The sequence below is a fragment of the Sceloporus occidentalis genome, unplaced genomic scaffold (assembly GCF_023333645.1).
Source record: "Sceloporus occidentalis isolate IW3139 unplaced genomic scaffold, rSceOcc1.0.p SCAF_5, whole genome shotgun sequence".
Taxonomy (NCBI): domain Eukaryota; kingdom Metazoa; phylum Chordata; class Lepidosauria; order Squamata; family Phrynosomatidae; genus Sceloporus; species Sceloporus occidentalis.
In genome coordinates, this window is record NW_028316985.1 from 61075623 (window position 1) to 61147711 (window position 72089).

The 72089-nt window shown below is 40.6% G+C and overlaps 1 protein-coding gene across 1 annotated transcript; it reads left to right on the top strand.

Moving 5' to 3' along the window:
- Positions 1-12764: 12764 nt before the first annotated feature.
- Positions 12765-41840, top strand: AMIGO2 (adhesion molecule with Ig like domain 2). The gene is made up of 2 exons (XM_089524239.1): positions 12765-12988; positions 38683-41840. Exon 2 carries the CDS (start codon positions 38753-38755, stop codon positions 40307-40309), a length of 1557 nt encoding a protein of 518 aa, XP_089380365.1. The 5' UTR covers positions 12765-12988; positions 38683-38752; the 3' UTR covers positions 40310-41840.
- Positions 41841-72089: the final 30249 nt, after the last annotated feature.

Sequence of the window (72089 nt, forward strand, 5' to 3'; positions counted from 1 at the left end):
ATACTAAAGAATATTCTTTCCATCCCTAGTGCAGTCTAGAAACATCTACAGGACCACATTTTTTTCATACTAGAACTAATGTGTGATGTGCATTACTCACATTTGTTTCACATAGTACATGGTGTACAAATTTGGAAAGAGGCAATCTTGTGTTTGTTTGTTTTTTAAAAGTGAGGTATTGAAAAAATAAAGTGAGGTATGTCCATGAGTTGAGGCTGATTCAAGGGCAGTTAACAACAAAAACATGGCAGTGGAGCAGGGCCAAAACTAAATAACTTCTAGAAATTGAAACAAAGTCATAGCTTTTTTCTGAGCTTAGAACATAATTTGGGTTGTTTTGTTTTGTTTTGGAAATTGTGTGTGTTTGTGACTTCAGATTGCCTGTAGAGTTATGGCAGCACCACAGATTTCATAGAGTTTCTTAGACAAGGAATACTCAGAGGTAGTTTTGCCAGTTCTTTCCTCTGAAATATAGTCTACAGCACCTGGTATTCGTTGACTTTACAACTCTGATAATTTCCTAGCCTGGGGAAATTCTGGGAGCATTGGTAAAAAATGAAAGTATCGTGTATATAGTTGTCTATAAGTTGAGAAATGTATGCCCAAAAATTGACCCCAAAATCCTGGATCAACTTATATACAGGTCAATATGGTAATGCTGATGATGGCAGCTCATTCAGTGTCAAACACACACACATCTTTCTTCCCACTTTCTCTCCATGTCTGGGAATGGGCTGCTAGAAGCAGAAAGAGTGCAGGGCAATTTTTATTTCTATGGGAGCAACATCTGATCCAGTCACACACACCTTCCTCCCCACTTTCCTTAGTGTCATGGCCAGCCAAGAGGAGGACGAGGAGGAAGCTGTGGCTCCTCAGGTGCAAGAGGAGATTGAGGCTATACCAGGTCCCAGTTCTGCCCTGTCAGACCCCAGCCTTGATCTTCCAGCCCCAGTGGTTGAGGCTCAGCCAGGCTCTAGCTCCAGAGGCTCCCCCTCCAGAGGCTCAGCAGTTGAGTGTGGCTCCTGAGGAAGAACCAAGCATGCAGGTCCCTTCCTTTAAGGAAAGAAGAGCTGAGAGTGCTTGCGTGCGTCAGTCCAGGAGGCTTGCAGAGAGGCAAACTACAAACAAGCTACAGCTGACACAAGGGAGAGCGTCTCTTACTTAACCAGCTAGGTTACTCCCACAACTTCTCTATTTGTTGTGTGTGCATTCCCTTGGTAAATTCATAACCTCACTCATCCCCTTTTATCTAGATGCCTAAACTGTATTTCTCAATGCTCAGCTGAAATTTTAAGTTACTGTAAGGCTAGAAATTTGAGAATAGGAAAAAACATCATTGGGAGAAGACAATTATTATTTGGGGAAGTACATCATCTCCCTCCCAGGCTGCATTGCTGTAAAAAAACCTATGGCTCTAGTAGTAAACCCACTTACCTGGGGCATGTTCACTCAGGTGGGCTTATTTCTGAGTGGACCTTTATAGAATGGGTGTGCAGTCTTCAGGCTTGTGGGCCTAAATCTACGGGGTAGGGGGAAGACTTAGAGTCCTCAAATCCATCAACTAGACTCAAGCATTGACATATAGCCTCAGTGTGGCAGACATACCTTCAGAATTGAAGAAGTGCAAAGGGTACCTCTATGCATATGCTCAGCCAAAAATTTATTTTCATTATCAGAAGTGATATTTTGGGGGTGCAATTGTTCTGACTTATTTACAATATTCTGCTATTACAAGTTAAATTCTTTTACCTAGTATTTGGATATGAACTCAAATATGCATAGCTGTCACCCAGTCAAAGAAATATTTGTTTTTTAACTATGTGGCATTCATTAATGTAAGCAATTAATTCATTAAAATCTTCATAGTTATGCATGTAGGCTCATCTGTGAATTTGTAGATGAGGCACGGACCTGTTGCAGCAAGCATGCCAAAAGAAAAGAGGCATTTTTTTTTCTATTATTTTTATGTATTTATGTTTTAGAGATAAAACGCATTTCAGCCATAAGGATTGCCTTTTGCAAGCTGGAAGTATCATGTGCAATGCTAATATATATTTCTATTAAAACTAATAAAAACATTCCTAAATGTACACTGGTCAATTAGCAGGATGTAAACTCACCACATTCACAGATATATTTCAGGGGGACATGAGTTTCTGCAGCTGCCCCCAAACACCAGAACTCCCTACCTAGGAAGTCCCTTCTTTGCTCTCCTTTCTATGGCAGATAAAGACTTTTTTATTCAGACAGGCTTTTAGAACTGAAGAGTTTGTATTAAAAGGCTTGTAAGAGACTATTTGTAATGTATTTTAACATTTTATCCTTGCTAAATGTATGTTTCAAATTGTTTTACTATTGTTTAACTATGGCCTAATACAGATGGGCACTTTGTGGCATGGTGGCGGCAATACTAGGGTTAGTGACCATGCACCAACCGCACAATCCCTAACCCTAGTACGGACTGGTGGCGTGGGACGCCGCCATTGCAACGTAAGCCCCCTGCAGCATCCACACAGTGCCACACGTTGCTTATGTCGCAAGTGCACCACTGGTGCACTTGCAACGTCACTCCAGTGCCATAAAAAGAACCCGGAAATATCGGGTTCTTTTTACTCCGGAGGGAAGCCGCACAGTTTGGTAGCTGTGGCTTCCTTCCAGAGGGAAATAGGCCATCGGCAGGCCACCCCTTTGAGGCACTCTATACCACACCTATATTTTAAATTTGACCTTTTCATAAGTTTCTAACTATATTGTGATCATTTCAACCTGTAGGTCACCTTGAGTTCCAGTCCTGGGGGAAAGGCAGGGTATAAATAAAGTTAATAATGACGGTCAAGACCCTACATCACAAACGTAGTTACAAATGCACAACTATTTATTGTCTCCCAACCTGACTCAAAACCTACCTTAATAACCAGCAGCCACACTGAACAATGGAATTTTTTTCTTCTAACAACTGGGGCACAAAGAGATGGCATTTCCAGCCTCATCCTACCAGTAATCTGTGATGAGATGAAGATTTGAAACAGGAGTTCTGATTCTTATTGTCACACCATCCACCACCACCTGTCCCATGTGAATGAATAAAATTTACATAGTGTTGACTTACCAAGTTCATATTGATTCAGTGGGTCTACTCTAGTTGGAATGAATAATGGGAATTATAGTGTTTTAAAAATTAATTGCCAGGACAAAAGCTGACAACTAAGGGCTTCCCCAACCTCACTGATTATCTTATTTGCCTATATGCCAGAATTTCTCCAGATGTTTCAGTAACCATACAACAGATTTCCACTTCATGCTCTTGCCTAGCATGTTCAGTTCAGTTCATTGGGGCTGAAGGTAGGGTACTACCAACTGACAGTTCAGTTGGAGGAGTCTGAACGTTGGTTCTACAAGGTTTTTTTTTTATATATAGAAGGTACTAAAAAGCTTCATTTCAAGAAACGAAATGCATTCATATTTTCCCCTCAGAGATGGGTTGGCTTTCACCAGGTTCTGCAACTAATTATTAGAAATAATGAGTTGGTGTCTACGGCAGAATGATTCCAATTAACTGATAAAGCCCATGATCATAATAATGTGGCTGTTTTCAAGAGCTTCTTATATGCAAACCTACCTGGAAAGATGATGAATCCATTCTTCCCACTACAATTGGTGGGCTTTTCTTGCTGGGGAACCAGAAATTATCAGAAATAATTCAAGATGGTATTGTGTTCCTACAGTGGAAAGATATCTCAAGCACACCTCAGTGACAATGAAGCTCCTTTTTATAAATCCTCTATCTGTGCCCACTGCCCCCATTTACTCCTTATCATCTATCTATCTGTAGGGTTGGGTTTTGTTTTTTTTTACGTAGCAGCATCAGCATTGGGAGAATGGTGAAGGAGGGTGGAGAAAATAGACTTTTTGTGTTGGGTTGCAGTAGTGTGTCTATAGTAAACAATGATACAGTATAAGAAAAGCCTAAACTGAGAAAGAGTGGGCTTCTGTTGCAGTCCATCCTACTGTAGCCATGTATGACTGTAATACAAGATGAGCAGCAGCTGCCTTCCAAATCCCTTACTAAACATGTGTTAACATAAAAACAGAGGGGGAAAGAGAGGACAGATAAGTAAGCCTCACCAAATCCCCCCAGCATGTTAAAAAGGCATAGATCTGCAAATGTGGATACCAAAATGTAAATCATAGTAGAGGCAGGTGAAAGATGCATTTTGGAGGAAGCCTTCAAGTGATGTCAAGCAGGTTCAAAATTAAAAACAATTTATGTAAGACTTACCCAACCTGATTGTTTCATCTCACATGTGCATATTTTGAATAAAAATATGCTGAAACATGTTGAACTGCCCTTCTTTTTACAGGTATCTGTCCATATTCTTTCTTGAGTATTTCTGCCTCTGATACCAAATTTTCTGTTAAAGAAGCCATGCCCAGGAACATCTTTACTTTGTTAACTCAGGTATTTCTGTGTTTTAAACCAGCACTTCTTAAGATGGTTGGCTGTTCGTTTTTTCCAGTGTGCCAGGAACTAGTACTATATTTGTGTCCATTGGTTACAACTCTTTCTTTCTTTTTTCTGGAAACTCTGCAGGGACTAGCAGTTCATAGTTCATGCACCAAACTGGTTCATGGTCCACAACTTTGAATAGAACTATTTTAACCCCCCCCCCCCTCTCTCTCTCTCTCTCATGCTATACAAACCCAGATACTTGATTACAGAGTTACTAAATATGGTGTGAGGAAGCCAGCATGGTGTCATAGTTTGAGTGTTGGATTATGACTCTGGAGACCAAGGTTCAATTTGCAGCTTAGCTATAACACCCATTGGGTGATCTTCAGCAAATCACATGCTTTCACCCTCAGGAGAAGGCAATGACAAACCTTCTCTGAACAAAATCTTACCATGGGAACCCCAGGATAGGTTCAACTTAGAGTCACCATAAGTCAGAAATGACTTGAAGGCACACCATAACAACAACAACACCCAAAACATGGTGCAATAGCTGATGCAGCCAAAACAAAGGGTCTAGCAATATTTTGGGACCCAATTAGTGAGCTGATTTGGGTAACAAACCCTGGGTCTTGTATTTCAGATAGTAATTCAAGACATTTTGACGACTATTATTTTTGTTTTGAGACTTAGGAAGCACATTTAAGAACCCATTTTGATACTTACACTTAGGCTGACATCCCAAACATTGAAGTTAAAGTATGGTACCAATTTGGGTATGAAACAAATTTTAAGGATTTGTAAATGATGCCAGGCAAACTTTTGTTCCATTCAAATGTTAAACAAAATCAACAGTCAGCATGCAATGCTGTCTGAATTTCCTATAAAATTTAAGTATAGAGTATTGGACCAGTAAACTTTGTATTCACACCTTGATTTGAGAGACAACAGGAAAAAAACAAATACCATAGAGTTTCCCTTTTCTTGATAAACCCACAGTATTTCAGTAAACATGACTTCTTTGTAAGCTACAGTCAGCCCTCCTTATCCACAGATTTTTTTATCCATGGATTCAAGCATTCATAGCTTGAAAATATTTTTATAGTATAGGAATTCCAATAAGCAAATCTTGATTTTGTCATTTTATATACCGTTTTACTATGCCATTGTATTTAATGGGACTTGAGCATCCATGGATTTTGGTATCCACAGGTGGTCCTGGATACTGGAGTAGACAATACAGATAATGCTGAGGGTTGATGGGGGATGCCACAAATGAGAGCTACAAATTTCCTATCTGAGAGTCTAGAAGTATGAACATAAACTATGTCAATCTACAATCTGCCCTGGTCCCTTCTTACAGTGCCACTGCAGCACCGGGGTTTGGTTGACAGATATTCTAAACATTTATGATCTGGTTGTCTTCACTTTCCTGTAAACTTTATCCAAATTCAACCTTTTGTTCCAAAGCAAGCAACTATATTCTTGAATGTACCATGAAAAAAATCTGAATCCTGCAATATCATGTGAGTATACCTATCATGTAAATTCTACATATTCTGTCCTATTTTGCGTAATTTATTATGCTACTGTGGAATTAATTATGAGCCTTGCAGGCTAGTAAAACTCTCCTTCCTTTCATCACTAGAAATCCAGTGCATGTATATGTGACTTTGAACATATATGTTCATAAAGTTTTGAGAGTCTTCACATTTCTGATACTTTAATGATCCTCTCCACAATCGTAAGCATAAAATTTGAAATCTTTCCCTTTAAAAAGTCTGAGTGCCAAGAAGCTGAATTCTGAGTAGGATTGCCATAATTCTCTACTAAAAACCAGGACAAAATGTAGGACAAAATTTAGACCAAAATATAGGACAATTGGAGTATAAAATTTAGCCCCAAATGTAGGACATTTAAGAAAAATGGAAGACCTTAAATGTCCTACATTTTGGGCTAAATTTTATCCTACAATTGTCCTATATTTTGGTCTAAATTTTGTCCTACATTTTGTCCCGGTTTTTAGTAGAGATTTATGGCAACCCTGAATCTGGACCAAATTCTACGTTTTCGTAGAATTTCAGAATAAACAGGTCTCTCTATAGTAGCAGTGAAGGGACATTAATTGGATTCCCCTTAAGTCCTGCTGGCTTCTTTTCCATCTGTTCCATTTTTTGTTTTCTTGACCTGACCTTTCCTGGCCTTTCTATAAAGCACATGCCCACTTCAACTAGTATACTATTCATCTGTACCAGACTCCTTACACAGAAGAACCTCTGGATGTGCTGAATTCGAATTCCTATTACCCCAAATAGATGAGGATGATGAGCACTGAAGTCCAATTCACCTGGAGAACATGAGGTTGTAGAAAGTTGGTTTAGGAGTAGAGGCTGGTTGGTTGTAAGTAGTGGGGTGTGAACTAGGTGGCTTTGTGCAGAGTGTGAGAACGTTATTATCTTTACTATACCTCCCAGAACTCCCCTGGGAGCAGGGCCAGTGGTCAACCAGGCTTAGGTGTTCTGGGAGTTGTATTTCAAGTAGTAAACTATCCACGTTCTGTTCCCCTTCTCCTGTTTCTTTCATGCCATAACATTTTGCATGCCTGGTATCAGATCATGAACTATTTAAAAAATAAACAGTGAGATTTCCCATCATGTCAGTGAGTTTTCTGAAGCGTCAACGTTTTGCATACTTCTTCCCAGCAGGATGAGTCTGTATTTCTGTTACTGATGTGCTTACTAGGGAAACTGCTTGGAAGATTAAGAAGCATCATTGCTTCAGTTAATTCCCATGTGAACATGGGGAAGGCCCTATTGGTGCAGCAGGCAGTGTTAGCAGAAAAGTGATGGAAATAACAACACACACACATTCACACAAATCTGGAAGACAAACAGCCCACAAGACAGATGGTGAATAAAATGCATCAACAGCACTGAGGTTCCCTGCTTAACAAGGAAGGAAATCCTCCATGGTTTCTGTTTCCACCTTCTGGGAACATTTGACTGAACTGAATAGGAGGGTTATCACTTGCCAGATGCCTCTTACGTTTATAGCACTGTATTTTATTCCAGAAGTCTCGTAGCTTTTGGAAACTATTGACCAGACTGTATTTGCAGTCACCAATTGTTCAACGAAAGCCCATGCTCTGCAATGTCCTTACTATCAAAGCTTCAAAAAATTTCCTTTAGAGGCCAGAGTTCCCACAATCCAATAGCTAGCAAGGGCTGGAGGATTCCAGTAATCTAAAAAAAATGTTTTTTTTTCTAAGCTCTGACTCTTACAGAAATATAATTAAAGCTGTTATCTTGTATACTCTTAGACAGATGTAAGTTCCATTGAGCATAGCGCACACACATTGTACACACTCGGCTGGGTTGCACAGTATGGCAAAGCAATTTAAGTCAGGATTTAGCCCCACTCAGACCTCAAAACTAGAATGCATCTAAGCTCATACAGAGTGCCTTTCCTTGTGTCTCCATGCCCAACACCTGCACAACAACTAGGAAACAGCTGTCTTTAACCCTGTTCCTCATCTTTTGAGAAGTGACAGTTTAGAAAACTCTGGTTTAAAATAAGGCTGAGTACAAGGTATAGCATGTGATAGGGAATTGCTGCAAAATTTTGTCCCCTCCCAATACCTTCTCCACATCTAATATGATAGATAACTACTCTAATTCACACAGAAACAAACACACAGAAAACTAGCGCATGGAAAGTCACTGTGGGCCTGCTGGATGGATTACTCTAGGAGATGCAGTATTAAAAGTCACATCCCAAGGCTCTGTTGAAAGCCATCTTTTTTACGGGAAAGATGTATCTGGAGCAGATATCTTAGGATCAACCTCAAAGAAAGATGCTCATACTGTATAACATTTTTTGTGTGTGTACACTTCCAAGAAGTAAGAATTTCAAGATGTTCCAGAGATTACAGAAGGTTCGGTTTCTTTTACAGCAAGGGTGTTGGAAATGTATGCCATTTCTGTGACCTTATGCCCTGTAACTTTTTTTATCACATGCATATAGCTTTAACATGAGACGAAGCTTCACAACATTAAATATACTTTTGTTACCCTCATATTTCTGCAACCTTTGCAGACTCACACAACACAGACCGACTTCCTCTTACAGTCAAATATCTCTCTTACTCCTCCCCTTATCTAGTGGCCAAGGGGAAGGAAAATCAACCCACCACCTAAGGCCATTCTCACTCCACCCTGCTCCAACCAGCACTGACTCTGTGTTGCCCATTTCCACCAAAAAGCATTTTTTTATATTTATTGTTATAACAATAACAATACAGCAAACCACACTGTGATAATCTGCAACAGAACCTTCCAATGTCCATCCTTTTGTTCATCACACCATAGCTTTATAGCCAGAGCGGTTAGAAGTGTCATCCTTCAGCACCCCACTCACCAGTGCCATAGAACTCCTTCGCTCAGTATGACTGCCTAGCTTTTAAGGTGGGCTTTGGGCACATTTGCAGGCATGGCAATGGTACCGTGATCATAAACATGAGTTCAAAACAGTTACAAGGTTGCATGGAGACTACGCATGAATACCAGGTGCTGTGGCTATATTTCAGAGGAAGGAACTGGTAAAATACCTCTATTCTTTGACTAAGAAATCCTTACGAAAATCATGGAATCATCAAAACTTGGAGCAACTTGGAGGCACACACACACACACAAACAAGGCTAGCTTATGGCTCCATAACTGCCTAACAGGATGCTAACCATAGGCTTTAATGTGGAGGGATCCCTAAATAGTAAAATACAAACAAAACTATAAAATCCAGAACCTATTAACTCTAGTGAAAATTAAAAAAAGATACTGAGGCTAATCCTAAAACTGCAATTTAGTCATATGTCCATCAGGTTATTAATTCTCTTTCCAATTTTAAAGGCTAACAATGTAAAAATAGGCACTTGACATAGGGAAAAGCATCTGCCAGGAAACAGTTTATCCATTCTGTTTCAGAATCCATGAAATTGCCAATAATCCAATTCAACGGCCTTCTTCTTGTTGCGTCATAAAAGGGGCATTGAGGAACATAAGGTTTAGTATCTTCCACTTGTCCCAGCCCACAAAAATAAAGTACTCAGGAAATGGCACTTGGTTGTACAAAAGACTCTCACTTTCTAGAGGCTTTTGGGATCACAAAGCACTTTGTATTAGCTCAAAAATGTGCTTCTGACAAACTGAAGCAGGACTCTTCCATTTCTGGCTGATGCAGCACTACCAAATTTCAGCAGCCATGGGGGGAAGGTTTGCAACCCACAATAGGTTTGCAACCCACCACATTTGGTGCAGAAAAACTGATCCCCCAGGCCCATCAAATTTGTCCACCTCTGAGCTATAACTTCTTGGGCCAACTTTGCTCCCATTGATATGTGCTATGGGTAGGTCCCTTTATATTGACTCCACCTTGTGGTGACCCCATCATAGGGTTTTCTTGGCCAGATTTATTCAAAGAAAGTTTGATTTTGCCTTTCTCTGAAACTGAAGAGGGGTGTGACCTGCCCAGGTTCACACAGTGGGTTTCCATTGAAGGGATCTGAGCCCTGTTCTCTCACAATCCTAGTCCAATATGCAAACCACAACACCACAAAGGCTGTCTCACTGAGATACAACTCTTGAAATGTACTGATGATCAATAGTCTGTTGTCAGGTCTTCAAAGGCACTGATATCTCCTATTACAAAAATTAGATGTCAAGAATTAAAAAGTCAGAAGAGGGTCAAGAATTAGAAAGTTAGGAAAGATTCCTGAGAACACTGGAACTAATTCCCATCCCACAGTAGCATAGATTTTACATTCCCGTTTACATCAGTTGAAACAAAAATTCCTTTAAACAGCAGACAAAAAATTAGCTCTCCTCTTTTTGTGCATTACAGAAAATATAAATCACAAACATAGGGCAGTGATGTCATTAGCCTTGGTGTCACTCATCCTCTGAGGTGTCACCTGGCGCAATCCACATCCCCACACCTCCTGGTGACACCACTGATATAGGGTTACTTATATTGTAGTAATAATGCAGTTTGACACCACTATCATGGCTTCATTTTACAGAGTCCTGAGAATTGTAGTTTTGTGAGGCACCAGACACTTTGACAGAGAAGTCTGAAGCCCATGTAAAACTACAAATCCCAGGGTTGTCTAGGATGGTGCTATAGCATTTAAAGTGGTGTCAAACTGCATTATTTCTACAGTATAGATGCACCCTAAGGTTGCCTCTTTGTATGTGTTCTCATGTAGAGGTCCCCACAAGGTAGGGAAGTACACCACATGCCCAAGTGCTTCATTGTGGAATTTAATCTTTACAGACACCCAGTACATCGGAGGGCTGTTTGCCTTTTATTTAAAAACACATAAGATCTTCACTGTATAATGTATGTATTGTTGTTATTGTTAACTGCCCTTCGGCCAATCTCAACTCATAGCAACATTGTGGATAAGACATCCCCAAGACCCCCTGTTCTCCATGGCTCTGCTTAGGTTCTGAAAATTTAAGCCCATGACCTCCCTGGTTGAGTCTAACCATCTAGCATTCAGTCTTCCGCTCTTAATACTACCCTCTACCTTTCCCAGTAAGTGGTCAAAGTATAAAAAAAACTCAATTTGATCATCTTGGCTTCCAAGAAGAGGTCAGGCTTGATCTGTTCAAGGACCCATTTGTTTACCTTTTTGGCTGTCCACAGTATCCTCAGCACTCTTCTCCAGCACCACAGCTCAGAAGAGTTGATTTTCTTCTTATCTGCTTTCTTCAATGTCCACATGGTAATGGGAAATACTATGCATTTATTACATATACAATAAAGCTAATTGCATGTATTACTATTAATGATGCTTTCTGTAGCACTTTTCCACCTACAAGGAATAGGGCCATTACAACATATGCATAAGCAATGCACAGAAACAACAGACCTATTTCCTCATACATAGTCTAATGCATGGCATCTAATTTAAGTATTTCATAGTCACACTTCCACAGAGGTGAACCTCGGTTCCAATAGAAGTGTTCAGTAGCAATATGAATCCTAGAGTACTTTTAAGGAAAGAAACAAAATTTGCAATTGTGTACCATGTTGATTTACTCATAAGTAGATCCCACTGGGATGTGCATAAGAATTTAGGGCCCGAACAGACAGGCCAAAATAAAGCTGCTTCGGGTCACTTTGGAGGTATGCTGTTTAAATGACACACACATCTTAAGAGGCCCAAAGCTGCACCAACACTTGTTTATTTATTGATTGATTTATTTAGTTTCCTCATTTAGCTCCTTTGCGATACACCCTAAATTTTTATCCTTGACATATCCAACGGTCGTAGCAAAAAACCATAATTTCGGCTCCCAAAAACTTGCCCTTGCCCTATACACGCGATTGACTTACAGTCAAGTATCTACAGCTGTCTCAAAGGTGCTACAGGGCATAGTTTTTTGTGGGATTTTTGGGTTACCATGTTCTAGAAGAGTTTCTTGCTGACATTTCCCCAGCATCTATGGCTGGCATCTTCAGAGAATGCTTGCCTGGAAAGGAGTTGGGTATGTATGTACTGTGTGACCCTCCTTTCCCAGGGTCGCACAGTACATATATACCCAACTCTTTTCCAGGCAAGTATTCTCTGAAGATGCCAGCCATAGATGCTGGGGAAATGTTGGGAAGAAACTCTTCTAGAAAGTCACCACATAGTCCGAAAAAACCCACCCAAAAAAAGCCTATGGGCGGTTGCCATGAAAGCGTTCAACTTCGCAGTGCCACAAGGCCTCTCTCGGTACTGATTTCAGAGACTAACATGGCCCTAACTTTGAATTCAACCTCTGGAAACCAGACTTGAACTCCTTACCCAGCCATGGAAACCCCACTGAGGTGACCTTGGGCTAGTCCCACTCTCTCAGACTTTCACAGCCCCTGGCCAAACAACAACCACAACAAAATGAAAAACTCACAAAAAACTATGGATACCGGCCATGAAAGTCTCCGAGTTCACATAAAATAAATAAAGGTATGTCTGCTGGGATTTTGTAAGAGTTGGGGTTTGGGTTTTGTTTTTTTTGTTTGTTTGTTTTTGGATACTGTTTTATTTTGTTTTATTTTTGCTTCACCTGAAGAAACCTTGCCCACAAGGAAAGCCCAGGGTAGGGTCGCCATGGGTGGGAAAGGCCTTGAGGGTACACAACAACAACAACAACAACAACAACAAGAGGGAGGTCAAGAAGAGGGAGGCAGAGAAGGCGGGAAAGGAGGGCGGGGAGAGGCGCATAAAAGGGCTGCTGAGGCTTGGCAGTCTCTCTGTCAGGCTCTGGAGCCTGGCTGGCTCTTGTTGCGGGAGGCATTGGCGGAGGCCGGGGGCCCGCCTTGGAGGTGGGTGCTATCCCCGCCGCCGCCGCCGCCGCTGCTGTTTTCCTCGGCTCTCGGTGCCAACTCTCCGCCTGGGCAGAGCGAAGCAGGAGCAGCCCCGGCGGCAGGGAAAGGACCCGCTTCCCACCCGGGAGACTTGCTCCACTCCTTGCCATGAGGCGCCCGGATCCCAGGTGAGCCTCCTCCTGTTCCTCCTCAGCATCAGGCTTTTTAGGGGGGATGCCACCATCTCCTTTTCTTCTTGGTGGGTGCCTCCAAGTCCTCTCCAAGGCTTGGCAAGGTTTCTCCGGAGAGGGGTTTGGCATTGGACATGGCCATCCCCTGAGGCTGAGAGAGTGTGACTTTTGCCCAAGTGGGTTTCCATGGCTGAGGGGGGAATCCAGACTTTCCACAGTCACGAGCCTCTGTCTCTCTCTCTTGTGGTTTGCCTTCAATCCCTTATGGCGACCCTACGGAGGGGTTTTCTTGGCAAGGTTTGTTCAGAAGGGGTTTGGCCAAACCCTAAGGCTGAGAAAGTGTGACTTGGCCCAAGGCACCTCCCCTGGGGACTTCCTAGCTGGGATTCGAACCCAGAGTCCAAGGCTCAAAGAACGACGCCGGGCTGGTCCTTCCTTTCAGTGGAAACTGAAGCTGGAGGCGAAGGGTTTGCGGTGGCTGCCATCCTCTGGCGCGATCACAGCCCTGGCATTTCAGAGGAGTTTATAAGGCTGCATCCACACTGGAGAAATACAGTAAGCCGGTTTGGCACCGCTTTAACTCTTTGTCTGGCTCAAGGCTATGGAATTCTGGGAGTTGGAGTATGTTGTGGGCATATTCCAACTCCCAGAATTCCATAGCCTTGAGCCAGGATAGTTAAAGCGGTGCCAAACCGGGTTATTTCTCCAGTGTGGATGCAGCCCTTATGATGTGAAATTTTGAAAACACCCCTCTCCCCTTCTCCTCCATCAACAGCCACCAAGATTGGAACCCTCTTCATCACCAGAACAGGGAAGTGTCAACTTGTAGTCTTCCAGATGTGGATGAACCACAGCACCCATCATCCCTGACTGCTGCCCAGAGAACGCCAACCCAACACCACCTCTGGAAAGCCATGGGTGCCCCCAGAGTGGTTTCCAAAGCCTGCCACCACAGCTCTGTAACATGGTTTAGTCTGAGGAACTAGGCTGTAGTGGGTACTTTGGCAGCAAGGGTGGCAACATGTCCTGCTTTTCTGTTTGAGGGGCTCCTGGGTTTAAAATAGTGTCTATAAAGATCTAAAGAAGAAAGAATCCCAAGGAAGGAAACAGGGACCTATGATGAACAGCTTGTATCTGCGGTGACAGCCAGGATCATCAGTTTGAAATGTCTTGTCCCTATTATTTTGGTACAACACAAAAAGTGTATGGTATTACATTTCTGTTGAGGTGTAATAGTGCTTTCAAAATGTGTATATAGTTGTTGTGTGCCTTCAAGTCATTTCCAACTTATGGGGCTTTCTTGGCAAATTACTTCAAGGGGGGGGGGGGTTGCCATTGCCATCCTTTGAGGCTGAGAAAGTGTGACTTGCCCAAAGTTCCCCAGTGGGTTTACATGGCCAAGCTGGGATTCAAACCTGGTCTCCAGAGTCATAGTCCAACACTCAAACCACTACACTATGGTGGCTCTCGTGCATAAAGTAACTATTTCTAAATATGCATCTGTGCCTATGTTTTTGGATCTGTAGCATATGCACCTTTTAAGAAACACTGTGTATTCTGTCCTTTTGGGGGGAGATATATATTACTCTTTTCCTCCCCACTGCCACCACTAAATTTCTATCAGAAGAGAACAAGGAGAGAGCAGATTTAAAAAATGAAGGGGCAAAGTAATAAGGTTAGGGAGCAGATTGTGTATACACTTAGCCTCAAAAAGTAGTAATGAAGCAAAGAACTGAATCTCTAATGCTGGCACCAAACCTATTGGAGGAAGAAGGCAGAGATTTCAGTGGATCTGAAAAGAAACGTATTTACATGGCCATCTGGTTACATGGGAGTATATCCCATAACATTCAATAAGATCTACTTCTGCCTAGACATGTGTAAGGAGATGTGGTGCTGAGGCATTTTAAAAATGGAAATGAATTATAGATGGAAGTACTATGTCTGAATCAGGTAGATAATTAGGAAGCGGCATATTGCCATCAGCTTCCCGTTGGGAGAAGGTGGAGTGTTAAATTTAATAGGAGAGCATCCAGAAATAGTGAGATGCTACTTGTAAGATCTAGGACTGAGCTGAAATAAAGTAGGATATGCAAAGGTTGTAATACTGTCAGGTTACGCTAAAATGGAGTAAAGGCAAATACTATTTTTTGACAAGCCTGGCACACTAATTTTTGAATGAACCCAAGACTTCTTGGTTACTGGTACTTGTTGATGTAATCCTTCTTTGTGTTGACATAGGGCATTACATTGAGAAAAACTAGGGATTATCGTTTTATGCAGATAAAATGGGTGGGGAGTACTGGAACTCTGAATGCACTCCTAACCACTGACATCCAAGCTCTTCTGGGACAAAGAACACAATAAACACAACTCTAAGGAGCAATGGAGAGAATCGGGAATGTTTGTTGTTGATCTTGTTGTTGTGTGCCTTCAAGTCAGTTCTGACTTATGGCTTCCCTAAGGTGAACATACGATGGGATTTTCTTGGCAAATTTTTTCAGAGGGGGAGTTTGCCCTTGCCTTCCTCTGAGGCTGAGAAAGTGTGACCTACCCATGGTCACCCAGTGATTTTCAAAACCTCAACTCCCAGTGTCCTAATCCATCACTCAAAGCGCTATATTATGCTATGCTGGCTCTCTTGGGTATGTTTAGCGTGGAGAAATCTGAAAGGTGACTTAATAGCCATTGTAAAGTATTTGAAGGGATGTTATGTAGAATATGGACCCAACTTGTAGCAAATGAATTAAATCAGAAATGTAAGCAATGTATTATTTTAATAAGATACTATTTCCTTTTTACTACAAATAATTGTGTGAAGAAATAATTCAAATTATGAGAAAGTGCTGATACACAAATTTATTAATCAGATGAGTGAAAAAGAATAATAATGATGTCAAGGAAACTGGTACAATTTATTTCTTTTGTAATTAAATCTTATAGTAATAAAAATATTTTTCCCCAAAAAAAGAAGAAAATGGAGCCAGCTTGTTTTCTGCTGTGCCAGAAACTGGAACACAAACCAGAAATTCTTTGCAATATTTAGGCTGAATCTCTTTTCTTGCAATTTTATTCCACTGGTTTGTGTTCCGAAACAGTGCAAGGGGCATGTATCACAGATAGATATGAAAGAATTTCTTGATTGTGAAAACAATTCAACCATGGAAGTGGCTACTTTGGAGGCTGGTGTATTTTCCCTCTTTGGAGGTCTTTAAACAAAGGTTGGATGGACATCTTTCAGGAGTGCTTTAGTTATGTATTCCTGGACAACTGGACACATGGGCTTGGTATTTTTTTTTATTCCAGTTTTTTAATAAGTCTTTATTAAATTATTTTAACATATACAGTATACAATTCCAGTTGATCACTTCAAAATTTGGTGCCTACATCATGTAGATTTTAACAAATTAAAATTTATCTGGGCTTCCCCCCTTCTTTTAACATACTAAAACATGTATGTTATCATTTGCAACTTTATATTATAATCACATACAAAATTTTGCAATTTGTAGTGTTTCTGTTAGGGATTCCCCCTACTCCAATCCATTCCCATCCATTATCATTAGTTTTCTGTCCTCCAGCCATGCTTATTCATCATTGCATTACTTCCTTTTTGTCTTCTCCCCAACACCTCATGTTTCTCTTTATTCCTTTCCCTCCCCACCTCTCTCTCTTCCTCCCCCACCCCACTGCATATACACATTCATTTCAGACTTTCATATCTATCTGTGATACATGCCCATTGCACTGTTTTGGTTACATAAGCAAGAGTTCTCAAAGTCTAGACATTGGTACTGGCATTTTCTGATTCTGGTTCTTGGTAGTTACATTTCTGTGTTTCACTGTGTTCCTTCAGTGAACATAAGGTGGTGTACATGGTTGTCCATCATGACAACCCTGTAGGATAGGTCTATCTGAGAGAGAATGACTAATCCATGACCACTCAATGAGTTCCCTAGCTCACTGGGGACTAGACACTGACTAGATCTTCCAAAACCTAGTCCAATCCCTTTAACTGCTGCATTAGATTAGCTACCTTCTATCTAGATTGTGGTCATAAGTAAACTTAGAAAAATCCAATGATGTTCATGTTTGACACAATCAGCATAGAAGCATAGAATAGTCAATAAGATTAATTTTATGAATCATACAGCATTTCTAACTGTAGTAGCTTCTTTCTCTATTTTTAATAGTGTTCGCTCGTTATTATTCTGTTTCAGTGTTCTGTGTTCTACTTATTGGCCATAATCCAGAGTTTTGTACATTATCTATATGTGTTCTTGGACACTCAAACTACAGCTAAGAACCTTTACTTTATTAGTAAAGTCATATGATGAGACAACATGACTCATTGTAAAAGACAGTCATGCTTGGAAAGTGTGAGGCAGCAGGAAAAGACACAGGAGGATAGACTAAGGACTAACACACAGGAGGCAAGTTCCCAGAATCCTCCAGCCAGCATAATCAGTGGTTGTGGGGCTCAGAGAGGAGCAGTTCAGAGAAGTAACTTTTCCAAGCTCTGACTCAAACAATAACCTCTCTGTAAAGGATTGTTGAGGATAGGGTGTCTTGTAGATGTCTCATTCATAGGGTCACCATACCTTGAGATGGACGTGAAGGTAGTTAATGACAAAAATTCAAGGGCAGAAATCAGCAGCCCTGTTTCTTATCTTCATCTAAAAAAGGAAGGAAAGTGACATTGTGTTTCCCATATATTTTCCTCTAGAGAGTGGTTGGTTCTTTCTTTTGAATCCCCCATTCAATGTCAGGCCCTCCAAAAGTAGAACCAAGGAATGATAACATCCAGTTCACACAAACCAGTTTCCATGTGCACATATCTCATCATTGGGACACATGGGATGCACCTGTGGAATTGCAAGGATACTCTACTCTAAGGTCAGCAATTCCAGCCTGCTTCACACTACTGAGATCACCGGCTATATATTTCAATCTCTACAAAAGAGGATACCATGGATTACAGTACAGTAGACCCTTGGTATCCATTGGGCTTTGGTTCCAGGACCCCCTGTAGATACCAAAATCTGTGGATGCTTAAATTCCATTGAATACAATGGAATAGTGAAATGGTTTCCCTTATATAAAATGGCAAAGACAAGGCTTGCTTTTCAAGCTGTGGATGGTTGTATCCGTGGATGAAAAATCTGTGTATACAGAGAGTCGACTGTTACTATCAGAGCAACAAAATAGTGCTCAAAATTTTGCAACAAGCACTTTTACCATACATGAAACAAGAAATGCCCGTTGCCCCAATATGGGCTCAGAAAAGGAAAAGGCACCAGGGATAAAATGAAAACATAAGTTGAGAGGAGGCTTTAATTTTGGAAAATTATTTCAAAATGCTATGGTTGAGAGTGTCTGGAAATGGTTTCAGGGGTCAAAACACCTCTGTTCTGCCTAGAATTTATCACTTGGGTAAAATATCATATTCACTTAATTTTGCCGTGCAATAGCATACATTTCCTGCTGCAAATGTAACAGTACTTTCCTCTACAGCATGGTTAGAAAACACATGGCCCTCCAGATGTTGTTGGACAGACTTCAGTTCCATCAGCTGGAACTGAATTGGCCAGGGACAATGAGGGGTATAATCTTCAGACAATATATGGGAAAAAATGCTTCTCAGCAACATCCATTCCACTCTTTTTAAATGCTTCATTTCAAGCAAATTGATAAGCTGAAAATAAAGCATAAAATTTGAACATGTTCATGCAGAGCTAACACTTGTGGAGGTGTGTGCAGGTGCTATTGCAGATCATTTGCTCTGAGAATTGATTAAGAGTTTTTGTAAGCATAGAACTTATGATGCTCTCACCCAGATAACAAAACATTTTTCAATCCAATCACAACAGGTGTATTAAAGATGCTGTCCTATATTTACTTAACAAGGACTTCATCCCATTAAATTTGGTGCTATATAACTTTGTCATTGTTGTTAATTGCTATCCAGTCAGCTGCAACTTATAGTGATGAATTGAATGGGAGACCTCCAAGACACCTTCACTAATAGCCCTGGTCAGATATTGTAAACTCAGGGTTGTGGTTTCCTTGACTGAGGACACCATCACACGGAGGAGGCAAGCACCATGAAAACATAATTAAAATGTGGTACAGTACGCCTTACGCAGCTTCCAGCATACGCTGGAAGCTGCATTGGAAGAAATGGTGCCACACGCCAGAAAAAGTAATGGTGCATGTGCCCATGGCGCGCCCGTGCTGCCGTGCCACCACGAGCATGAGCCCCATTGGCTTTAATGGGGCTTGAGCTTACATGGAATTTCCCTTACGCGAGGGGTCCGGAATGGATCCCCCGCGTAAGGGAAAGGACTACTATAATAGTACGATTGGGGGTAAGATTATCACACTCCCATGCTCTTCTGTTCATGTCCCGTGTATAAGCTGTAATGGACATATGTTTGGTAATAACGGAAAATCCCATTATTACCCAAAGATGCTTCCATTACAGTTTACACATGGGACATGAATAGAAGTGTGCCAGAGTGTGATAATCTTCCCCCCCGATCACACAATTACCATGTTTTAATCATGTTTTCATGACACTTGCCTCTCGCGTGATAGAGTCATTAGTCTACCCTCCTGTGTCTTTAATTGCTACCTCACACTTTCCAAACATGGCTGTGTTTTGCAATGAGTCATGTTGTCTCATCACATGACCAAAGTACGATAGCCTCTATTTGGTCATTTTGGCTTTTAGGGGGGAGTTGAGGCTTGATTTGGTCTAGGTCCTATTTAATGGTCACTTTAGCAGTCCATTCTACCCCAGAACCACATTTCAAATGAGCTGATTTTCTTCTTATCTCCTTTCTTCATGCCTAATTTTTAAAATGATAGACACTATAAAATATAATGACATGGACAGTTCTGACTTTTATATTATATGATATATCTTTACATTTGAAGATCTTATATAACTTTTTCATTGCAAGCCCCAAATTTCTAATTTGGATTTCTTGATTAGTCTTCACTTTGATTAATGACTGGGCCACATTATAGAGTCTTTGATTTTTTAATGTCTTTGGGACTTCCCACACAGGCCCAAAGACTGGTGTTCATCCCAGCCTCATGTTATCCTGTTCAAATGACACAGGGCATTAGCACTGAGCTGGCACTGGGCAGACCAGATGTGGATCTGGTGAATGTGTCCCAGTCCCAGGTTGAAGGAGGCTTAGTACAGGTCAAAATGACCCACCATTTTCCATGGAATTTCATTGAAACTGCATGGCAAATCCCAGGAGATCAGACAGCCCTGCACATTCCTTACTTTTTTCCACCATCACTCCTACTGAGAAGACCCCCATTGCAGCATCTGATGTGGAAACAGGGTGCCTGACCATGTGGGTGCAGTCAGGTGCCCTGTTTCCACATAACACATGGCGGCGGGGTTATTCTTAGTAGGAAAACTGCAGAGGAAGGTAAGTGGTGTGCAGTGCTGGCGGGTCCATGGTGTAGTGGTGGATGGGCATGTACACACCTGCCCATCTCCATGGTGGACGGGGGACTGACACAGGTTAGGACCCAGGTCAGGACAGTACAGGTTTGGCCCATGCTGTCCTTGTCCATCTGCTCAGCCCCTTCATCATCCACTTTAAAATTATGTAAATCATCTGTGATTGTTATTTTTCTTTGCTTAATATTTAACTGTAATTCTACTTTTTCATTCTTTTTCTTGTCTTAATGCAATAATCATTCTGTTTTTGCTTTTTTAAAAATTAATGTGATGTCATCTGCATATCTTTCACAATTTTCACACTTGCTTTCTCTGAATCCAACCCTGCTTTCTAAATATATATACTGCATATATATTAAACATATATGGTGATGAAATACAGCTTTGACTGACCCCAATTGGAAAACATTCTATTCTTCCATATTCTGTTCCTTCAGTGACTTTTTATCCAGAGTGTATCAGGACAATCTGATGTTGTGGCACATCCATTTCTTTTAGAACAAATAGTGTTTCGTGATCTACAGAATCAAAAGCTTTGCTATAATATATAAAGCACAGGCTGATTATCTTCTGGAAATTTTTTGATGTGCAGCACCGTTTGTAGGCGGCGGCGCTTCTGTGCAGCAAAGAGAGGCACCAAGGAGGCACCTCTTTTTGGCGGTCTGCACTCCGCCTATAATTAATGGGGGAGCATTCATGACCACTCTAAATGGTCTATATTTATAGTGTAGTCGGTAACATCCAATGTGTCCCCCTGCCTCCTTCACGGAGTTTTTAAACCAAAGTTAGATTGTGAAGACTGCTTAAGCTGTGGATTCATGCAATGTCAGGAGCATTGGATAAGATAAGCCTTGGGGAGGTTCCTTCAGACTCTGTGATTCTCTATGCCTGCAGTTGCTTTGGGGCCCCCTCCCCCATGAAACGTTTTGCCCCTCTTTTTGTTGCAGCCTTTGCTGTGGCAGCAACAGTTGGTCTTTTTTGTGTGTGAAAACAATACATTGCATATCCAACGGACCTTGTTTTTTTCACTCAAGACAAGATATTTGTGGTGCATGTGCCTTGTTTGTAAGGCTAATGGCATTGCTGAGAAGGTTTCAGGTGTACTGTTAGTCTGCAAAAAAGGGTGCCCTGCCCTGGTAGGTTCCATGGAGGACCTGGCCTCTGTACCTGTGGAGGTTGTCCAGTCCTAACATAGCCTACCCAGTCTAGCCTAGCAGAGTACCAGCAAAGCAGAGTAGACAAGCATCATCGTGCTATTTTTCTCCTAATTTACAAACACAAAGATACACATTCCTGTTGGTGTGGTGAGAAGCAAAGTTTAGCTTCCTTAAGGTAGAGGGCGAAAGAGATATCAAGGTCTGGTTGGAACATTGCCAGCAGCTTTGGCTCATCTACCAAAGCATGTGGGTAGATGAGATGAGTAGAATGGAGAAAATGAAAGGCATCTGATTGAGGAGTGAGAGCTAACAGAGGGACATCATTACTGAACATTATTAATAAATTATCTGTGATTCTCTAGCATAAAATAATATTATGTCAGCATAGATTATATTCTGCTTTGAAATATCATTTCCCCCCTTCTTTCCAGAATGCACAGATGAGCTATCTGTCCTGATTCTATTTATTTGAAAATAACATTGGCCCTGAACTTGAAACAAGGTTTTTCCCAAGGATAATATCTGATAAATCTAATAAAAAAATCTGTAGGTGGATGTTGTTCATTGCCTCACTCCAATATCTGTTGTAAAACCAATCTGGTCTCATCATGTGGTTTATAGAGATGCCACATCCAGTCTAATTACCATCATGCCATTCCTACATTCTTGTCGCTTTATCTTATTTATGAAGTTTTTTGTATCTCAAGTTACAGAATGCTTTGAGAAAATATTTTCAGTGAATGAATCAACATATTTAGAAAGAGGCGCTAGAGAAGAATTTGATCTTGAAACAAATGACTGGATTGAAAACCATAGCTTGTGGTTATTTTATAACTCTGACATGTTGGGAAAGAGGCAAATCAAAACCACTGGGTTGGATCACATGATAAATAAACCATAGTGGCAAGGTCTTTGGCTTATTTAGTACTTCTACTGGTCAAGTAAGAATATGTGGATATGCATGGCATGTTATTTGATCCATATAATGCAGGGTCCTGCTTTGTTACAATGACATAGCCATATCCACTTGTAATGCAGGAGTGGGGGGGGGGCTTACTCATTGACCACATTTGCTCATTGTTACAACCCATGATGTGGTTTATTGAAAAATGTCTTGTTCTGTAAGAACCCCTCTCTGTTACTAAGCTATCATTTGTTGACCAGTAACAAACTGTTATGGATCCATAGTTGTTGGTGGTGTATGAACTCTGGCATGTTCAAGCTATGGCTAAACTACAGTGGGCTGTTTCTGGCTTCTTTTACTCCAGTGCCCACCTCAAAATGGGAACTGACAAAAGAGTTGGACTACAGAAGAGAAACAGGCCAGAAATTTGGAATACAAATCCACTCACAGCTTGTGTCTTTTAAAAAGTTTTCAAAGGCACCAGAGCCCTGCTAGTTCAAAATGTAGGAGCCTCACATAGGAGCAGCAGGTTTCTTAATCAGTACCTCTTCTGGAAGCCTCACTAATGGTCTAAATACCACATACCTGCTCATAGAGGTAGGAATAGATAGGTGATATCCATTTCTTCTTTGCATGGTGCACAATATCCTGGAAAAGCAAGAGAAACATGAAGATCACAATGAATAATGGATAGCAGCTTCAACCAAGAATTCCTGTGTTTAGTTTTTTGTGGGTTTTCTGGGCTATGTGGCCATGTTCCATCTTATAGGACATGGCCACATAGCCCGAAAAACCCACAAAATACTATGAATGCCAGCCATGAAAGCCTTCAACTTCACATTCCTGTGTTTGTTTGGAGTTGTTCAGTACTCATTTTGGCCCAACTACCCATTGTCCCCATGGGTGTGAAGTCATGTGGATTTCCTGCTGATGTCCATGTGCTAAAGATAAAGTATGGCTGGCAGGACAATTCATAACCATCCATGAGAAGGTGCTGCAGGAACTTCCATTTGTGGCTAGCATATCTGTCAATGGCTAGTCTTTTGACTAGTCATGCATATTTGACCAGCAAAACCTAAACTAGAGTAAAAGTAGTGTTTGCCTGAGCCTCTTCTTAATGCATCTAAGAATGTGTTACCGACAGGATCAAAATAGCGTGAACCAGTTGCTATCCAGTGTTTGCTGTTTGGGGGAGAGTGCTGCTACCTATAGAAGCAAAACTGTTCCACAGCTTTAGAAGGAGTGGCAGAGCAGGAGGACCTGTAGCCATAGGTGTTTCAGTGCTCTTGAAGAGTCTTCTCTTCGTTCATATAACAAGGTTAATGCAAGTATCACATATGCCACTGTAATATACTGATTAGGGATTTGGTTTAGGATCCAGATGACATGGATCTTTCAGGCATAAAGTTCTTTGAGTGATCTCAGTCACTTAACCTAACAGGTACTTCATGTGCTCCTTGACCTCCTTAAAGAAAAGGGGGGGTAGGTTTAGGAATGGAGTTTGGTTGTTGTGTGGATGGAACAGAGTTTCAACCTCTGCAATGATCAATAAAATGAATTGTGAAGGCATAAGTCCAATGGTCCAATTACACCATTATAATTCACAAACAGGTTGCCAGCCAATGTTCTCAGGAATGATCTGTCCTGTGGTCCCACACATACACACTACTTAGGGTAGATGCCTGAGTGCTTTGTTTTGACAGTGCAACAGTGCACTGTGACTTTCTTATGGTTGTTTATATTTGATGTCCTAAGACAGAGATTTTATAGAGTTTGAAAAAAAACAAGGGGATTCTCCTATCCTTCCTTCATAAAATAAGTACACATGTTGTTCTTCTGGACTGTTGATGGTTTGAACAAAGTGCTGCCTTTATGTAAACTGTCCTTTTTCTCAAGCCTTCCTTTGGAGATCCTAGTCCTTTAATAGAGATGGATGTCTTCTTGGGTGTACAAGGCCTACATTGCCTACCTAGAGCTATTGCCACAACACCTCCAGTAATTTATCCTTTAAAAAACAACAACAAATAAGCAGGAAGGCAGGCTAAGAGCATGCACTTTGCTCTTACTGAATTATGCTTTCAGGAGTGCAGTTCAGCTTGAAAACAAGGCATATGCACTTTAAACGGTAAAGTGCTGGCTTAGTCTCTAGTCTTATATTCTTTTCTTCTCCTGAAATTTGCCAGTGCAGTAGCAAATTTGATAGCAGCAAGTGGAACAATGGGAGCAGGAGAGAACATAAAACTGGACATAGAATGTAAACAATGACCATATAATCCCTACCCCCTTTCTGTGGAGATAAGAGGAAAGTGATGTATTGACATGCCTAGATTTATGACAACTATGATCTTTTGCTGGGTTTATATACAACACCCCCCACCCCAGCTTATGTATACACACACACACAATTTGGAAGGCAAAACCAATACAAAAAGCTCAGTCACTGTTCTAGGAGGAGCAGCCCATTTCCTCAAAACACCCCCAGTTCCTGAAGGGACCAGGAAATCAAAAAGTTGAAGATCTTCTCATTGCAAGTTTGGAATGAAAGGGGGCAGTCCAACTGTCCTAGGTCAAGAATTGAACCCCCCTCCCCCTGCCATTGTTGCCTACTATCAACTTGGATGGTCTGAATAGTCTGATGGAATAACACAAGGTGTTGTCCTGGCACAGTTTAGGGTCCAATTTTCCTATCCATAGGAGCAACAGCTGCATGGGGTTCCATTCAATATTACATTATTCAGTTTAATCTAAATGGAACCTCAATAGCCACTTTGCTTATTATCTCCTATTACACACCCATTTCTAATTTTAATGGATTTTTAAATCTATGATTACAAAATTAATAAAAAGAAATGAGAAGGGGGAAATGAAACAAAGGGAAGATGAATTACATAAAATATGAACAAGGGCTAGGCATATATATTGATATAAGTGACTGTGTTTCCAAAAATACATTTTCTTGAAGCTGACATCTATCAAATACGCATTCATGCGTAAGATTCTCTGTTCACTGAACTATAGATAGTGAATCTTTATCTTGTCAGCAGATGTCTGTTTCCAACAATAAAAGCACTCAGGGTCCAACAGACATCTGGTTTTTCCTTTCTCCACACAGTCCAGTATAGTTATGACTGTGCAGTGCATATATTCAAAGTTATGGAAGTCCAGTGCTGTCGTAACTTGGAGTTATGCCAACCTTGTGGATTTAGTTCCAGTAATGTTCTCATCCATTTGGATGAGAGTAAGCTTGCACAGTAAATCCATGAACAGATATCTCTCAAACATTACATTATTAGGATTATCAAGAGACAAGTAATGGAAGGTAGACATAGGGAAAATAAGAACCATAGCTGCTTTTAATTGCTAACAGGTTTTGAATAAAGCTCCAAAACTGAGATACCTCCTAAAACACTGCCATCTTCTATGACACGTATTTTGGAACAGAAATAGCCACACAGTTTACAGAATGAATAGAATTGCTGTTTCTTCATGTGTCCTGATAGAAACAGGGGCATAAATCTTAAACAGAGCTTTCAGTTTTTGTGTTTTGAAATACTGTACCTGTATTTTATAGGGTAGTGGTGTGGGATAAAACAAATACGATGTTTCCTCCTGACATTCTTTCCTCAGAAATCACTAGCAGAGATGTTTAGGATCAGCTATGGAGGATCTCTCTCATTTAAATACAGACATTAACACAGGTCACCATTCAACATAGAAACTATATTGCAAACATAGTATTACTTTTTGTTAAAATAGATTTGTGCAAAAGTCTAAAATATTACACAAATTGCTTTGTGCTCTAGATCAATAATTATCTTATTTGTTTCTTTACTTTCGTGGGACCTTAAGTCCTTCGCACAATTCTGTGACAAAAGGATCAGCAATAGCAACAGCCTGAAAAAGCCTGTTGTCAACCTTTGCCAAAATCCCTCAAAGTATGGATCTACAAGGAAGCGTTTGACACATCTTTAGGACAATTGTGATCCCTTGACCTAAGCCAGGATGTCCTTCTACAAGTTGGAAATATGTTCTAAATTCAATACAGGATTCTTCTGCAGGCTTTGTATGATGAACACACCAATCTTAATGTAAGTAGGATATTTGAAAATCACAACCCAAATAGAAAAAAGTTAGGGCAGACATTTGGCCATTGTCATTCCCTCCTTCCCCCCCCCCCTCCATTTCTCCATGACCAACTTCCCAACATCATTTGCCCAGCAGCAGCATAAAAATTGTCTGGAAACTGGATGATGGCCATTAATTAGACTTGGCATATTTTGATTCACTGATCAGTTTTCTATCTAATTTTTTTCTTCAGTGTCCTTTTCAAATGTCTTCAGAAAATATTTTAGTTTTCACGATAGTGACACACACACAAAAAAGGCATTGTTTTATTCAAAAGAACTATGACTCAGGCACTCTTTGAGAATATTAAGGCAGGTGAAGACAGGCAAGCTTTGTGGTTTCACTTACCATAAACAAGCAGTCTTACTGTGCTGAAAGTCTATCATAGTTGACATACAAACTATGGCCCTATACAGACAGGCCAAAATAAAGCTGCTTCGAGTCACTTTGGAGGTATGATGTTTCAATGATACATGCGTCCTAAGAGTCCGGAAGCCGCACCAAAGCCACACTCCAGTCCTAAAAACTGGAGTGCAGCTTTGGTGCAGCTTCCAGACACTTAGGATGCATGCATCATTGAAACACCATATCTCCAAAGTGACTCGAAGCAGCTTTATTTTGGCCTGTCTGTATCAGGCCTAAGTTAGATACTTTTGACATGTATTATACAGAGTTTAGACATTTTACTTTCTTTCTTTTTTTCAATTGCAGCTCCTAGGATCTCCCAGCTAGCATATCTATTCGCCATAGTGGCTGGGTGTTTCCAGGAGTTCTAATCCAAAAAAGTAACTTTCCCAAGCTCTAATACTGCACACTTAGATACTAAAGACACCTAATATAGTTGGAACTAGAGGAAGGATTCCTATTTGCATTCTGTTCCTTTTATTCAAACCTGCCCACTTCTTACTATTTTATGCATTGTGATGAGAAATGACAGGCAAGAGGTGCAGTTACAGCAATTTTTCATTTTCTGTGATAGCAGCATCAGATTTTTACAAGGATGAATGACCAAGGATCTGGGACACTTTGAGCTCTGGAATATTTGAGACATTTAAAATCAACACAATCAATGTATATTGCATGCTAATACCAGTGCAGCTTACTTCAAGGCTGCATTGATATTTAGGTTTACAATAGCATGTTATCATAACTCTTTGTGCCTCTGCTAGCCCTGTGATCTAAAAACATTCATCAGCTGGATAAGACCATACGGTCACAAGGGAAAAGAGGAAAGGACCATGCATTGCTGACCTTTTGTGCTCTTCCATGTAATCGCCATCTCTACATCAGAATATTAAGCTAGAGTGCTTTATGGCATCTGAATATCCTTGCTGAATCAAGTCAGCAGAATGTCTTTGCTGAGCAACATATTTCAGACAAGGAATTTGTGAAAGTGATCTGCTTTGCCTTTCACCATGTATTAGCTGAGTAGACTTGTCTCTGTTCCTTTTATCGGGCTGTGACATACATTCATAATAGTATCCTTAATCATTTCCCAGCAGAGGCTTGTTCCAAGATTTAGTCTTTTACTAATGCGACCATCATGAAATAGTGTGCTGATTTCCTGACCAGGATTAGTGTGTTCTAAACATCCTGATGAGTTTTTGTCCTTTCCACCCCTGAGTTTCTGCCTTTATCATTATAGAGAAGAATGTTTTAAAAAATATATTAATGCAAAGAAATGTTTAAGACAGTCTTCTGTCTGTAAATCTTCTTTCTTCCATAGTGGGATGCTAACTTCACCTTTTAGTTGTCCCAGTTCTTAATGTTCTCACCTTATTTGCATAAACTGTTAGAAATCCCACCCTCATGGGTTTATTTCAGTCACAAAAATGGGATTGTGAACTGTTGTTTTTTTCCTGTAATCTACAAGAGGTTTCCCAACTCTGTGCCCTCCAGATATGATCACTAAAACTCTCATCATCCACAGCTAACTTGACTGATGAAATTTAGCACATCAAGAAGTCACCAACCTGGGAAAAGTTAATTCATTATAAACTTAATTCCCATTGATGCTAGTAGGCTACTTTAATAATTCCAGATTGAAACCAAAGGGGCAAAAAGATGGGCAAGAAGGAGCAGGCATAAGCTGGTCCCAGCCCGATTGCCCTGGGCCCATGGCGAACACATGCCATAGCCCCAAGGGCACATCCAGCAGCAGTCCCAAATGGACTGTGGCAAGGGGTAGAAAAGATCTGTTCCTTTTGGGGCTGGTTTTGGGCCACCTTAGGTAGTCCAAGGCAGCTTCTGGGTGTCCCTAGAGTGGTTGGAAGCCACCCCATCTGCCCATGTGCTTCAAACCCAGTTTCTTTTTTCTTGAGAGACCAAAGAGGTGGGCAACTGTGACCGTCCAGATATTTTGTCGTGCCTATAGTTCGCAGCAGCCTTAGCCTCCATAGCCAATGATGAGGGATTTTGGAACATGCAGTCCAAAATCCACTAAAGGGTTACAGGTTTTTACCGGAAGATACCATCATCTCATTTGTGTTACAGTAGTAAACTATTTCATTCTTCTTTGTTTTTCAGTGGATAATACAATCTGCTATTTTCTAACATGTTTTCTTCACTGTTTATGCTTTTCAAAAGTACATAATTTCTTGCCACCAAGTGGTTATAATTATAAAAGACCAAAAGGAATGTATAGGGTTAGAACTATGAACTTGGTCACATGGTTTCATGTTCTCTATTGTAGAAAAGAGAACCCTACTTGTTTAAAAAATGTTATCGTGCCATGGAGAATTCTGGACTAGATTCCTCTGATCTTTTAGTCTTGCTCAGGTGTTCAGTTCTAGTACAGCTATAGTGTATGTCTGCACTAACACCAGTGACAGAGTGCATTTGGTGACATCTTGATGTGTTTTCATGGGAAAGGCTAGTTTAGAATCTTGTAAGGCATTTTTGTAAATGACACTAAGGACTTTATCACACCCTTTTTTGGCACGTTACGGGTACGAAAAGAGGATACTTGTGTGCGTGCACAACCCCCCAAAACGGATTTTACATGTGAAATGTTCTGGTTGGAATTCTTCCGACCGATCAAAATGGTGCCCGTCAGCACTGAATGGGGATGGATTGCCGCAATGGAATGGAACGGGGCCTTTTGGGGGATACTTTGACGTGCGGTAAAATCCATTTTGGGGCAGTCACGCACGCAAACGAGCGTCCTCTTTTCGTACCCATAACGTGCCAAAAAACGGGTGCGATAAAGTTCTTAGAATGACATTTGAATTTCTGCATTGAATGAAAAAGACATTCATTGGCCATGTTTGTTTTTAAAATATATCTCACTTTCTGTTATACAGTATTTTAAAACATTCAGAAATTATTCACTTTTAAAAAAGAAGGTGCTGTTTATAGCATGTAAATCTTATAGAGTGCTATTGGGTTTAATCCCTTGCCCTCAGCTGAATTTACCTTTAGTGTTATTATGACAATAAAATGAAATCAGGATATATTGCTGCCCTGAGGCAATAGGATGGCATATCCAGGCAAATTCTGGATAAGTATTTAGTAGCATACTTGTAATCTGGCTAAATTCTAGGTCTATTCTTTGGGAAAGTGGAAATTATGAGCATCTTGGTTTAAATAAAGGAATGAGTGCCTAATGTTATCTTCATCTGTCTCCTGCTGTATCATGGAATCCTTCATACAAAGTAGTTGATAGTAGGTGGCACTATGAGGGGAGAGGTAAATGTCCAGTTGATATAAGCCTTGACCCTTTTTCTCTGTGCATATGTCTACATCACATGTTTATTGCAGTTTGATAACCACTGTAACTGTTATGGATCCATGCTATAGCATCATGAAATATGTAGTTTGGTGAGTACTCCAGTAGAATACTTGTCATTGTATGCCATCCTAGTCATTTCCATCTTGTAGCAACCCTAACGTGAGCCTATCATGGGGTTTTCTTGGTGAGATACGTTCAGAGGTTTGCCAATGCCTTCCCCTAAGGCTGAGAATATGTGACTTGGCCAAGGCCACCCAGGGGGTTTCATGGTCAAGTTGAGAATCGAACCCTGGTCCGGTATTCAAACCACTTGGCTCTATAATAGAATTCTATGCCACACTAAATTACAAATCTCAGGATTCCATAAGAAGAAGCTATGGGCAATTAAAGTGGCATTGGGCTGCTTTGACTGTGCAGAATACATTTAGATGTCTTGGTTACATTAATGACAAAACATTGGGAGAGAAATTTGTTTCTTTCTTTTTAAAGCAAAAATATGGGAATTGGGTTAACTTTTATCTTTTCCTCTGACAATAGAATTTGAGCTTCAGTCTTACACTGAGTTACTGTACTTCTTAGCTGGATTAATTAGAAAGTTGAGTCATTTTTTAGCATACACATTAGTCTTTCTTTGGCACTTCTAAATACCCTAATATCTCAGTGTAGGAGAAAATAGAGCTTTGCCAAAGATGTACCTGCTTAATTTGGGAATAATCCTATTAGGTGCCAGTTGAAATATTCTACCTGCAGTGTTGCCAGCTCTTTTAAAACTGAATCATAGGGCTGTTGGAGAGAAAAAGACATCTCTTTCCATCTTGTCCATGGAGCATGGCTATCTAGTACCAGCCATTCCCAAATCCCCTAATCCAGATTAATTTACCACATAGGGAACACGGGTGCCTGGCAGATAATGGCTGTACCAAGCAGGTCAGCAAGAGATGAATGTGTTTTTTTTTTAATATGCTGAATCATATACACTTGTCCCTCCACATTTGCCAAGATGAGGGGCACAGAACCCCTGTTGAAGTGGAAAAAATGCAAATAAATAACAAGTACTTTTTAACCTGAGAGAACACCTCTCTATGAATTTCTAGGTCCTCCAGCAGAACTCTGTGGTCAACATCTGCCATACTTTGACCATAGAATCATGTTGCAGGACCTAAAAATGCATAAACGCCGCCACACACCCCATGCCACCGGGGAGGCGGCCGGAGGACTTGCCCCAAAGCCGCTCTGGCGGTGCACCTGCGGAGGGGAGAGGCCGGTGAGAGCAGCCTACTTAAGCCGGCTCGCCGGCACCCGAAGGAGGACGCCGCCACGCCCCCCATGTCACCAGGGAGGCGGCCGGAGGACTTGCCCCAAAGCCGCTCTGGCGGTGCACCTGCGGAGGGGAGAGGCCGGTGAGAGCAGCCTACTTAAGCCGGCTCGCCGGCACCCGAAGGAGGACGCCGCCACACCCCCCATGCCACCGGGGAGGCGGCCGGAGGACTTGCCCCAAAACCGCTGCCACTGCCGCTGCTGCAAGTGCGGCTGAAAGAACTGTGGTTTGTGCCCTGATACCATCTGGGCAGTTTTTGGGGTTTTTTGTATTTGTGGTAACTCTGGGGGTTGGAGGGTTAATACTGTTTGGATATTGATATTGTTGTTATGTAATACTGGCTGTTTTGTGATATGCCTTGATATTATATTGCCTTTTGTATTGAGATGTATTGCCATTGATATTATGATGTATTTGAAATATGCAGTGTTATGTTATTGTTATGCAAATTGTTGTAAACTGCCTTGATTAATTTGTTTTAGAAGGGCGGTATACAAATAAACCTTATTATTATTATTATTATAAAGAAGTGTTTTTTCTAGGAATCTTTAGGCCCTCCAGTGCAACTCTATGGTCAACTTCCAGCAGAATTTCTCGGGAGGACCTAGAGATTTTTAGAAAGAGCATGTTAATCAAAACTGCAAATAATCAAATCCGCGAAAGTTAAAACCACAAACGTGGAGGGCTGAGTGTAGTGCATTATAAAGCAGCGGTTCCCAACCTGTGGGTCGTGACCCCTTTGGGGTTTCCTAAGACCATTGGAAAACACATACAGTCATCCCTCCCTATTCACGGGGGTTATGGTTGGGGGTCACCACAAGATGAGCAACTGTATTAAAGGGTTGCAGCATTAGGAAGGTTGAGAACCACTGTTATAAAGGATGTCAGTAAGTACATAAGAGTACTTACTGACATGCATAACAAATGCCCGAAACAGACTGGCCCAAAGAGGAGGTGTAACACCACCCTTTGAGTGCCGGATCAGGGCCATGGCAACTGCATGCTGAGGCCTCAATCCGGCATTTTTCTGGCACAAAAAGAAGCGGCAAAATGCCACTCCTTTTTGTGCAGAAAAAAAGGTGTCATTTGCCACTGCTGCAGCTTTTCAGCATTCCTGCAGCATGCAGCTTCTAAGCACCATGCCACCGGAGTGCCGAAAAGCTGGCTCTGTGTAAAAGGCCAGGCGGCTTCATGGCAGTTTCCTGCCAGCTTGGGGACATGCGTTGTCTGCATGCCATGCCCCCAAGCCACCGGGAAGCCGGTGTATTTTGCTGGTCTGTTCTGGCCCAAAGACATCAAGGATTATTTTACTTGCATTGAATATTACTAGATAGTTAAAACCAACTAAAATTCTCAATTTTATTTTTAAAAACAAAAACAAAACAGTAAACCAGACTGTGTGGCTTAAAGATTTGTATGTCTCTTTCACACTGTGTGTGTATATTTGTCTGTCACTGTTTGAATAATACTACCTTCCATGGCACTGTGATAATAAAGAAGCCATTATTCAAGAGAAGGGGACTTTGATTATTACTATTATTACTAAAATTGCTTTTTTGGAAAATGTACTTGGTTGTAGCACCCCCAGTATTTATCTCAGAGCCTCTTGCATGTTGAAGAAACCACATTCTCTTCTTTATTAAAGACATTGAAAAGCTCCTAATATTCATGAGTCATTGAGTTCCCCAATAAAGCAGAGAAAACAAGTCATAGTATTCTTGATTCTTTTACAGTACAATGGAGAAAAAAAATCTCCACTGCTCAAGACACAGGGGCCAAGGGCAGAATCCCACCACCAGACTTTAATGTTTTCTGCAAATATAACAAATAAAGCTTGCTAACTTATTTATTTATGCACTTACTTATTTTTTATTTTATTTGTTTATTCCTAGTTCAGGATATTCTGAAGTAACAAATGTTATTTTAATAATAAATATTTTCTCCATTAAATGTTGTAGAATTCAGAACAGATGGGGCAAACAGGCATTTCTTGTGAATACTGTATATACTCGACTATAAGGGTACAGTTTGGGGCCAAAATGGGGGATTTTGGTATGACCCATGCATACGTCAAGGGTAAAACATGGCGGCTGCACTACCATTGGCAGCAACAGGTTCAAAGCAGCTCACAATTTAAAATGCAAATGAAATATGAGGGCTTGAAGAAATCAGGTGGGGAGGATAAGAAAAATAGGTTCATGATGAGTAAAAAAAAGTAAAATAGACTCACAACAGGCAAGCAGAGTCTCCTTTGTTCCTGGGCTCCATGTGTGAGCCCCAGGCCCATTGCTCCTTGCCCCCAAAAGTCCTCCAGTTTGCGCTGCCACCACCTGCGGATGCCTCATCAGACCTACCTTTACAGCCTAGCTGCATAGCCTCTCCTCCTCTGCTGCGTTGTTCACCTCCAAGTGGTCAAGGGGCTTTGGTGGTGGGCAGCCTTGTCTCTTTGTTGTGTTCTCCTCTTCCTCCTCTATTGCATTGGCCATTGAGAGAATGAAAGCCCCCAGGCCACTCTTTCCTCTACCCTCCTTTTCCTTCTCACAAGGCTGCCCACCTGGCAAAACCCTCAGGCTGCTTGGAAGTGAGTGATGCAGAGGAGGACAAGGAGGAGGAGGAGGAGGCGGCAAAGAAACAAAGCTGCCCTCCCGCCAAAACCTCCAGGCTGCTTGAAGATGAATGATGTGGCAGAGGACCAAGAAGACAATGCTGCAGGCAGGTGGCCTTGTCTCTTTGCCGTGTCTTCCTCCTTCTCCTCTGCTGTGTCGTTCACTTCTAAGTGGCCTGGCCACTTTACCAAGTGGACAAACTTGTGACGACAAGGAGGAGGAAGAGGAGGAGGATGGAGGAAACCCCCAGGCCATTCAAAGTTGAATGACACAGCAGAGAACAAGAAGGACAACAGGGTGGGTGGGCATCCTTGTCTCTTTTCCCCATCCTCTTCCTACTCCTCACAAGACTGACTGCCCAGCCAAGCCCCCAGACTGCTTGGAAGTGAACAGCACAGCATAGAAAGAAGAGAAAGATGCGGAAAGAGACAAAGCCACCCACCTGCAGCATTGTCCTCCTCACCCTCTGCTGCAATGTTCATCTTCAAGCAGGCAGAAGGCTTTGGCAGGTGGGCAGTCTTGTTTCTTTATCGCTGCTGCTTCATCATCATCATCATCCTCCACACCGTTCATTTTTGCGTTGCCTGAGAGCTTTCACTGTCCCAATGGCTGATGCAATAGAGGAAGAAGAGGAGAATGTTACAAAGAGACAAGGCCGGCTGCCCACCAAAGCCCTGCAGCTGCTTGGAGATGAATGACATAGTGGAGGAGGAGAGGCTATGAAGCTGGTCTGCATGCTCACTTACACTGGGCTGAGATTGTAGCCCAGCCTGGAAAGAGGCTCAAGCCCCCCTCCCAGCCCCATGTAAAAGCAGGCCCCATGTAAAGAAAGGTCAGTGGTTGAAACCCGTCAAGAATTCACTATTGATCTAGAAAGTTGTGTTTTTTGAGAAAGGGATTTGAGAGGCAGTGTAAGGAATGGAGAGAATCTGTATTGGTTTTGGTAGCTCACTGGCATTGTCAGTTGTTCTGAAGAGGTGAGCAACTGTGTGGTGGAATTGGGACCAGCAATGATCTCTTGTCATTTCTGGTCATTCTTTATGTCTAGTGGAATCAGACGCCTGGAGAGGGGAGAGGCCTGGATAAGCGAAACACTGCAGCACATAAGCAGTTTTCATGGACTGGAGGCCATTTTCAGATGAGAAGTCACCTCAAAAGTGGCCAGTGGGAATTTAAATGAGAGGAGATTTGGGGGAGGCACAAAAGCATGGGGGTAAGCCTTTCCTCATTCCATTTGTATTAATTCTGCAGAAATGGTGAAAAGACACTTAGTACAAGTTCTGACACGTACCCCTTTCTTGTTAACAGTAATTCACTTATATGTTCTAGAAACTGTCAGCTCAGCTAAGGAGGTGGGGGAGCCACTGAAGCTGTATACGCACTGCAGTTTGACACCACTTTCACTAACATGGCTTAAAGTTATAAATGTCTGGGATTTGTAATTTGTTGTGACGCCAAAGTTCTTGAACAGAAAATATATTACAAAACTACAAATCCCAGAATTACATAACAATGAGTTAAAGTAGTATCAAACTGCATTATTTCTACAGTGCAGATGGCGCCTGAATTTCATAAGTGATCTTTTCTCAAACTGGATCCTTATTAGACTGTGGGGTTCAGGTTTCATAGCCCTGTCACAAATGTTTCTTTGCTTTCTTGCAGAGTATTTGTAAACTTCAGAAAATTCACTCTGAATATATGTTACACAGAGAGATATAAAGTAGCACTTAACTTCAAAAGATGTAATAAAGAGCATACCTAAAGAATTTTTTGAAAAATAAACTGCACATTCTGCTTCTTATTCTGGAATGTCATCATTTTCTTGTATCATTCATTCTCAATAGATGGGAAACAGTCTTACCTTGGTAAAAAAAATAGCTTGTCTAGGTAATTTTAAAATTCTTCTGCCTCCCACACACATACACAGAACATTTACACGGTCAGACATCTTGCAATGTCACATTTTCCATATGTGATAATTACAGAGTCTTTTAAAGTGGCAGCAGAAGTAGTGATTTAGAACATGAGAAGCACGGGTACTATAAAAATTTAGGAGAGGGTCCCATAGAGGGGACCAGTTCATATTTCCCCACACCAGCATGGTTACTACCAAAACCAGCTTCCAAATAACTTCAGGATGACTTGAATTTACCATCTTTGTGGCTTATATGGAGAGGGTGTCTGCAAGAATCCAGCACTACATCTCCTTGAGAACAAGCATTGCCAGCACAGATACCAACATCTGATTCAGCTGACCCATATGGAAAACCAACTTAGGCGTGTTACAGACCGCCCTTTTGGGGCGGCCTGTATCTGGCCCTTTCCCTGCCAGATCGGGGCCTCAGCTGCCACAACGGCAGCCTCTGAGGCCCCGATCCACCGCTTTCCAGGCCGCGGGGAAGTGGCAAAAGGCCGCTTCCCCACGGCCTGGAAAGGGGTGTCCTTGGGGCTTCCTGTCCCAAGGACACCTGACAGTGGCAGGGACAAACAGAAAGGGGCCACTCGGACCCCTTCTGCTTTGCGTCGCTGGCGCAGCCATCTAAAGGCTGCGCCCAGTGACACAAAGCTGGAAGGAGCTCTGAAATAGAGCTCCTTCTGGCACCGCAGAAAAGGCGTCCCAGGTGCCCTCACGCGGTGCCAATACGTCACTTCCATGCCATTCCATTTGGAGGTGGGGCGGTCGTGACGTACCAATGGCGGTGCCCATGTGTATAGGGCACTGCCATTTTGTATGTGCTTGGCACGTACTAGGGTTAGGGTGTCCGGAAGGGACGCCCTTTCCTAACCCTAGTACGTGCTCGGCATGTACTTTCGGCGCGTCTGTAACGCGCCTTAAACACCTCCCCTAAAGCTATGTTTCTTGCAGGGCCATATAAATTGGGCCTCAACACCTTTGGCATCTTGATGATTTCTGTGCAATAGAATGCACCACTGTGAGCCTTCTCCCAATACAGATATTTTGATATAGAATATCAGACAAAAGAGTCAAGTATCCAATGAAAATAGTTTTAATAGATGAGTTGTATATGAGAAATGTCCTTTGTAAAATATTCTGGCAGTATGTACCCACCTTTGCTGACAGAATCTCCTGCTTTTTGTACTATGATTCTCATTTACCCCAGCCAACAGTCAGGTGTGATGGGATTTACAATCTAAAACTTCTGGAGGGCACTAGGTTGGAGAAGATTGGTATGTACATCTGTTGCTGTTTAAGTATTTAGTGACAATGGCTGGTGCTCGGTTTCACAGTCCACCAGGTATTATTTTTTGTGATTGTCATGCTATCTATGGTGACTTCATTCAGATGTTTTGTTGGTCCATTTGGAATTGCTCCCAGTGTCTGTCATTACTGGAACCATGATTGGTTTTGCAGTTATTGTTATGAGATGTATTTTTGATCCATTCAATATATTAATAGATGGAATAATGACAGCCTCTATTGAATACTAAGTCAGATGTGAAGTTGAAGGCTGGAATCCATAGTTCTTTGTGGGGGTTTCTCTGAAGATGCCAGCCACAGATGCTGCTGAAACATCAGGAACTCTTCCAGAACACAGCCAAATAGCTCGAAAACCTCACAGAAAACCAAGCCAGATGTTTGGCATCAGATTTCTAGTTAAGAAACACTCAGACCCATAATTAAGAACCATATGGTTTGAAGAGATATATAAAAGGACAAATCTATATAACATTATAGGTTTCAGATAGAAAATCCATTTACAATAGGTGCAGGGTATCTGCTGGGGTTTGGTACTAGAAGCCCTCATGGATACCAAAATCTGTGGACGCTCAAGTCCTATTATATACCATGGAGTAGTAAAACGGGGTAGTGAAATGGCAGAGCGCCAGTGTGGCATAGTGGTTGGAGTGTTGGATTATGACTCTGGAGACCAGGGTTCTATTCCCTGTTTTGGCCATGAAACCCACTGAGTGAGCTTGGGCAAGTGACATGCTCTCAGCCGCAGGGGAAACCAAAGGCAAACCTCTGAACAGATCTTGCCAAGAATACCCCATAATAGGTTTGCCTTAGGGTCACCATAAGTCAGGAAATGGGTTGAAGGCACACAACAACAAAGTAAAGTGGTGTCCCTTATATAAAATCACAAAATAAATGTTTACTTTTGAGATTTTAAAAAATATTTTCAATCCATAAATGGTACAGAGGGCAGACTATAATATAAATTGGTAAATCTTGACTTCAAAAATATATTTGGTTTATAAGAAACTGACATCATATGCTACAGGAAGGCTGTGGGACATGCAGTCCATATGAGAAAATTCAAATTTCCCAGATAATTCAGAAGTGAAAGCCATCCATGCTAGAAGTTCTTATATATTAATATTTTTATCTTTCTTTTTCAACAGTGACTGGCATAAACCTAACTACATGAATAAAGTGTGGCAAAGAGCACTGGAAGACGGCTAAAACACAGTCATGTCTCCAGTTTGGCATACCATTTCATCTCCTAATGTGAACTACAAGCAACTGGTATGCCTCTTGGTCTTCACTATAAATATATGTCTCAGTGCCCCTGGGATGTGTCCTCCAGCTTGTATTTGTGCTAGTGACATTGTAAGCTGCACCAGCAAGAACCTGTCAAGGGTGCCATCAACACTCTTCAAGCACATAAAAAGACTGGATCTCAGCTACAATCGTATTGGAATTTTGGATCATGACTGGATGCCCGTCCTGCTTGAAAAGCTGACCACCCTCATAGTCAGTCATAACAGTATCTCCCTGATTTCTGCAGGAAGCTTTTCTGTGATGCCAAATGTTAAGTATCTAGATTTATCTTCCAACAACCTGAGGTCACTGGGTAGTCCTGTCTTTCAGGAACTGAGAGTGCTAGAGGTTCTGCTGCTTTATAACAATCATATTTCACAGGTTGATTCAGCTGCTTTTGGAGGGATTCACAAACTGCAGAAGCTGTATTTGAGTTACAATGCTCTCACGCAATTCCCAATAGATTTGTACATTGGGAAATTTAAACTCTCTGAACTTGTGCTCTTAGACATTTCTTACAATCGAATCCACTCAATACCCATTAACTACATGAGCTTAGTGCCAGCCAGACATCTGAGTGGAATTTATCTTCATGGGAATCCATTTTATTGTGACTGTACACTTTACTCCATGCTAAGCTTCTGGTATCTTCGACATTTTAGCTCTGTGGTAGATTTCAAGACTGAGTACACGTGTACTTTGCGGTCAGACCCCAAACCAGCCAACAAACTGCCTTTATTGTATGACAACTATTTGAATTGCTCAGAAAGCACCATTAATGGCTCTTTCTATGCATTTGGGTTTATTCACGAAGCCCAAGTTGGTGAGAAGCTGATTGTGCCCTGCGACACAAAAATTAGTGATGCAGGCACCAACTTCATCTGGATCAGTCCAGACAATCAATCTCTGGAGCCCGACAAGCCCACCGAACACTTCAGAGTGTTTCAAAATGGGAGTCTGGAAATAGATGAAGCCCAGTATGAGGATGCCGGACTTTATTCCTGCATTGCAATAAACAAAAAAAGACTATTGAATGAAACAATTGAGGTGAGGATTAATGTAAGCAATTTCACAGTGGACAGATCTCACTCACATGAGACATTCAACACTGCTTTCACTACCCTCGCAGCTTGTGTAGCCAGTATTATTCTGGTACTTCTTTACCTCTACCTGACGCCCTGCCCATGCCGGTGTAAATCAAAGGGGAGAAAAAGGCAGCTGAACCAAAGTAGCATGCCTCATGCCTCCATATTGACCACCAGCTCACCCCTTGAACTTTCAGCTGATGAAAAGAAAGTGAGCAGTGGCAAAAGGGTTGTGTTTCTTGAACCTGTGAAAGAGCCAAAACCAGGACAGAATGGGAAAGTAAGGATGTTTCCCAATGAGAATCTCATTGCGGAAAGTATCCTTAAAAATCCTCGTACCAAATCTGACTCTGATTCCATGAATTCAGTGTTCTCAGACACACCTTTCATGTCATCCTCCTAGTTTCTTGCTTGCACTCATATCGCATGATGAACTCAGTGGCTTCTCTACCTTTAGCCACTATTCAAAAGAAGGGGGATCTTTAAAAAATCAAGGTGTGAAATGAAAAGTGACTGTAATGATGTTCAGGTGTTTGTTTTTTCTTCTGAGAGATGAGCAAGTACGTAAACACTGATTTGTAAGTGTAACACTAAAGGTGAGAAGGAGCCCTTTGCTACATGACCATTGTAGTTCTCTACTGTTAAGCAGTTGCATTATGGTATATGCTGCTTTAATTTCAGCCTTTCTGCTTAAAGAATGGTAGGGGGATTAGTTCAATGGGTCACATTTGTGTACTGTTCTCATTCATGACAGTGTAGGAGAACTTTCCATTAAATTAGCTAGAACTAATGGAACCATTAGCTAGAACTGGAACCATAATAATATCAGGGATTGGAAATACAATCAGTCTGCCTCCTATAACTTAGAAGGGAGAGAAAAATAGCCATTATTCAGCTTCTGGATTTTGCCTGGAAGCACTGAGCACATAAAGAAATAAGATGAAGTTATATACAAGCCAGAATATTCCTAAATGAGTTTTATATAACTTTTGAAATTAGTTTGGTTATATCCCCCCCCCCCCCCCAAATTTTGTATCCTGAAATCTTAATAGCCAGAAACAATGTATGATTACTTGGTATGAGAAAGCTTTTACTAATTATTAACCTTGCAGATAACATTCTGTTCAAGGCTATAATCTATAAACAATTTAAGCCTCAAAGGCTTATATTCCAAAAAAGAGAGCACATTTTCACCCTATTAAGAAATCTGAAGCAGAGTGATATTTAACAGGTATAGTTTACCCACCAGCGTAGGGAAGGGGGGTGCTACACCTTTGGGATCTCTGTCTTTCTTCACTATTCTTAAAGGGACAGCAGCCATGTTGCTCTGGAATGTGGCCTAGCCTACTTATTTGTACTGAAATGTGTGTGTCTATATATACGTGAATTGTGGCTTGAGCAGAAAATACCTTAAAATAAGAAAATAGAATTAGTTTTGTAAGCAAAGCAGTCAGAAATTTGTACGATTAGATGTTTTTCATGAGAACTACTGCACTTTGAATAATTTTGTTGATCTAATAAGAGCCATAATAGAAACCGTCAAGCCCAAATTAACTACTACTGATGCAGCCAGGTCTTTTTATTATTGGAGGGGAAATGGCTTGCATGCCTGGACTTTCCCTTCCCTGTCTTATAGTCGGACCTGGTTGCATGCATTTTGCTAAACTGCAGCCTTATTTGGTGGATTTGAAATAATTCAGGTCATTTTTCATAGTATCAGAAGCAGAAAAATAGCAATGATTTCATGAAAAGTATGCTTTGTGGTTTAATATAGGAAGCATAATTGAACTACTTATCTCTGAACTGATCAGTTCTGAGAATGTTCCTTTCCTGTAAGAAGACTAAAACTTTGTAGGATTAGGCCTTCATGATGAATTGCATTTTCAGGCATATGTTTTAGCATACTTCGTATTACAAAGTGAACTACCGAACAAGAGATCTTGTGTTTTTTTGTTCCTGAAAACAAAGCTCCCAATGTGCTTAGCATCAAATAGGTATATGATGCTGCTGTGGCACACAGAATGGTGTGTTGCCATGGCTTCAGAAGTATCCTGCACTTGGAGATAAGGAGTGTTTTCCTTGCTGTGTTGTTTGTCAGTTACAGTTGTCTTACAGAGAGAACTATGCTAAATAATAATCCTAAAGCGAACTTAATCACACTGGGAAAATCGGGGGTTTAAACAGACATTATCCAGCAATAGTCATGTGATTGTGGTAAAGATTTTCACACACTATCATGCTTAAAGATAATTTATCTTGGGAATAACCACGGAATAACCAGCAACAAATTATTCTCGGGATTTCCCCGTGAATGATTTATTGCTGGTTATTCGCTAATTAAAATCCCGATTTCCCCTACATATGATAAAATCCACTGTATATGTCCCTCCAAATATTTTTGGCCTACAAAACCCATCAATCCTAAACAATATAACCAATGGTGTGAAGTTATGACCGTCTAAAAATAATCTAGAAGGCCACACCTTCCCCAGCCCTGATGTATACAGTGGGACCTCAGTATCTGCAGACTTGCCATCCATGGATTTCATCATGGCAAGCCCGCGCTGTCCCCAATGGAAGCATGTGCACGTAGGGGACACTGGAAGTGGAGTTTGTCCTTCCTTCATTCCCCCTCCCTCCCCTCTGAGGCTTCTGTCCTGGGCTTGGATTTCGGGGCAGTTTGGAGGCAGAGGCTGGAGTCCTGTCAGCTGGAGGGAGTTGGGGCCAGGGCTTGGGGCTCGGAAACCAGGTCCAACTACTGGAATGGAACCTCTAGGCTCCAAGATTAAAGCCCTGGGCCCAGCTCCCTCCAGCCAATAGGGCTCCAGCCTCCAGCCCCAAACCACTCCTGAAGCCTAGCCTGGAGCAGAAGCTTCAGTGGGGGAGGGAGGGGAAGGAAGGAAAGAGAGAGAGAGAAGGGGAAGGAGGGAGGGAAGACTTTGTCCCCAATGGTGGCATGGCTGTGTGGCCACACCATCATTGGGGTCAATGGGACTTGAGCATCTGCAGATTTTTGTATCCCGGGGGATATCCCCCATGGAGTTCTGTATGGTGCCTAAAATCCTTCAAGGAATAATGTTTGAATGATTTGGTCCCTGTTCTACCACATTTGTCCACCTAGACCCATGGAAACATTTGATAAGTACCCCAGACTACTTCTGACAATAAATCCTTTCACTGGCATAGTTTCATTATCTTGTGGCTGTTCCATAATGTTGGCATCCTGGATCAGTTCCCTTTCAACACCATGTTTTGCTGATGTCTGCAATTTTGATTTCATTCAAGTCCTTGACACTAATATAGTAGTCATTAAGATCAAGACTATCCTATCCATAAACACTACAGGCTTACTATAATTAAAATGTAACTCCCTGTAGTCAATTCAGACCTGACTCACATTTTTAGTTCCAGTTGTCCATCTGTTGCAAATAAGATTGTTTCTCTCATGGAGGTCTTGTGCTAGTGGCTAAGATTAAGAGGTATTCATACAATAGGGCAGCTTGCAGTTCTACCATCTCTGTTCCTTGAGATTCCATGTGATCTTCATATAATTCTTGATTAATAAAGTATCTTGAAATAACCTTTTGTTGTGCTGCAGTGTCTGATTTGGTGAATTATCAATGGATTAAATGAAGGCTGAAAGAAACAGATTTTCAGCTATTCTGGATTCCCATATTGACTGTGTTTTACATCAAACACACTACTTGTCTTGACCATGGATTTCTACACAGAATTCATGGATTGTTACAGAAGCTGGATCTCATTTTAATTCAAGTTAAAATGGTCATGTTCAGTGTCACATGTCACATTTTATCATACCAGTTATAAATAAAATGAAATCATTCATAATAAAAGAGAAAGAGACTGCAGTTCCATGTGCAAAATGTAACTATTAACATGCCTGGGAACAATTCCAGCAACAACAACAAAAGCCAAATGCCTGTTAAAAATGCAAGTTCTCTGTATAGTATTAGAAAGTCACCCTCGGCAAGTGGCAAAGTGGATTTTATTTTTGGCAAAGTCTAGGTGTGGCCATAGACTCTCCTGTGTCCCAGCAAAATACAACTCAGATTTTGGTGAGGTGTGTACTGTAGATGAGTCTCTGTAGGTAACTGGTTTGCATGGGAGAAGGTGGTATCTAAGTCAGTTCCCCTACTTTTTAAAAGAGTTCATGCACAAATATTCAGCAAGAGAGAAAGAGTTTCCACATGTAAATTTATATCCCTGTTTATGCTAAACAATCCTTCCAAAAGGAGATGAGCCCTGACATGTAATTGTACACACAGCCAGATGGGTCAAAATATGAACAATTTGATTATGACTGCAACTCTGAACAATGGTGTGTGAGCATCTATTCATTCCATTCTCCCTTACTATGAGAGATAATGCTGGACCATTTGCAAAGTGGAAGAAAAGAGAGGGGAAGTTTTAGATATAACATCAAAGTTATGTAGAATCTTTACCTATACAGACTGATTCTGTTGATTAACATTCTTCTTCATCACTATGGATACCTGGTATATAAAACATGGGAGAGAAGGCTGGCATGAAAATGTGTCTCTGATACAGTAATAAAAATACAAAAGGTCTTTTAAAATAAATAAATATTAAATGTTGAATTAGGTAACTCTTTTATACATATACTGTATAATATACAAACCATAATGTAATTGTTAAGTGGCCCAACTTGCATGTTCTCACAATGAGAGATGAAGTAAAGGCTGAGATTTTGCACTGAAAAAACAGCATAAAGTAGAACTATACCACTTCTCCCATTTCCCAGACTCACATTTTTCCTGAAGGCCTTTCTCGTTACACAGTCAGGTAGTGCCTGGGTGAGAGAAGAGAGCAGCCAAACATCATCAGGTGGTGTTCTGAAATCTGGACCCTCAGTGCAAATGCCATCTTTCAAGACCTCAAGTGGACAACTGGGAGACCCCGAAGTTGGTTGCATTGGAATGGCTGTCAAAACATAGCTGAATAATTTTCACCTGCCCCCCCCCACTATCCCTTAATGACTATGGTCACTGCATGAGGGTAATACTGATTACCTCTCTCCAAAACCGCCCAAAAATTAATATACCCTTTTCACATATTCAGATTATCACCCTGTCCACATTTTTAGATTATCTGCTGGAGACATCTTCCTTCCTTGTTAATGGTGAAGTGATGACTCCTGAGAGAAGGCCTTTTGGGCCATACTACCTGTTCTGTGGAACTCCTTCAACAAAATTTTAATATTTTTTAAGTGCCAGGCAAATTCTCGCACTCACACCCCACATTTTTATTCCTCCAGACTTCTGGATGCTTTTTTAAACATGTATTTTGTTTGTTTTCTATAGGTAGAAAAGAAAATGCATTACAAATACACACACACCCTTACACACCCCTAAGCAATATGCTAAGGTGGCAGACAGGAGCACATACAGATACTGAAACCAGAGAAATCTCAACAAAGTGCCAGTCAGGTGGCGGCAGCAAAGTTACCCTTTTTCCACCCCAAAAAGGAGCAGCATAGCGTGCAATTGCTGTGGCCCCAATCTGGCATTCAAAGGGGCATCATGATGCTGCCCGTTTAGGGCTGCCTGTTTCGGCCCTCAGCCAGTTTATACCCTGCTTTTTTCCAAGCATGAAACCCAAATTGCTTATGGTAATTTAACATAAAAGATTAGCTAAAATCTTATTTCACAAAAGTTAAAAAAAAAATTAAAGCAAATGGATATGAAGTAGTATAAAATACCATTTTAGTTTTTTAAAATAAATTATTGAAACAGATTATACAACAGGAATTATATCCTTAAATAACAGAGAAGAAAAAATACATTGCAGCAGAAGAGGAAGAGGAAGAAGAAGAAGACTTTGAGGTGTGGCACAGTATAGAATACAAAATATAATTGAAAATACATAAACACATAGTTAAAATATAATACTATAAAATCATTAAAATATACATGTTCATATACAGATTAAAAAGTCATGATTTAAAATTGGCTGAATATGCCTGCCAGAAGAACTATGTATTTAATACTTTTTAAAATACATTCAGCATTTTCAGCTGTCTTATATCCTCCAGCAGGTTATTCCAAAGTCTCAGGGCAGCAGATGAAAAAGTCCTCTGGGAAACTGTTTCCAGTTTAGTCCTGAGTGGTTGCAGCAAACATTTCTCAGAGGACCTAAACATACAGGGCAGATTGTATGAGAAAAGGCAATCCTATAGGTAAGTTGGACCAAAATCATGCAGAGCTTTAAAAGTAATGACCAACACTTTATACAAGAGCCCTGGTGGTATGGTGGTTAAATGCCAGTACTGCAGCCATTCACAGCCACAAGGTTGTGAGTTTGATCCCAGCCAGGGCTCCAGGGTCCACTCAGCCTTGCATCCTTCCATAGGTCACTAAAATGAGTACCCAGCTTGTTGGGGGCCATTAGCTTACACACTGTAAACTGCTTAGAGAGTGTTTAAGTGCACTGATTAACAATATATAAATGTTTTTTGTGGGTTTTTCGGGCTATGTGGCCATATTCCAAAAAGGTTTCTTCCTAATATTTCATCAGCATCTGTGGCTGGCATCTTACCCATGTATTAAGAAACCAATGACAATTTATCAAGGAAAAAGAAGATTTCACCACCAGTGAGTAGTGATTAAATATTAAAATCTTTCTGCTTGTTCTGTTTCATCCTGTATGTTTCTCTTTGTTTGTTTTTTTTTAAATCCTTAACTTGTTTTGACATTATAATTGTGTGAACTATCTCAAGCTGCTGAAGGATGACAAACAAATATCTTAAATAAATTCCAAGCTTTTTTTTTTTTTTTTTTTTTTTTTTGAGAACATATTATTTTGACAGAAAAGCAAGGAAATTGTTCGCTATTTAATGAAGAAGTTGTTACTGACCTTTAAGGGAGCATTAAGAAAAGAAATGGTTGCTTGTAGAGTTCTGGCTTTGTTTTTTGTCTTTTAAATGAAGAGGAAGGATAAGAAAGATACAGGATTTACTGCTGGGTGCCATCTGTGCATGGACAAATTGGACTGTACAAGGAGGAAATGAGTTACTGTAAAGAAGGAACATCTTGTGATAAAGCATGGACAACTGGTGGCAATAGCAATGTTTGAGTCCAAAACATTTGGCCTCTCTGCCTAACAAGCTGACATTCTTTTAGAGAGAACAGCCACCAACACTTTATAAGACTTTGGACACTGTGTACCCAGCAAGCCCCATTAGAAACCCCATTTCTAGTCATGTGGCTTATGCCTGACAAGGCATTGCTCTTGCTTGGGGGAAATATACTTTAAAAAAAGAAGAAGCAACACCAAATGAATGGCATAGATGTAGAAATTTTCATGTTTTTTTTAAAAGGTATTAATAAGAAAATCCAAACCATGGGCAAGCACAACTACATAGCTCTTCCTATAATTCGCTTTATAAAACTAGAAAGTAATCTTAAAAGCAGTGCCTTGTAATAAATACATTTGTTGTTGTTGTTAACTGCCCTTGAGTCGATCTCAACCCATAGCGACCCTATGGATGAGACATCTCCAAGACCCCCTGTCCTCCACTGCTCTGCTTAACTCCTTCAACCCCATAAAATCTGTGACCTCCTTAACAGAGTTCATCCATCTAGCATGTGGCCTTCTTCTCTTCCTACTTCCCTCCACCTTTCCCAGCATTGTTGTCTTCTCCAATTAGTCTTCTCTTCCCATGATGTGTCTGAAGTATGACAGCCTCAGTTTGGTCATCTTGGCTTCCAGTGAGGTTTCCAGGTTGATCTGCTCTAGGACCCATTTGTTTGTCCTTTAGGTTGTCCATAGGATCCTCAATAGTCTTCTCTAGCACCATATCTCAAATGAATTGATTTTCTTCTTATCATTTTTCTTGACTGTCCAGCTTTCACATCCATACATGGTAATAGGGAATATGATGGCTTGTATGATTCTAACTTTTGTGCTCAGTTGTATATCTTTGCATTTTAGAATATTTTCTTGTTCTTTCATAGCCACCCTCCCCATTCTTAATCTTCTGATTTCCTAATGTCCCCCATTTCTAACAATGTTTAATCCCAATTATGGGAATTCCTTTACTATTTCTATTTCTTCACTGACTAGGTTTGAACTTGTTAAGGTCCTCGGTAGTCATTATTTTTGTTTTCTTTATGTTCAACATTAAGCCTGCCTTTCCACTTTCTTCTTTGATCTTCCTTAGTAGGTGTTCCAAGTCTGTGAAATTTTCTGCTAGTACTATGGTGTAATTTGCACATCTTATATTGTTGATATTCCATCTTCCTATTTTCACTCCTCCTTCTAAGCAGACCATGGAGTATGCAAGACTAATGGCATGATCAGCCCTGAGTTGCTAACAAGTACCTTTGCTAATAAGAAACAAAGGCATGGAGAAGTAGGAAGGAAAAGAAGACATCAGTAGAGACCATTGTTTCTCCCTGTGTTTGTCACTTTAAAAAATAACAGTGATTACTGCTGTGAATATTCAGTTTGTCTCATAGCCATATAGATAGTCCATAACAAAGCAGTAAAATGGACCTGACGAGGAGATCTGAGTATGCAGCTTGCGTATGATCTCTTGAAAATCAGTGGTGGCAGTTTTGAAAAAAAGCCACTTCTAAACCAGCATGAACAAAAACTAATAGTCTGTTTCTCCCAAGTGCTCATACAAATGAATATGGCTCATCCAGAGATGCACTACATTTATCCATCTGTTCCCATCAGTGTCCTCTGCCTGGTAGTAACCTAAGCCTAAAAGCTCAGTAAATATGCCCAGCATGCTAACTCCATGGTAATGTTGGCATCCAAACCAGTAGTTAGAATTTAGACAGGGCTGCTGATAAAACTCTGAGCTGCACAGTGATATCAGCTTGACTTACATTCTTTGTTCTTTGTAAATCAACTGGGTTTTGAGTCATAGCTATAGCTACACATTTTCAGAAGGGCATGGCTCCCCCTCTTTAATGTAATAACAGGTTCTCTGTATTTTTAATGGCCAAGAAACATCTGCTTAATAAATTGTGATATGATGTGTTTCCATAAAATCTAAGGCAACATCACATAACATCTAACATCTAAAATGTTTTCTAACTATTTTCTTCTAAACATTTGTTAGGGATATGTATTCATTCAGAAAACCTACAATTTACTTCTATAAATCCTCTTAGGCTATTTGTAGATGGCAGCTTCTGCCATGGCTGAAGGTATTATTATGGCTCATGGGTAATCTGAAAGGTGAAAATGAAGAAGAAAAAGAGATACCAAGTAACATAGTATATTGCTGTGCACCTGTCATTTTTTACTATGTCAACATTGCTGATCTGTTTATACTAGGAAAAATGGAAAAGCTCCAAATGAGAAGATTATCAGACCAGCACTTACCATGGGGTAAAGCAGCTCTAAAATGTTGAGGAAATGCATGTGTGTGAAAGCCTAGCATGCTTCCTCAGTATCAGGGAATCATCAGCTCCTCTCCAGTGTCACTGAATCATTCGGGGAGAGGAAATTTCCTCTGAATGGAAACTTTGCATTCAGAGGAAATTGCCTCTCCCCGAATGATTTAGTGACACCAGAGGGGAGCTGACAATTCCCTGATGTTGAGGATGCACACCAGGCTTTCACACACATGCGCTTCCTCAATGTTTTAGAGGCAATTTACCAGCGCTTAAGCGCTGGTCTGATAATCTTCCAAAATGGACTTCTACATTCTCTAGCTGGTAGGCTCCAATGTTTGCATCATTATTTTCTTTCATTAACATATCTGTAGTCCCTTGACATGAATGTCTTGTCGTAACCAACTATATCAGGCGGTGCTCATCTCCGTTACCAAGCTGAAGAGCCACTGTTGTCCAAGGACTACTCCAATAATCATGTGGCCATTTATCCACTTGCCTATTTATCCACTTGCATTTGCATACTTTTGAACTGCTAGGTTGGTAGAAGCTGGCATTGGTGACAGGAGCTCACCCCATCATGCAGTGCTCGGGCCTCAAACTGCCAACCTTTTGGTCTTCTGATAATCAGAACTGGCATCTTAACCACTAAGCCACCACAGGCTTTATATTTCTGTGCTTTATATTTCTGTGCTTTACAACTGCATAATGCAAGGTTTAAAGTGGTCTAGAAATTTACCTAGAATCTGATAATCCATGGAAACAGTTTTAGAGTTTTAAATTCTATACTGTTGTAATGTTTTTTTCTCAAGTTTTAATTGTGTATGAATATAGTGGCAAATTGCTAAAGTACAATAAACTTCTGCTCTGTTTATATTAACCCAGGTTTGCACAAAGATATTCACATTCCTTCTAGGAAATACCTTAAAGTGGGGCTTCTCATACTCTCTACCCAAAGAGATCTCCTGAGAGAACTGAGAAAAAAATGAGACCCATCAGTCATAAAATGGTGACATAAGAGTTAAAGCCAGTCACAAAAGGACAGAGTAGCATTTTGGCTTTGTCAGTTGGCTATTATTGGTATAATTTTATTCTAATATCTAATCACTCTTTGGAAACTGCTGAATTCTTTGCCACAATGATTTCCTTGAGGCAGAGAATTCTATTATCCAACTTTCCTCACATTAAGTGCAGACATTGGCTCTGGAGCTATCATAATTCAGCTGTCCAATTTCAAGCAAAATGTGCAATGTCAAGCCCTCAGTTTAAGTTAGGGGTAGGCCTAGGGCTGTTTAATGGCCCCAGTGCCTTCCAGGACTAAAATCATCATTAACCCCCAAAGTGGATGGGGCATGGAGGACAATTTCAACATGTTTTGGGACTGCCCTGTGAAAGTTTAGGCCCAGATGACACTTTTTAAAAAAACAGAAAGTATACAAAAAGTGACTGGAAGCTTCTAAAGATGTCCTTTCCTGGCTTAAAATGGTCCAGGGGGATCCCAGTGAAAATTTTATTGGGGCCTACAGAGCAACTTTTTATTATTTGGGGATGCTGTGGGGAAGGTATGGCCATCCAAGATCCCCCAGGTCTAATGTAGACCCATAACCTCCCACAGTTGTCCAGTCTAAGTAAAGGACTGCTGGATTTATATTGTGTTCCTCCATCCCCATTTGCTTCCATATATTCCTCTTCTGCCACATGTTGCCCTCTTTTCCTTCTACACTTAGGCTATGGTACTAATCTTATCTCCACATACTGCTAATTTCTTTGAACTCTCCTGTCTGCTGGACACAACTGAAACAGCTTATAGGTTTAAGCAATCCTTCCATCCCACCCCACTACGGGGCACTCCAGTACTCAAGGAGTCCTCCTACCCCACCAGAAGGCAGTACCTGTTTGTGATATTGTGTGCTAATAGTAATAGCAACAGTACTTTACATTTCTATACTGTTTCATAGTGATCTAAGCACTCTCTAAATGGTTTTCAATGTGTTAGTCAATTGCCCCCAACAAGCTGGGTAGTCATTTTACTGATCTATAAAAGGATGGAAGGCTGAGTCATCCTGGAGCCCTAGGATCAAACTCATAAGGTTGTGGCTGCAGTACTGGCATTTAACCACTGCATCACCCAGTGGCATTCCCGCAGCAGATGTCACCCAGTGTGAGGGACACGGCTTCTGGGATGTGGGGCTTCTGATGGTGTTTCTGGGGGTGGGGCTTCCAGTAGGGTTTCCAGGGGCAGGGCTTCTGGTGATGGCACAGGCTTCCTCTCCCTGTGCTGGCCCATCCTTTTCCTGATGAGGAAAAGGATGGTACAGTATGTGGGGCACAGAGTACCCACAGGGGAAGCATGGAGGGGGCAAAGTGTGGGGGATGGTGCAGGGGGCCTGACCGGGTGTCACCCCCCTTCTGGGGTATCACCCAGAGAAGACCACACCACCACACACACCCAAGTCACACCACTGGTGCCACCAGAGCTCTAACCCTAAAGTTGCATCAGTAGAGTGATTGCTGTTGGATAGGTGGAGTAGTGTTTAGAAAGGGAAGATATGTGCTGGAAGGAAGATGTTACATTTTTAATTAATTAAGAAGGAAGACTTGAAATGCTAAGCAGAAGAATGCTTTGTATAATAAGGATGATCTGTATCTTCTTATGGTCAGGCAGATAACAGCTCTCCCTCAACAATCTGTTATCAAAAACTGTATGTACCTCATCATCTGTGACACAATGATTGCATGTCAGTGACAGCAACATGAAAAAGCATACTTCTCTGTGTCACTTTTCTGGTTAGTACTTTTGTCCTGGGAAGGAGCTGAAACATACAGTTTTGGACCCAAGAAAACAATTTTGAAAGACTGAACTATGTATTGGCATAATGGCCCACACATAAATGACACTCAAACTCAAGAAAGTTTTAATACCTAATTAGATTTTAACATCACATCTAATAATAATTTTAAATTTGTTATTTATTCATTGTGTTTATATTATAACAATACTTTTTGTGATGACCTATGACCATATATAATAAATGTGAAATGAACTGAAAATTTTCCAAGATGAAAAGTGCAAAAGCAATTAAGCATTGGTATTGCAGGGCTATTGTTGTGCATAAGACAAATCCATGTTAAACTATAAGTGCACCAAGGTGTACTGTATATTTTGACATTTGTCATAGTAAAAATACATCCCATTATTATTATTATTATTATTAACCTTTACACTACTTCTGTTGGGGATTCTAGTCTATGAACATTGTTGAAAACCCAACATCTCATTTAAAAGCCCTTTATCAAATGCCAGATAACCATGGAAATATACTCTAAAGATGCTTGTACTGTACAGAACTTTTTTTATAATGTCACACAATTCAGAGGCAAGTTTTTAAAAAGGAAGATCAAACATCTGTCTGAAGAAACAGGAAGCGTGTTAATATTGTCTTTGCAAAATCTTTTATTCATATCCCCATGTTTGTATTCCTTTTTTTTCCTGTGCAAACTTCCTTTTTTCCCATTTCTTCATAGAATGGTTTGAAATTAACTGGAAAGGAATATTTTCCTATCTAAATAATGTCATGGCCTTTTGGTAGGTTAGAGCTATAAATGAAGATTCACCTGAATTGTCAGGAAAAGCACAATAGGAATTTGTTATCACAGATTAAGGCTTTAACAAAACTGATTTAGAACAGATCATTCCAGTGTGTTCAGTACTTTAGGCTAGATAACATACATCGATATGTGTGTAACTGACAAACAGATATGCCTGTTTTGGAAGTGGATGACTTTGTCATCCTTGTTCAATAAGCACAAGCTTTATTTTTGAAATATGAAGGATGGTGTGTTTTCATAGCATATAGTAATATCATCCAATAGCCTTTTAAAAGACAGAAAATAGCACCTTTCCTTTGGTAAATAAATAATTTGGAATAAAGCTGTTCATGGTACTCTTTGCCATAAAGAGAATGAAAGAAATCCTTATATTGATGCATGTTATTCTGTTGGCTAACATTTGAATGAAATCTTCAGATTGCTTTACATTTCAGATATCTTAGCTCATTTGAGTTTCTTTCTCTTGAACAGGAATAGTGAATTTTTTTTTAAAGAACTCTATACTTCCCATAAGGAACAGCCAAAAGTAGATGTGTCCTATTTACTGGAGTTTTGGCATTGTTCTCAGAATGAATGAATGAATGAATGAATGAATGAATGTTTATTTCTAGACCGCTATTCCTTAGAGATCATAGCGGTTTACAAAATTTAACATCAAAAGACAATACAAAGCGAAAGCCCATAACCCAACAATAAAAAACCCACACGTACCACTTAAAAACAATACAACAATTCTAAAAACATTCTAAACAATCATTCAATATAAAAACCAATTAAAACACATTAAAACACATATAACAAATTAGCTGGATCGAATAAAATGCATAGAGAGAAAGGGATAGCATCAAGGCTCGTGGGGGAAGGCTTGACGGAAGAAAAGGGTCTTCAAATTCTTCCTAAAAAGATCTAGAGAGGTTGCTGAGCGGAGCTCGTCAGGCAAAGAGTTCCAGGTCTGCGGGGCCACGATGGAGAATGCCCTCTGAAAATGAGAAGTGGCAATATAAATGTATTTTGGTTTGTTTGGTTTTGGTTTGGTTTGGTTTGGTTTGGTTTGGTTTGGTTTGGTTTTGTAGATGAGTGAGATCTATCTGGGGGAAATTGCCAGTATGGTTTGCTTTAGACTAGCTCCCTTCCTGACTATCTTCATCATAAAGCCTGCACTTATACACATGTGTTGTCACAAAGAAATCAGAGTATATTGAGTTGTATGCCCAGATCTGTTGCAATGAGAACTCCTGTTTCTATGAATAAGAGCACTTATGTGTGTGCAAAATTGTATACATAGCTCAGTCCTCAACAAAAATGAATGTGGAATCTATCCTATATTCCAGTTTCCATTGCTAGAACAACCTCAGGTGTCTGTATCTTCCATTAATCTCACAGAAACTGAGCTGTTTTTCACAGTTGCTTGTGTTGAATATGCTAGGGATGAATCACACACACACACACACACACACACGTACACACACACATACTACACAGTACAAATAAACTCGATAATATCCACAGTTGCTTAGAAATCAACAGTTGCCTGAAATCAATGCGTTGCACTCATCTCTTAAAGTGTTGTATGGAAATTCATGTTTATTCTTAGTCCTTACAGTCTCCATTCCCAATCCATCAACGTTCAAGAACCCAGGATGTTTAAATAAAAAACATGAGTGCTACCACCACCACATTCATACTGCCTTCAGAAGCTTCTAGTTACCATGTTTTTATGGAGATAGGAAATAATATTTTCCCTTTGGAGGAATGTAGATGTTATGCTACTTGAGAGAACAATTTTTAAAATGTTATACTTTTTTATATCCCGCTTATTTGTAAGAAACAATCAAAGTGGCTTCCAACAATTAAAATAATGCAGATGTACAGAGATAACAATAAAACAAATATATACAACCCCCCCTTAAAAAGGAATTAAACCATTCTAAGATTAAAATTTAAACATTAAAATCAACACATTTATATTAAAATCAACACATTTATATTAAAATCCCACCATATCATATCACAAAAACAGTGGGCAAACTCATTATGGCCAGGACTGTACAAATATACCTCCTTAGCACTGATATTGTCTATTGTTTATTTAAAAGATTTCTAAACTGACTTTCAAAACAGTTTTACCTACAATAAGGCTGTGTGTGTGTGTGTGTGTGTGTGTGTGTGTGATTCATCCCTAGCATATTCAGATAACCATGGATAGGGCTACACTAGGTTTGGGGAACTAATAGAGACCACATGAGACCCCAGGGCTGAAGGCTGTGCATATCTGCTATAGAAACTTGAAATATCCCAAAGGCCGATAGTAAAGGATGGAACATAAGGTCTCCAGTGCCTTCTTCCCCCCACCCCCCAAGCTGCTCCAAGGAAGGGCAAGAAGCAATGTAACACTGTTCTTCAAGGCTTCATCCCAGAAAAGCAATTCAGAAGGATACTATGATTGATATTACTGAAAGCTTCTGAAAGATCCAGGGGATCAACAAGTTCACACAAACATTGGAAATTTCTTAACATAAGTTACCCACCAGGGCAACCTAAGCAGTTGGTGTTACAAATAAAAGCCAGATTGAAAAAGATGTTATTTACTGTTTTCAAGGCTGCCTGGAACTGACAAGATATCACACATTCTACAACAAGGGTAAGGGAAGTGCAGACTGCAGACTGCCTACAGTCTTCCCAGAAAATTAAGGGCCTGTACAGACAGGCTGCTCCATGGTGCCCATTTTTGCCACAGAAGGAGGCCGCACATTCCATGGCCTCCAGAGGGAGCAGGTTCTTTTTGCATCCTGGCAGGGGCGCCATAGACACACTCACACTCCATGATGACGCCCCTTGTGCATAGCGCCATTTAGGTGCTATGCTGCACGGACGTCATCATGGTGCACATCAGGTGGATGGGTGCACACCATAATGGCAGCTGGGTGACGGAACTAGAGCTTGGAGCATCTGAATGCTGATCTGTATTGCCCCTAAGTCCCACTTATTTCTTACATGATTTTTAAAAATTACACCCCACTGTACTTTGAATGTTTCCATGAGACTACACCAGGAGTTGGCAAAGCACAGGCTACATGCTGCCCCTAGAGCCTGAGCCCCTGCCTAACCCCCATGCCCCTAATACACGGAGGGCAATCTTACTCTGTGGAGGCTGTGGTTGGTAATTTTTCTTATTCCTCTACCCCAACTTTTTTAAGCCCAGAGGAACCCCCCCCCAGTGGAATTGATTGTCTATTCAGTTGTGGTTTTGAAAATAAATGCCCCCCCCCCCAGATCTAATGCCCCGGCTAAATAGGGAAATGCAGCGAAGTACCTAATGTGCCCAACGGTCACAGTTGCTCCTTGTAGGTCAAAAAAGGTACAGGTTCAGCTCCCAGATTTTGGAAGTTATCCACCTCTGGACTATAAAATATGAAGAAACATTTCCACAAAGATAATATCTGAATTTTCAATATTTTCTTCTCCAAGCATATTTCCTATTTTAGTAGAAATACTAGAAATATAGCAACCGTCTTTTGAATACATGTTTTGTTGCATTTTTCCTTGTGACTGTTGTTCTGTATGTGCCTAACTATCATTTTTATCCAATCCGCTTTAGTATATCTTGTTGTTTTTGAAAAAAGAACCTCTGTGTCCCAGCCTGCTTTGAGTATATCATTACCTTTCCAAACAATGGGTCGTACTTGTACTTTACTCAGATTGTGTCACGTCCATTATGTACAATCAAATATTTCTTTTCTTTTTTTCTTACAGAAGAAGGGATATTTGATTTAGCTGCAAATGATACAAGCTCATGGGTTCTGTTTATTTTCAAGCATAGCTGAAAGATGTGGGTCTAATGTTTTGAGCACTTCTATTGTTTAAAATACAATATTCACAATTCAGTAAATCCTGTCCAATATCCATATGTTCTGCTATGATAGGTTGTTTTCTTTCTCTGAATGTGTCACATATAGTTCCACTGCCTTTTCTTTTCTTTTTCCAAAAAAGAGAGCTGCTTTGCTAAAAGCAGTTTGCTTGATAAACATTTGTCTACTGGCCCAAAAAAAAAAAAAAAAAAGAACAGTATCAGAAGTTGTTCTCCTTTACATGAATGGAAAGAATATTTTAAAATAATGGGAAATGTTCAAAAATGTAGTTCTTGACTATTAGGAAACCTTGAAGAGGCGAATCCAGGACTGACAATAATCTTCACAGTTGGAGACGTATTCTCCACAAAATTTGTACATGAGGGTTTTGCACAGAAAATAACATTTTCTGTACAGGATACAGCATTTTCTAGGCAGATAATAATATTTATGTTCCAAAAATGCTGTTACTCTGTTTTCTGTGAAAAAATACCATGTGATAATTTTGTGCAGAATAAGTCTTGAATCGTGAATAGTCTTTGGAAAAGTGTAGGTTTTAGATTTTCTTGCTTTAGGAAGAAAATTGCTAAAATGACAAAATTAGTGAAGAGTTAAATACCAGCTCCCATATATAAATATCTCTCTGTCTAAGAGATTGGAAGTTAGTCATTATACATTACTCGTAATGAATTCCTTTTTGCAATAATTTAGGCATAACTAAGCTATACCTAGTCACTTCACTTCTTTGGAGGGTGCAACTACATATTTCTAGTTACACATACATCTACAATTGTGGCCTCACTATAAATTAGCAGAGGAATATCCCATTATTCAACTGCTGGTATATGTTGTGTTTTGTGCTGTTGCTCTTTTGTCTGCGCTGAGGTAACAGTGAGTGAACAAAAGAATGTCTTTTGCAGCACAGGGAGTGACTTGTATAATTTAGATGGTTTTAAAGGTATCTATTTTAGTAATCATCATCATCATCATCTTTTGAGAAATAATTTACTCTGTGAAAACTGCAACTATAACCGCAAGTAACTATTTTTATGGGTCACTGTAATTGCATACACATTTGCAAATATAACTTGTCAGGTTCTGTCTCTATGTTCATCCACTTAATTACAATTCCACAGAGACCTTCCAGTCTGACCTATTTTAAATCAGTCACAGAACTAACAAGCATCTTCAGACTAGGCTCCAGTAAGTATATATTCAGAATAATTCCTTCCCTCCCTCTATCCTCTACACATGCAAACCCAGAAGAATTAACATTTGATCAGGGTCTGATTATATATGTGTACTGACTCACACACATATCTCACTGGGCACAGAATTTCAGAGTAACTGTGTCATGAACGTGATTATTATCATCATTAACATTACATATGTGAATGCTCTATTTTCAAAAATGTTTCCTTTCAGTTCTTTTCCACTTCATTGCTGAAAAATGAATTGTATAATATAGAATTTTGCACTGTTGTTGTTGTTGTCTGCATCATCATCATCATCATCATCATCATCACCATTATCATTATCATCATTATCATTGTCAAGTGCCATCACTGTACATTGCACTTTACAAGAAAAAGAACAAACAAACAAACAAACCAGTTCCCTGCCCTCAGGCTTACAATCTAAAGATTGCAAGGAAAGGGAATGGCAGTGGAAGAACAGGTTAATTTCTGGCTTTAACCTGTATTAGATGATTGGGTGCATTTCTCGACAAACTCAATAAAATAAAATTTTGCCAGAGGATTTTGAAACAATTATCACATCGGACAGACTATTAACCTTTCTTCATTATTACTTACAATTCAGAAGAAAACTTGTCTTTCTACAACAGTTATCCAACCACTGACTTTCTCCTCCCCCCTCCCCAACCCCAAAAGTACTGTCAGGGACTGCAACAGTTGGCCCTTGGTATAAGCTGAGGTTTAGTTCCAAGACCACCCTGTGGATACCAAAATTCATGGATGCTCAAGTCCCTCTATATACAGTAAAATGATGTCTCTTATTTGAAAAACTGGCAAAATCAAGATTTGCTTTTTGGAATTTGTATTTTTTAAAATATATTTTCAAACCATAGGTAGTTGAATCCATGAATACGGTGGGCTGACTGTATGTGTTTAGCTGATTCACTGCCAGTGAAATAAAAAAGAATGCATCAAATACTTGATACTTAGCACAGTGTTGGTATTTTATGGTGGTAGTTGGATAATAAGAGTAAATCATGGATCCTGTGATTTTATTTTCCAGATTAGGCTTTTATCATGCAATTGTCCTGCCAAAGAGCTGCACTAGACTGTACAAAAGCCTTGGCCTTTGGTAGGAGTTATAGCTTTGGTTATCAGGGAAGGGGTCTGATAATCACACAATGTACATTCTTCTCAGGAATTTTCTCAGTATTAGGAGAAACCTTTTTAAAATGAATAAATCCAGTACAGGGTGTGTGTGTGTGTTGTTTTTTTCTCTCATGTACCAGGAATTTCCGATACAGGGCAGGGTAAATGTTACACATCTCTATCCATTGCCTTGGTTCCTTCCAAGTATTCTTGGACAATCCCACTGATGACATTTACAATGGGAATATGACCTTTTCCATGGACATTTTCCACTGACCTTACTTCTCTCTTTACTGTCTGGTTACCACTTTCTTTTACAGTTACAGTACTAGTTGTATAGCACTTTGGGCATAGCACTTTTGCACTATGACAAAAATGTTTTGTTTTGTTTCTTAAATTTAAATATGCCATATAGAACATGTGGATACTTAGGGAAGAACATGGGGTAGATGTTGAGTTCAAGGAGGGGATGGCATGGGGATGGCCAAGGAAAGAGGGAGTCACACCCACAACATAACTTAACCATACCTCAAGAGGGAGGAAGTAGTAGTTGAAAATAATTGTGTAGATCAGGAGTAGCACTAAACTCAGCTACAACCAGCAAAACAGAGCCAAAACCCCATTATACAGCAGTGGTGTCACTCGGTGGGTGCAGGGGATGTGGACTGCACCAGGTGACACCCAAAGGGGGGGAGTGACACCACTAACCCTCAAACATCTGCCTTTGGGCAGAAACAGGTTGTGTATTTGATTGTGTCCCTTTAAAATGCTGAAGAGATGGGGTGAGTGGGGTAAGGCTCAATGGGAGGAGAAAGGAAAAGTCCCAGTTTTTATTATTATTTTTTTAAAAAAAATCTTTAAAAGCATCACCTCTCACCAAATTTTCATTTCAACCACATGAAACTATGTATATGTAAATGCATTTAGGCTGTGTGTATTGTATTGTAATTTAAAGCTTCCATCAAAGCTTCAAATGGTGCAGAATATGGCAGCCAGGCTGGTCACTGTTACCTCCAGGACCAGCCACATAACACCGGTATTAAAAGATCTCCATTGGCTGCCCATCTGCTTCCGGGCGCAATATAAGGTGTTGGTAATGACCTATAAAGCCCTAAATGGCTTGGGCCCAGGATACTTGAAGGACCGCCTCTCCCCATACATTCCGCCCCGCACCCTCAGAACATCTGGGCAGCAACTACTTAGGGTTCCCAGGGCGAGATTGGCCTCCACTACCAGGAGGACATTTTCTATCGCCGCCCCGACCCTTTGGAATACGCTGCCCATAGAGCTCCGCTCAGCTACCTCCCTGGCCCAATTCAGACGGGACCTGAAGACCTTTTTGTTCCGGACCGCATTCCCTGAATAAGGTCCTATAGGCCTCCTCCGCCGCACTGACAATGGGACCGGCTAACCCTGGGGCCTTTTGTTTTTATGCTTTTGTAATTGTGTATAGTTATTATTGTTTATTATTGTATTTTAATTCACTGTAAACCGCCCTGATCTGAAGGAAGGGCGGTATACAAATAAAACTTTTATTATTTATTATTATTATAAATGTGTTCAACCTTGTTTGAATCATCATATAATTGGTTTTTAATGACATTTTATTTTAAAAAATAAGTGTTTTATACATTTTAGAAACTACACATCTTTAAAATGGAAAAGTGGGAAATAGGTTTTACAATTTTTTAGAATGCATTCATTTATAGTATGTGTGGACAGAGAAATCTTGACAGATGTAGGTGTCTTTCATACTTCTGTCATTGGCCATCTCAGCTATGCAGGGGGGGGGGTAAATAGAGAACATCATTTTATTGAGTAAATCAGCAATATTAGTGGACAGAAGGCAGGAGAGCAGAAGACCTACTGCATGAGCATGGTACACCAACACCTACAAATCCACAAAAAGTGATACCTTTATTGGACCAACCAAAATGTCCAAAATACATGTCACAAGCTTTCCGAGCTCCACTGGCTTCTTCATCAGGCAAAGGTGTTAAAAATCATACAGGAGGGGGGAAATGATGATGTTAGTCATAGCCAGGCCTGCATTTTGTCAAGATGTTGTTGATGTTGTTCTGAATGTAAAAGGATATCTATACAGGCAAGCCATTTCTTCTCCTGGCCATGTGGTACTGGGAGACAAAGTATTTTAAAGCCCAGGAAATAATCTTAAAAATCCATTAGCAACACAAAAAGGTACTTCCTTTGAGATCCAGGATGTCTCAGTTTCATGACCATCAAAATTATCACAGTTTATTTTTTTTTTCTCACATAATAAAGCCTAGAATGGAATCCTGTTGGTAATTTACACATCAAGAGTCCTCAGTTGTTACACTAGTAGTTGGGCCTTCTACAGGATTGCTACACAATCCAACAGTTTACAGAATTCATAGAAAGACATGGGGGCACACATCCGCACTCCCCTCCCCAGTTCTGTGCTTTGATGTTTTCACAGTCTTCTGTCATTACAATACTATAACATTACACTACACCATTTCTGAACGGACTCTCCACCATAGACTCTGATTTACACACAGAGTATGTTCATTGCTGGATTCATGGTTCCATGGGTCATATTCTGTGGGTTGCTAAATCTTAGATTATCCTCTAGGAAAAAAACACAGATATAATGAGCATTTCTCTTTGCAACAGAAAGTATAAATCTTTAGTTTATGTGCAACTTTGGTTTGAAACATGTTCTTCAGAATCCATGAAGACTGTTGGGTTCCTTCTGTGCCCTCAGAAATGTACAGTTGAAGTTGGTGAGGCCTGACTTTTATCAAGAAACACATTAGTCACACTCATTTTTGACTCCACAGTAGTAAATGAAATACTCAGGTCAAAATTTCATAATCATTTTTGGTCCACACTTCTGGGAGAATTTTGACAGAGAATGGGAAGAGCTTTTTAAAAAATCAGTTACAGTTTTAGTCCCAAGGTCCCCAAAGTACTTGCTGCTATCATCGAAGTTTTTTTTTTTAATTGCAATGCTGATTTTCAAAAGTAACTAGTTTTTTTTATTCTGCTGTATAAAAGAAATCTGAAGGCTACAACACACAACAGCTGATTTGCATCTCCTTTTTCAGTTGCTTTTAAAATGCACCTGTTTTTTCTCTCCTTCCATTTCCCACTTTTGTCCTCAATTTATTTCAGTTGATAAAAGCTGAGTTCCAAGTGCAAAGGTAGTTTGAACTCAACTCAGTTGGAAAGGAGGGGCTGTAGCGTCTCCTAGTTTGTCTTCTTCCTTGCTAATAATTTTTACCATCTTGACCACCCACTGATGTTGTTTTGGCCACAAATGTCCCACTTTTCCATTGTGAAATGTTGGTGGATGTGCAACAGCTTGTGGCTACCATGGAAGAGCTTATGCTTCTGAGAATATATGTTAAGTCTTAAAACTCTCTTTGTCTTCACTCTGCAGAGGAAATTGAAAAGAGGTGCTGCTTCAATAAGGGATTGGAGGATTCTCCTGGGAATAAAAACAGGGTTTATTGATGGTTGAACAAGGAGCTTGTCACCACACAGACTAATCAAACATATTTCTGACTCATAGGAAACTCATAGGATCTTATGGACAAGTCTACAGGCAGGCTGAAAAGTAAACTGACTGAATGAATAGATTCTGACAGAGCTGGTTCCAGAGAGAGAGTGCACTATCCATAAAGCCAATTGCTTGTCCCAAATAGAGTCACTGAATCAAATGCTGAATTGTAAAACAACACTTATGTAAATTCCATTGATTTATTTTCCAGCCAATGTGCAGACTGGTGCAAAAAGATAAGAGATGATGAATATCCCATGAGTAAGAAATATGTTTGACTAGTCTATATGGTTGCATGGATATATACAGATATACTGATGAGAGTCGTTTTAATGGCGTTAGCTGTCAAGAAAGCCTGATAAACTGTGTAGTCTTATTTCAACCTGCACTTTTAATTCATGTATAATTTGTATGTCAAAAGTTTCTTTGAAGTAACCACAGGGATCAAGTGATAGATAGAGAAGCAGTAAAATACTTGTCAAATGATTTTTTTTTTAATTTTAGAATATGCAGGGCATGGGAGATTGAAGTAGACCAAGTATGGAAGAGGCAAGTATCCTTTTTGCCCCCAACCCCCTCATCCCAAGTGACCAGAAGTGAAATGATTTTTTTCCAGCTGAAATACAGCCATTTCCCCCAGTCTGACACATCTGGAGAACGTAGAGTTGAAGAAGTCTAGTGTGGATACTTACAATTTTCCACTGTATGTACTCCTGCATTCCAGATCCATTCTTCCTATGGCTTCAAGTTCAGGCTCAAAAGCATATCTGCTCTTTTCCAGAAAACAAGACAACCTTTAGCATTTGAACTGATGTGTACAACACAACACCCTTGTAAAGTATGAGGTATAAATATTATCTGTCATGCTGCTTTTGCAGCATGTAAAAACACAATACCTCTTGGAAAATATGTATCCCCAATCGGGTGCACTTTTCACTGTACACAGACTGCTTTGAGTTTAGCTCATTCATATTGTATTTGCATTATAAAGCAATCTGTTAGGCTTTTTGTTGGAGTTTAAAATCTTCTTATGTGGGAAAAATGTAAGTCATGCACATCATCAGAGAAACTAAACTTTCTACTAAATTATCCATACAGTGTTATCTGCTCCCTGAATATCCCCTAACAGGATTTCCTTAATGCGTGGAAGTGAAAACAGTGGTTTTGCTATAAATAAATGCCATCGCTCTTCATATTTGGATTAATTTAGATCATTAAAAATAGTGATGGGTAAAATTCTGCTTCGGGGATAGAGGTTTTAAACTCTCCATCACATTCTGGCCTCATATGTGGGGGTTTGGTGTTTATTTATTTTATTTTATTTCTATGTCACCTTTCTCCCAAAAAAAAAGGACCCAAGGTAGCTCACAATACAGAAACACATTAAAACATATTTTTTAGAAACAATAATGGTGGTATCCAGACCGGCGCAAAGTGCCGGCCTGGATATATACTAGGGTTGCCTCGGGGCGTCCTTTCCAGATGCCCCGCAACTCTAGTACGTAGCCGCAGTGTGGTAATGGCAGTACCCTTTCTACATAGGTGCCGCCATTATGACGTCACAGCCGTGCCGCAGCCAAATGGCATGATGCGGCCCCTTTCTCCCTTTCCCCGCTGCTGTCAGGGTGTCCTTGGGGCATGAAGCCCCAAGGACACCCCTTTCCAGGCAGCGGGGAAGCGGCATTTTGCCGCTTCCCCGAGGCCAGGAAAAGTGGTGGATCAGGGCTTCTGGGGCTGCTGCTGTGGCAGCTGAGGCCCCAATCCGTTGGGGAAAGGGTAGGTGCAGGCCGCCTCAAGGGGCGGTCTGTATCCCGCCTAAAATAACCTAATTAAAATACTATAAGGTTAAATTTTAAACATACAAAAGTTAAAAACAAAAGTCTAAAACAACCGCCATCCCCCAATAAAACCAGGCCTGCATGATTTTAAAAAGCCTGCCGGCATAAGAATGTTTTTATCTGCCGGTGAAAGGCCAGCAGGGAAGGGGCCAGTCGAGCTTCCCATGGAAGGGAGATCCATAGGGTGGGAGCAGCCACCAAGAATGCTTTCTCTCGTGTCCCCACAAGCGAGCCTTTGATGGTAGCGGGACCGAGAGAAAGCCTTCTCCTGAGGGTCTTAGGCCTCTAGCTGGTTCATATGAGGAGATACAGTTTCTCAATGTATCTCTTAGCTAACATGTAATTATTTTGTAATGCTCTATTAATACCTCAAATAACAGCTATGCAAACCAGAGATGAAAATCAAACAATCCTCAAGATAGTTTTTTTGTGAATTTTTTTGGGCTATGTGGCCATATTCTAGAAGAGTTTGTTCCTGACGTTTTGCCAGCATCTGTGGCTGGCATCTTCTCTGAAACAACAGGAATAAACTCTTCTAGAACATGGTCACATAGCCTGAAAAACCCATAAAAAACTATGGATGCTGGCCATGAAAGCCTTTGACTTCACAGTCCTCAAGATGTTAATGGACTTGAAGTATCTGTAGCTCCTTGCCATCATAGCTACTGATGAGCAACATTGGGAAGTTGCTTTGCAACCACATCTGGAGGACTCTTTGATTCCCACCTCTGCATTAAATGTTCCTATCTGTCTTGTACATTTCACTGGTGCAACTTCCTGAAATAACAATTTTCTCTCATAACTTGCTATGATCAAATTAGTAGGGAGCCTAATTTTATCAGTATGTAATAGAAAAAAAGCTACACATGTGATCAGTTAACCTGTTTATTCCCTAATGGAGATTACAACTATATAGTGCTCATCTGTGCTGGATTTTTCATCTGAATCTCGTATTTAGCAAGGGCATGTGTGAAAATTAATGTAAGCTGACAGCCTCTTATTAAATGCATAACGAAAGAGTCTCAGGTGGATTAATTATTCCATCATGATTAAGTCTGAATTTATGCTGTCTAAATTTGTCATGGTCATGCCTATTGCAGAGTAAGATATGGAAAAGGCTTCACTTAATGGAAGCACACAATATATTCCACAGCTCACCCACCTATCCACCCACAACCACTTTCTACATATTGAAAATGGTAACTGTTTTGATTTGCAAATGTACACTGCAGCATACATCTGTAACAATTAATTGCAATATGTTTATCTCACACGCCCACACAGACAAAACACCCAAAGCACATGCCATTATGTGTCAAATAAATTTCCTTTGTAATTGATGTACCATGGATGGGAAACAAAATGTTGTCCTGGATTATTTCTGCAAATGCAAGAGGGACAGGGATGTTGAGAAGCAGGAGGGGTGATGTACAGGGCATAGACATACAGAGCACAAGTCCTCAAGTAAACAAGACAGAAGTATCTTCAGTATTCCCAGAACTGCTTTCAAGACATTAAAATCAAGTGTAAATTTGTAGATTTCAGCTGTTAGCTGAGGAAGGAGGCAGCAGCAGAAGCAGAAACAAACACAAGAAGGATACATGGGAAAGTAGACTGAACACTCTCCTGGTTCCAGGAGCTTTGAGAACTGAGATGAGAAAAAGGGAGCCCTTGGGAGCTAGTAGATATTTCTTTACTATCAGAAAAGGGAGACCTAGATCCTTGCAGGACTGAATTGAAACTCTCAATGGACCATGTTAGACCTGTGGAGCAGAGGCTCCCATCCCCAGAAATAAAAACATACTTGGACTCCAGAAACGAGTGTATCTTTTTGGTCCCTTTTATTAGCCTAGTACTTGTAGGACAGATTTAGAATGGTCTTCTAGGACAGTCTTAGAATTTCCATCCATGATCAGAACTGCCATGCCAAATCAAACCAAAGGTCCATTTTGTCCAGTAATTTATCTCCAAAAACATGAGTAGACAGATGACTGGAAGATTTTCAAACAGCACAAAACAGAGATAAACATTTCATATTTGCCCCCAGCATGTGGTATATCTATGTCTGATGTTTTTATGTGTCAAAGTTCTATCTCCATTGCTAGACATATTTTCATGAATTCTGTATATAAACTATCTATGCTAGTAGTCATTGTCACATCGTGATTCGTGGCAATGTCTACCATCAATACCCAGGTGTTCCATTATGTATAGGCTTTGTATAGCATGACTTTAGTTCATGCAATATTCATTATAGCTGTAGAGACACTAGACCTTGGACAGATTTTATTGTTCATATCTGGAAATGGAAACTAGCCATCACCACTGTGAACTTGTGCCTTTCAATTTGCATTATCTCAGAGTGGGTTGTTTTTGCTACACAAGAAATCTCATCCAGAGGAGCTTCACAGGTTAACAAGAATATCATAACAAAGTTACAAACATCCTTTGGAGGCATTTTAAAGCCTGAATAGATATTTAGCAGGGTGATGTTAAAATTAGACAGAACAATTCTCAGTGTTTATGGATTACACATGCATATTGTTACAAAATATAGCTAGTGTAAATTAGTTGCAGTACATAGAAGGAGAATCTGGAGTATGAGGAGAGAAAGGATCTACAATAGAAATTACCAATGGTGTACTTTTTAAATACAATTAATAATCCAATGCTCTTTATGTTAAGCTAGTTTGGAAAATTAAAACAAAATTAGCAGTAAGGAAAGTAGATAAAAATGAGTTTCTGCAGTAAATTAGGTGCACTTTAGCACTTGAAAGCCTCAGCTATCCCACATAACCTATGTGTCGCTTATTAGTCTTGTAGGTAACTCCATCTAGCACAAGCATAATCTTGGCCTAAATGATCCAAGCCAATTCAAGGTTCCAAAAAGGGAAGCTGTATGGTACCACTTAACATTTTAAAACCAAGGGCCTGGCTCTGTGTATACTGGGGAGGGGAGTTTTCATTATCCGTTTTGTTAAATGAAATTATCCAGTTCATGATCTGTGACGCAGATAACAGAAATATAAATGTATGTTTTTGGTTTCCTGAACTTAAGACTAAACTGTGAGTATCAGCTTCTCTCTCTCTCTCTCTTTCTCTCTCTCTCTCTCTCTCTCTCTCTCACACACACACACACACACACACTTTTTCAAGTCAATATCCACAGCTAAATATGTGTGTGCTCAGAAATACACATTAATACCCTTTAATCTATGATTAAAAATGTATAAAACTATTCCATCTGGGGATGAGCATACCAAAATATGCACACATTTCTGTTCATGAAAGGGGAAAAGGTATTACAACTTGGAAAAGAAAAGAGTTCTGTTGAAAATGTTAGCAAGAATCAGCTATAGTGGGAGCAAACAAATTTTCACTTCCATACTGGCACCCTCAATCTGCCTTTTGTTGTTTTCTGATAAAGGTTTTCATCAACTGTTCTATGAGCCATATTATCCCATTTAAATTCCATAATTTTCTGCTGCCATATTTTCAGCTGGCTACTCTGAATTGCCAGAGGTAATGTCACGAGCAGAAAGATTATTCTTGGTAGAATCACCATATTTACAGCTACTGTTCTTCCCAGCCAAGATAATGGATATCTTTCCCAGTTACTAAGATCTTTCTCCATTAGTGATGTTAATAGGCTACATTTATGTCCGTTCATTTTTCTTCAGTCAGTGGAAAGTAGGAAAAAATACAGCTATATTGAATCATGCTTTTTCATATCTACTTACCTCTTTCATTGAAAAACAAAGTGCCATTGAACGCAAAATAGCCTTCTTCACTTATTTTTCTGGACCATGCTTCTTAATAGGGAATGATGAGGCAGAGCATGCTGTGATTCAGTTGTGGAGAAGAATTATATGCATATGCACATAGACACTATAAATATCAGCTAAGAAGGCAAATACAATTCTAGGCTGCATCAATAGAAATGTAGTGTCTAGATCGAGGAAAGTAATAGTATAACTCTATTCTGCTTTGGTTGGGCCTCACCTGGAATACTGTGTCCAGTTCTGGGCCTACAATTCAAGAAGGATGTTGACAAGCTGGAAAATGTCCAGAGGAGAGCAACCAAAATGAAAGGTTTTGAAACCATGCCCTATGAGGAACAGCTTAAGGAGCTGGGTATGTTTAGCCTGTAGAAGAGTAGGTTAAGAGGCGATATGATAGCTATATTTAAATATTTGAAGGGCTCTCATATTGAGGATGGAGCAGGCTTGTTCTCTGATGCTTCAAAAATTAGGATACAAAACAATGGATTCAAGCTACAGGAAAAGAGATTCCACCTCAACATTCCTGACAGTAAGAGTTGGCAGTGGAATATCCTGCCTCAGAAAGTCTCCTTCTTTGGATGTTTTTAAGGAGAAACTAGATGTTCTCCTGCAAAGAGTGCTTTGATTGTATATTCCTGCATAGCAAGGGGTTGAACTGGACAGTCTACGATTCTATGGCGTGGTTCAGAGCGCCAGGAAGAGGTGGCCGGGAGCAGCCTCTCTTTGCTGCATAGTCGTGCCACAGCAACCAAATTGCATGGTGCGGCTATGCAAAAAAAGGACCGCTAAAAAGAGACTCTTTTTGCGCCACCGCAAACAGCTGGTGGTGGCGCAAGCACGTTGCTGCTGCGCAGCTCCATCTGGAGGCCATGCAGCAGTGATGTCATCAGTACGCGCGCTGTCTATTCAATACCGCACAGCAATGACATCCTTGTCACATGCAATGGGCGAAGGGAGTGTGGGCGGGGTGCCCCTCACACATGACGAGGGCGTCCTTCAGGGCCCATCTGTACCGAGCCTATGATTCTCATTTTGAGTTTACCTGAATGTTCCTATTCATGGCTGGTGCATATTTATTTTCAAAATCCCTTTTGTGCTTTTTCACTGATGTGTACCAGCAATCCAAATGTGTCTTTCTGTGTTCAAGTAGTCATTTGCTTTAAAGATACTCATAACTGCAGTATCTAGATGCATCATAGTTTACATTGGATGGAGCAGATAGCATGAGCTAATGCTAAATAGAAAGATGCTGGAAAATATGACGTTTACATTGGGAAACAAATCTGAAGAAAGGCAGTATTGCAAAGATTATAATATAATACTTTAAGAAAGGCAGGATATGATATATTGAAGCCTTACACCATGAAAAGATTAACAATAATCCTTTCTAAAGTTTTTGGATTTTTAACAAATTTAGATGCCCCTCATAATCTGAGGCCCTAAACTGTGTGGTATTTATATCTTATGCATACATGTAAGCGTGTCTTCAGGATACAGATTAATGACAAATAGAATATTCAAAGAGCATGGTAATAGTAAACCCCAAAACTGAAATGTTTGTTTTATCAGAGAGCTCAGGGAGACTTGAAACTAGTCAATGTAGGGAGCCCATTAAAACAGCAGTAATCAAGCAAGAGAAACTTGCTTTGTTGTTCTGTGCCTTCAAGTCATTTCTGACATATGGCAACCCTAAGATGGACCTATCTTGGGTTGTCCGTTGCAAGATTTGTTCAGAGGAGGGTTGTCATTGCCTCTCTCTGAAGCTGAGACAGTGTAACTTTCCAAAGGTCACTCAGTGGATTTCCATGGCTGAGCAGGGATGATAATTCAGTGACAGAATAAAGAATGAGAAACTGGTAAAATTTGTGAAACATTTAGACTTCTCTGCCAGAGAACTCTAATACCTCACCACCTAGCACAGAAAATTGTTGATGAATTGCTTATGTTCTTTTGAAGAATATTTGCCTCAGATGCTGCTGCCGAATAACCACAGGAGACCGTGTTGGAGGAAAGGCCACAACTTTATTAAGCAAACCATGTTAAGGAAAAAGCAACATGGGACATACAGTGATTGAAATAAAACTTGTATGTGAGAGTCAGGGTGACTCAGCAGAAGCAAATTAAGAGCCACACAGGTGTAGAAGGTAATGTAATTAACAAGTCCTGAATGCCAAGGACAGAAATGCAAAGTGGATAATTAAACACACCTGAGAATTGTTAAGTGGTCAAGGCTGAGATGATGAAATCATTAATTCTGGGTAGAAACAAGAGAACCAATGAGAATGGATGTACACGCCCACTGGGTGGAAACTGACAAGAGTGGGTGGTATTATCCAAGGACTATAATAATGGCTATGATTCCTAATGTATTTTGTGGGTAGTAGCAGTGGATAGTAGGAGTGAGGAGTATTGTTGTATTGGATAGTTTTGGAGCTGTATATAGTAGAATAAAGTAGATCTTTTATATAAGACTACTGAGTTGTCTGGTGTCTTGAGTGAAGATACAAGAGCCAGCTGGATCCTGAAGAAGTGGGAAGACTTCTGTGGAAGCAAGAGTGAGAAGGCTTGGAGAGTTTGTCAGGGTCTTCAGCCTATTCTCCGTAACTCTGCTGCTTTTGAAGCAAAGCTTTAACCACTGACCAAAACTGGTCAGCGCCGGTGCGTAACAAGGTGGTGAGTTCGAGCCAGAGATGAAGAGCTACAACTCCCATCATCCCTGACAAACCATTGGTAGGGTTGGCACAAAGCATGAGGTCAGGATCTGCGAAATCAAACAACCCCACGTTTGTCTGATTAACCACAACCTGGCACCCACCAGGCATTGGGATGACCTAGGGGCTAATGAACACCGTATGACCGCATCTCTGCCATGCGTTCACATATTTGCTAAGCCCCTAGTCACCGGGAGGCGCTCTCACGTTATGGCCCCCGCAATGGCCATACGCCTGCCCTATTCGCCCCCGGGTCCCGACTGACTCCCAAACCAGAGCTCCGTAGCCCTGGTACCACACCGTGCAGATCCTGGCCTATGCTGCCGCCCCAAAGTTGTGACAAAAAACCCAAACCCAAGCGGTGGGTGGGTGGGAGAAGGCTCAGCTCCTCCTCCCTTCCTGCTTGGCTCCTAACCATCCGGAGCCAAGCGCCGACTGAGGGCCGGGGCTGGCAGCACGGCCTATATAGGCCTAAGCCCCGCCCTCAGTACCACCTGACCAGGAGACTCCTCCTCCAGGGCAGCTGAACCAATCATCTGCCCTGGAGGACCAGAACTCCCGATCACCGAGCCCAGCTCCCAGAGCGTCGCGGGGCGGAAGGGCCTCCCTTTCACCCCGCGCACCAATAGGGAGCTGGGGCAAGCCCCAGAGCACTCTGGGGCTTGTAGTCGTTCGCTGCGTCTAGCGGCAAAGCGGTCAGCCCGCCGAGTCGGGCAACCGCTTTTAACTAAAGATTCTACCCTGTCTGTATTTTGTCAAGCAAAATAAATAAATTAGGCTGAAATGGATTTATTATTCTGTTTTGTTTTTTACCTTTGCTCTTTGCACACCATAAATTATACATGATCACAATCTGTAAACAAGAAAGTACATTTGCATTATTGTGACTATGTATTTAAATGGCCTCAGAGAGTTCCAAAACATCTGGAGACTTGGAGATTCAGAAAAACATAAAGACTATCAGCTGGTTCATGGATGTATTTGGAAAAAGGTTCTACATTGTCTGCTTTATCCAAAATGAATGTCCACCAGGATACACCAGGATCCTACAGAGCTTGTTTTGGATTATTCACTGATATAGTATTCAAATAATAATAATAATAATAATAATAATTTG

What these genes read in the sequence shown, in the direction of transcription:
- AMIGO2 (XM_089524239.1), top strand. Translation starts at nt 38,753, where the DNA reads ATGTCTCCAGTTTGGCATACCATTTCATCTCCTAATGTGAACTACAAG.